The 72,089-nt window shown below is 41.7% G+C and overlaps 1 protein-coding gene across 1 annotated transcript; it reads right to left on the bottom strand.

The window, feature by feature from the left end:
* Nucleotides 1–17,851: 17,851 nt before the first annotated feature.
* LOC126455608 (uncharacterized) lies at nt 17,852–56,558 on the bottom strand. The gene is made up of 2 exons (XM_050091368.1): nt 56,463–56,558; nt 17,852–19,309 (listed from the first exon to the last, which is right to left on the bottom strand). Exons 1-2 carry the CDS (start codon nt 56,530–56,532, stop codon nt 18,081–18,083), a joined length of 1,299 nt encoding a protein of 432 aa, XP_049947325.1. The 5' UTR covers nt 56,533–56,558; the 3' UTR covers nt 17,852–18,080.
* Between the last annotated feature and the right edge of the window lie 15,531 nt (nt 56,559–72,089).

Here is a 72,089-nt window from a genome sequence, read left to right as displayed (position 1 = left end):
ATAAATTACCGCTTTTTCGCACGACAAACATTAAATTGGTTTGCTAATTGTTTGGTTGACCAACATATGTCAGAGATTTAATTATGAAAACAAGATAAAATTTAGGCCAGCTGAGGTCTGAAAGCAACTGAAAGCTTACGTGGGACTATAGGAGAACTATCGATGGTTTTGCAGAAGTATTTGTTTCATAGCTTGTGTTGATACCGTTATTGGAAACGAATACGTTGCGTATTTGCAAAGTTTACAGGCAAGAAAGTGAAATACAAATAAGTACAACTATATTCTGTAATACTTCTAGACGCTACTTGATGAAATACAAGACCTCAGTCGAAAATAAACAGTGCATCTACTAAACGGTGCCTTTCCCACATGAAAATACTGTTTTTGAGCACATATGAATCATCTACCAAAACACAAATATTGTAACACACAAGATTTGAACTGAACAATAAGAACAGCCTGGAATAAGTAACCTTCTTTCAGAGCTTGTTGCTGACCTGCCAACAGGTTTAAGTGAGTCAAACAGTACAGTTACAATGGAAAAATGGATGTGTGTATGTACCCCAGGGGCTCAGTTGTTGGTCCATTGCTCTTCTCCCTATGTAGACAACGACTGAATCTTGACAAGAATATCGAAAATTGTTTAAAGAAAATACAGGAAATTTTCAAGACAATTTTCCATACAAATTTGTACAGATGTACTGTAGATATTGAACCAGATCAAAAGAAAATTGCTCCGACGTGTAATTTTTCATCATCAAAATCCAAGGACCAAGTAGAAACTTTCATGTGATATTGTGGGTCCTATACGTTAATTATCAGATATCTGTGTTTGGTAGATCAGGTGTTAATATACTCACTGAAAAAGGATACATTATGTATTTCGTAAACTCAACTAAAAGAAGCTTTGCAAGGTGCTAAGTCAAAATTCTCTGATCTTACCTGAATCATATTTGAAGGTATAAGGACAATCTTGAGCCATTATAACAGGAAGTGGAAGTTAATGGCCAGAACAAGTATTATACAACTAAACATACCAGTTGTGTACTAAACCCTTGAGTATAAAACTACACATCTAGCTGAGAGAGAAGCGTTAGTCATGATGTTGCAAGAAATTCTGATACGATGGAACAAACTATCATGAGTATACACTAACTATCTTATGAAATTTAAAAGAGAAATAATTGATTATCCTGCAGAACATACCGATTAAAAAGAAATATAAAGATGTCAATGTAATTAAGACATGAATAATGTGGGTGTACAAATATGCAGCAGAGGAACTCATTAATTGCATAGTTCTTACCCATGCCTATTTTGTTTGCAGGATGTGCACAGGTACCTTGCATAAAAAGTGTGATCCAATGTATCAGAAATGTGTAATAACATCCAATAACTGACAGAAGAATCGCTATTTTCTACAAAACATTTAGGTAAAATACATCACATCATCCCCAATAAACCTAGTCAGTTTGCCTTGATAGATTTGATTTTGCTACTTCAAGTAAAAGAAAATGACTCAGAATACAGTAATAATGAAAGTACTTTCAAAATTCCTGTGCTAAGTAAAGCTACAGCCAGTGTCATGATAAGAATGTCAGATCAAATATTTTGCGTATGTGATAATACCAGAGTGCACATTGACAGGTAAGTGACCCAAGATTGAATCCAAATTGTCTATAGAATTCATTGAAGAGCTTGGTATTGTACAGAAGTGTAGTTTCAGTTATCATCTAGCACCTAACGTAATTGAAAGAACCACATAGGAATTAAGGAAATTGTTTCATGCGTATTGCAGAGTGAAGCTTAACAACTGATTGTATTCGCTTCCTGATTTTTAAACTGAAATCAACAGCCTAAAATTCAAGAGTATTTGATCACTAGCTACCCAAGTATTTGAGAATATTCAAGCGTACATAAAGATTCTGCCAAAAGAGAATTTACACAGGAAAAATCAGTCAAGTTAACATTGAAATCAGTTCGTAAACAAACCAAGACAGGAATGAAGTTATTGTAACTACATATGATGTAAATGTTTTTATCATGGTGAAAACACACATCAAAGAATCGAAAATTATTGAATACAATCAAATTACAAAATACTGAAAATTATATTTAAAGTTACAAGGATTGCACAACCCAGAAATTATCGACACGAAAGGCGTGTGGATTACATCAAATAGAGAACATAAAGCATTACCATCCCCCTGAAATTGCTTCAGTGATAGATGTAAAAAAGATCCAAGTTAGACAATATTTCATATCTGTGATTTATATCTTAATTTGTTCTTATCTGATCACTCATACCAGTGAATTATGTCAAGTGTCAGCATTTAGCAATTAGACTGATTTGTTCTCAAGTGTCTCGCATGGCTAACGCTGTTGCAGTGCGGTGATACAGAAGTTTGTTGTGTTAAAAGCAACGTTGCCAGATGCTGAGTGATGACAACACGGCACAGTGGATATTTATTCTCGTTACCCTTCAGTCTTTGCATTCTGACCGCGTTCATTTTTACGTTTGCTTATGACATAATTATGTAAACTAGTATACTGCAGGAAGATCGATAGTGGGCAAACTCAACCAAGAAGGAAATTTCACTGGGGCACGTCAGGTGGTATTATGGTCGTACACACGTCAAACCGATACACATGCAGAAAGTCAATAATTATGTCTCGTTGTGCTTAGCCGATTACATCCCGAAAATGTACTTTTCTTCATACTGGCCACTCCCATGGCAGGCACTGATTTGCAGTGCCGTGACGCCCAGATAGAAGCAAACAACGCATTGTGTCCCTTGCATATGTTAGTGTCACGACAAGTATAATTGGTACCATGCTTCAAAATTTGTGGTGGAATCATATTTAAGCAGTATGTCGTTTTATTTCAGCACTGATTAAATATACAAAGAAGACTGCTTACAAAACACTTGTGCGATCCACCATGGAATATTGCGCGAGCGTGTCGGGCCGTGCCAGGTAGGAATACCATGGGGTACTGAAAGCGCAGAGCGTGTGGCACAGGTTTGTCATGCATATGCTCAAAAAACCTGAACTGACAGACGCATGAAGATATATGTCAGCTGTCCTGTGGAAACCTACTATAAAAGTTTGAAGTACCAGCATTAATTGAGGAATCCAGGCGTATACAGTAGTCTTCTATTCGTAGCTCGCGTAGGAGCGAGAAGACACTATTAGACTAATTACAACTCACACAGAGGGAATTCAGAAAACATTCTTCCAACACATCAAATGCGAATGCAATGGGAATAAAGCGATACCGTGGGAAGTAATCTCTGATGAACATTTCGCAGTGGTTTCCAAAGTACTGGGTTATCAAAAAGCAGTATAAATTTGAAAACTGAATAAATCACGGAATAATGTAGATAGAGAGGTACAAATTGACACACATGCTTGGAATGACATGGGGTTTTATTAGAGCAAAAAAAAAATACAAAAGTTCAAAAAATGTCCGACAGATGGAGCTTCATCTGGTCAGAGTAGCAATAATTAGCTTAAGAAAGTAAGACAAAGCAAAGATGATGTTCTTTACAGGAAATGCTCAATATGTCCACCATCATTCCTCAACAATAGCTGTAGTCGCGGAATAATATTGTGAACAGCACTGTAAAGCATGTCCGGAGTTAAGATGAGGCATTGGCGTCTGATGTTGTCTTTCAGCACCCCTAGAGATGTCCGTCGATCACGATACACTTGCGACTTGAGGTAACCCCAAAGCCAATAATCGCACGGACTGAGGTCTGGGGACCTGGGAGGCCAAGCATGGCGAAAGTGGCGGCTGAGCACACGATCATCAGCAAACGATTCGCGCAAGAGATCTTTCACGCGTCTAGCAATATGGGGTGGAGCGCCATCCTGCATAAACATCGTACGTTCCACCAGGTGTTTATCAGCCAGGCTGGGGATGGTGCGATTCTGTAACATATCGGCGTACCTCTAACCCATCACGGTAGCAGTTACAAAACTAGAATCACGCATTTCCTCCAAGAAAAAATGCCCGATAACGGTAGATGTGGTAAATCCAAGCCATACCGTGACTTTCTCGTCGTGCACTGTAGTTTCCATCACAGTTCTAGGATTTTCAGTAGCCCAAATTCTGCAGTTGTGGGCGTTGAGAGACCCTCGGAGCGTGAAATGAGCTTCGGCGGTCCACAACACGTCATTCAACCAATCGTTATCTTCCGCTATCTATTGAAACGCCCACACCGCAAATGCCCTCCGCTTCATTACTCCGTGCATAGACGAACCCGCTACAGTCTCCATTTCTTCCTGAACTGTCTCAGTAGCATTACGCCTTGTGCTAGGTCGGCCACTGCGGGGTCTATCGTCTAAACAACCCGTGGCTTCAAACTTCGAAATCATTCTCGCTACAGCTGCATTTGCAAACGGACCTTTACCCGTTCGAATCCCCTTCCTATGGCCATAGGATCGTAACGCTGAACTAGCACATTCCCCATTCTGATAATACAGCTTCACTAAAAGCGCCTTTTCAGGTAACGTCAACATGCTGCGACTGCTGGCGCATCTGATTCTCTCTCTCATTACAACTCCTTTTATACACAACTGTCATGCGCAGTCACTGACGTTTTGCTGTACAGCGCCATATGTCGGACATTTTGTGGACTTTGCGTTTTTTTTGTTTTGTTTTAATAAAACTCCATGTCATTCCAAGCATGTGTGTCAATTTTTACCTCTCTATCTACATTTTTCCGTGGTTTATTAAGTTTTCAAATTTATACTGACTTTTTGATCACTGATAGCTGTAGATGTGTGTCTAGATATAGGCATGGATGTAGAATGCTAAAGATTACGATATTTTTCAATAATAAAAAATTGTTTCAGACGCAAATTCATCGTCATATTTATTGTGCTCATGTGGTAATCATTTACACGAAGGCTACACTTAGGTTCCCTTTATTTCTCTGAGTATATGTCACTTAAATAATACATTAGTTTACTTCAGTTATTTTTGCCAGATTATAACACAATGGCATGTGACGCGAATTTGTGTATTGTATAGCCTCATGTGCACTTCAATTAATAAAGCTCATATTGATAATAAATGCTGTTAATTGAAAAACATTACATTATACAAATCTGGAGTCAGTGATGGCTATATTAGGCTTCAGTAAAAGGTGTGTGTTAATTTTCACTTAATGTTCTGTGTGATATCCAGCCAGTTACTTGTATATAATAAATTAACATCGTTTCATAAATAATTGTAATCAAAAATAGTTTAACGGTAACACTGGCATGAAAATAAATGTTTGTATACTGAGCCCTTTATGGTGTACTGCTTGATTTTAATATTGTTTGTTTTGAAATAAAATGAGATATAACAAGGACTACACATGCATCACACTACACTTTCAGTTACAGACATACACACACTTCTATGTATGTACTATGTTTTTATTCTCGTGGAGGTATTTTAATCACATAGAATCCTCGCTGTTTGTTTTGCCTTACTGCTATTTTATGTGTGATCATATGAACTACTTTTAGTGGACAATATCAACACGAAACGAAAACAATTATGAACTTTTAACGAAAAATGTCAGTTATGATTATATTAGTGTTATGTTAGGCTAAGTAACAGACACAGCATTTTCCAATGTTTCTTTTGCTAAAAGGCAACTCACCTGGAGATCGGAACATTTTGGTAGGGACTATCCGCAGTTATGATTCACCATTTAAAATTGTTGACTTTAGTAATTATTTGAAGATTTTTCTTGCCATAAAACTGTATCAAAAATTTACTTTTGGCTGTGAACAGGTGCGGGGTTCTAGTAGCCACCATACTGCAACGAGTCTGTCAATTAGAACGAGAACCCGTTGCTATTTGATATTTCGTGCTGTGAGTGCCTGCAGGTCTACTCCGTTCATCATAAGAATAAACCTCATATAAACATTAGACTATGTATTCTTCCGCGTTTGCTGGAACCCCACTGGATTTTGTTTCACATGGAGCAGAAGTGAAGCTGTCTCGAGTACAGTCAAGTACGATAATGAGGATGGTGTGTGTCACGCGTATATCGACTCAGCGATGATACGGGGCAACAGCTTTACCCGCGCATTTAACTTTGACTGCACTGGCCAGATAAGTGATCCAACTAACCAGCAGTGATGTGAATAGTTGCAGTAAAGACTAACAAGAGACAAGCAGAGAAACAATATAGCTTTGAATGCCATTTATTTTTTAATCAGATGGAGATAATATATGGCAAAACTCAGACGATACGCTTCTTAGATGGCGGGGCGGAAAACACAACATGCTCTCGATCTTAGCTAACATAGTATTGAAATTAAATTTTAGTTTTTCATGTTTCTACGACTCTTAATCGCTCTATCTCTTGTGAGACCAATCTGTCCTACAAAACAAAGGGCATGTTCAGATAAAGAGTATCTGATTTTTCATTTTATCCGAAAAATTTAGTTGTGTAATGTTTTCTTAACTTTAACAACATTTTATAAAATATCGATACTTAAGAACATATATTTACAATGAAAACCAGAATTTTATGTGCGATACGTAATTATAAATTAGAAGACGTGCATTGTTCTTGAAAAATGATGGTCAAGTGTGAGTTAACTGACATATAAATGATGAATTTTATATTTAAATGATTTAGATATTCAAACCTAACAAAAAGGGTTAATGTAAGTTAACTAAAATTGATGAATTTCATATTTAAATGATTTAGACATTCAAACCGAACAAAAAAATTATAATCCAGAAAGAGTTTCGAACCGCCGCCAACCAATACATACGGTTATCATTCTACGACGCTACCGTTAACTCCTCACATGTAATTGACCTAATGTCCCTTATATTTTTTTATATTCTGTTTCTTGAAAACGTCAAAGCTGATTTTTCTCTGTAATCTTGTGAAAAACATTAAGAAGAAGTTGTTTAGCGCCATTAACGGTGTTCCGCTCACGTGTTTCACTGCGAAGCAAGAAGCAGAGTCATCAATTTTCACAGTGAGATAATCAAAGCATAATTTGCGTCTACAGAGATTGTGTGACTGTACACGATTTTCGAAAGAAAAATTATTTACCTAATGTATGATTAAGAAATACGTTGATGGCTGTTAATACATCAGAATGCCTCAAAGGCTCCTTTACAGTGACATCTAACGAGATATATCTAATACATAAGTTGGACTTACTTCCAAGACCGGAACAACACCAGTGTACAAGAACAATGACTGCTGACCAATCACTGTGTTTGTGTTTGTTTGCATCAGGTTTACTCTTACGATGAACGAAGTATAGTTTCAGAGGGTCGCCGCCCACCGGGGCATCGTTGAGAGATGCCGTGGCAGAACGGAGTCTGTGCAGCCTCACTGGCGAACATTTGCAGCAGACGGAAACAATGGAGTTAACACTGGGGTAGTGGCGCTTAAAGATATTGCTGCACACAGAAATTTTATGAATGAGAATTACCAGCGTGTGATGAAAAGCAATGTCTCCGAAATTTTCACGTGAAAACTCTTAAAGCTTTTCAAAAGAAAACATATTAACCTTTTACATGTTTATTCTTCATGTCTACGTTACGTTACGTGTTCGATGCCACAGAGTGTTGCTTTCCGTCCGGAGTGTATCGCTCGCCACGAGGTGAGAACGTAGAACGCCGAAGCCTTAAGCGTGAAGAGCGAGACCGGAGACGGACAGCTCTGGCCCGGGCAGGTAGGGCCGAGTTGAACGTGGCTCGAACTGTTCGAACAGTTTACACCACAGTCGGGAAACCTCAGGTTCTGTTCGATCTTTTGATCAGCCTGTGACTAGTGACTGTAATTGATACTATCGCAATTATCTTGAGAGGGAACAGTTTGTTCCATTTCTTTACAATTAGTTTTTTGTTGCATTATATTGAATATACTTTCAAAATTTTGTTTTAGTTTAACTCGAGTGAAGAAGTGGACCATCTGTTTATTTAATTCATAATTACATAAATGCACTTCTTTCCCTTAATCCCACTACGTGGCCTTGGGTTGATTAAGTTTGGGGTTTGTGTTAAGAGTTCGTCTGCTGGTAGCGCCAAGGCAGAGATGTGGTCACCCTGTAGGTCGATTAGTGTCAACCTAAGCCTGGAGTAAAGACAGCGATGATGCACCTGTTTGCCAAGGGGTAGTTCGGGGTTGGTAACAGGTCCCCCTCCCCTCCGTGTAAGCGGAACAGCCGTTGAGAGCCGCCATGATAGAGTCACTCTTGGGGTAGCGGCTGAACTGAGCGGACGGAATCGAGAGCGATCTCCGTCTTTGGGATGAGGTATTATGTGTTACACTGTTATTAATCCGCTATTTTTCAGGACTGAATTAGTTAGCGTGTCGTTACGGCCATTCATTCATTTTTTGAGAAATTTTGCCTGTACAATTAAAGTTTTCCGTTAGGGTTTCTCTTCCAGAGGTGAGCATGGGGGCTCGCGTTATCTATTTATAGTGCTGCAACGACTTGGTGCCTTCAGCACAAGAGAGCAGCAATAGCCCTAAAAAATCGTATAGTTTCACTTCTAGAAGCAGCGTTTTGTAATGTTAAAGTAACCTGGGGCCTCCCCCCACCTAGTTGACTTAACACGTGGCCGTAACGGCTGCTGAATAATTTAGATGACGATTCCGTGTGAAACCTGGTAGGAGATGCGTGTGTTTCGTGTGAGTAACTTAAGGTTCTAAGCGTGTGACGTAATTTTTTAGGCCATCTCATAAAATTTTGTTGACGGATCCTTTTAACCCCCATTTGCAAGCAGCACGTCCTACTTTGATAAAGAATAGGTTGAGCGTGTGAATAATCGTATAGAATTGAAAGCAAGAACGAACAGAGGGGTGAGGACAAAGAAATTAGCAGTTGGTATCGGTAACCCACGTGGTGTCGAATTGCACTGCCAGCAATCTCCCAGTTCGTTCTTGGAAATTAGATAAGGTGAGGATGCTTGCGTGTGCTGTTAATTGTTTATTTGCGTGTGCCATATTTCACAGGAGGTTTTATTTTTTTAAGAATTGGCTTTCTTTTGTGTATATGGGAGACGTTTGTGTCTGCTTTGTCCCCCGTTTTCCCGCCAAAAGAATTTTTGTTATTCGGTCCAAGTAGTAATCTTGGGTGTGAATTTCGATCACTGTTCCAGCAGACGGACCACAGGGGCAGCAAGTAGTCCCATCCTCTTTCCCAGTGCTTAAGTAGCAATGAGATGCATGTTAGTTTAAGTACCTTCAGCGGGAGACAAAACTAGAAGTTATTTGACTTGGCTTTGTTTGCTGCAATTATTAAGTTTGTAAAGCTTCTGGGAGTGTAGATAATAAATGTCTTATAAACTCGGTTTCATGGATTTAGTGGTCATTAGAAACCCCAGTCCTGTGTAGAGAGCAATGTTATAAACAAAGTGGAGTCCTTATAGATCTTGTTAGAGCGTGGCATTTACTTACTTGCCCACTTGGTTGCTTGTGCCCTCCCCCGCGCACTTTTAACATAATAACTAGACGTCGGGCCGGCCCCTCTTAAATTCAGTTCTATCGAGCATTGAACCAAGCAAGCAAGAACGTGTAAATGAGGCCCCTTGGCCACACATACGTCCGGCACACTCTAGCATAGACAGAAGGAAAGAGAGGAAGAGAGATTCAAAGGTAACGATACATAACCAGACGGATCACTTTCGATCGGTCTTGATGCACTATGGATTTTAACAATACAAATAACACTGAAGCACGCACTGAAATATGTTCTAGGGTGCAAGTCACGCGTAACAATGGAAACTAACGAATAAAAGAATGGTTCAAATGGCTCTGAGCACTATGGGACTTAACATCTGTGGTCATCAGTCCCCTAGAACTTAGAACTACTTAAACCTAACTAACCTAAGGACATCACACACATCCATGCCCGACGCTGGATTCGAACCTGCGACCGTAGCGGTCACGCGGTTCCAGACTGAAGCGCCTAGAACCGCACGGCCACACGGGCCTGCTAACAAATAAAAGATTACAATAATGATTCTGTGTAGTTCTCGTTCCTCGATCTGGCCATGTCTGATGACACTGCATTCAAGACGGATCATTCAGCAGTAATTTAATCGCACAATAAAAATTACTATCACTTTATTATGATACAGTTCGTTGGTTCTGCAATTATTTGTTGATTAGTTGTCTTGATTGTGTATCAAAGTTGTCGAATTCTTTTCAAAGTAATTGAAACTAGTAGAGTTTTTATCTGTTTTTATCTGCTATCCAAATATGTGAACAGGAATTGAACTGCTCGTTTGCAACCTACCTGGTAAGTCACTACTGCCTCTCATAATCAAATAAAATATTATACTTTGTTCAGTCAAGCCGTATTTTTTGGAGAACAACATTTTTGTGAATAAGTTTCCTTTAATTTAAGTCTATGGCCACAAACTTTTTGTTAACAGATTACCACTTTCGGTCTATAATGACAATCATCAGATCTGTTTTATTTAAACAAAGTCCTAATGTACTGCAGCTATAGTGGCATCGTCAAATGTTAAATGCAAAATCAGCACCTGCATCGTCAAATATATATAAATAACATCATATACACGAGTCATGTTGTCGGTAGCACTTCACGTGACGCCACACCACAACTTCACAGGTTGAATCTCACCACCGAACGGCATCCTCCATACAGTCCAAATTTAGCACCGTATGACTTCCATTTGTTGCCGATAATGAAAGACGATCTGTGGGGACATCATTATGCTTCTCATGAAGACGTTGAGAGAACTGTGAGACTGTGGTTGCGGAAACAGCGTCGACTTCTTCCGTGACGGATTCAGAAAACTTGTTCATCGTTGGCAGAAATGTATCCAATTGGCTGGTGATTATGTGGTAAAGTGAATATTGGTAATCAAAGATAACATTCTAAGGATTATTTCTGCGTTTGATTTACTAAAATATTCCCATCCAAACCAAATTAACGAAGGTGGAGGCATTACTTTTCATTCAACCCTGGCAAATCAACCCCAGCCTCCGTGGCAGTCGTTTAATACGGAGTGTGGAAATCGCAAACAGCCAACACTGCTTCGCACTAGCTTGACTTGAAGTCGGCGCGACGGTTGACAGTCTCCTGGGGGACAATTTGGCACTGTTCAGGAAGGGCAGCGACCAGGTCTGGATATCTACCGGAACGTACTTCCTGTTAGTAATAAGTCTTACAGCACAATTCCAGACATGTTTAACACAAGTAATTGTCGAGCAGCACATTACAGTGCGATACCTTTCCCTTGTAAGTCTAACAAATTGTCATCGTAATAAAACCGTCATGTCAGTGGCAACTCTTAGTTCACTCAGTGTCTAAATGTCTGATGTCTTCTAATAGTTTGCTACGCCACATTTCAGGTAAATGACGTCATTAGTACACTACGCCGTACTAGGTGTCTGAAGTAATCTGAGCGCCAGACACTGATAACTCTAGGACGTCAAGTACCTGAGCAACACGCCACTAAGCACTTAAGCAGTCGCGTACCTAACCATCGGAACGACCGTAGTTATTGCCCTAAAACAATAGTTAGCAGTTTTGTGTCAAGACTTCCACACAGAATTTTCTCCACAATACATGTTAGAAAATTTTGGTTAATCCTCTAATTTTCCTGACTAGTTTAGAAATTGCTAAGGAATTCGTTTTGTACGAGTAGAATAGTTGACAAATGTAGTTTTGATCCATTGTGAAAAGAAAAGCATAATACAAAAGTTTAACAGAGGATGGTGCTACTACCGATTTCGCTGAAGGTCATTACACACCATACACGATTTCAGCCTATCTACAGTTCTTTAGTTCATTTTTTTGCCGAAAATAAAAGTAAAGCAGTTTTTGAGATATTGAAGCTCTCTCGTCCATGCTTGAAAGTTATTGCTCTTGGTGTGGTTAAAATCTTCTACTTACAAGGAATTCAGTACTGAGAGACGCCACAACCGATAAGTTTCACTATGAGCATGTTGGATTTCCTGTCAGGCAGGTGCACAGTTCGTAGTAATAGACGGAAAGTCATCGAGTAAAACAGAAGTAATATCCGGCGTTCCCCAAAGAAGTGTTTGGGCCCTCTATTGTTCCTGATCTATATTAACGACATTGGAGACAATCTGAGCAGCCCTCTTAGATTGTTTGCAGATGATGCTGTCATTTACCGTTTTGTAAAGTCATCAGATAATCAATCAAAGAGAGTTGCAAAATGATTTAGATAAGATATCTGTATTGTGCGAAAAGTGGCAACTGACCCTGAATAAAGAAAAATGTGAAGTTATTCACATGAGTACTAAAAGAAATCAGCTAAATTTCGATTACGCTTAAAGTCACACAAATCTGAGGGCTGTAAATTCAACTAAATACTTAGGGATTACAATTAGAAATAACCTAAATTGGAACAATCACATAGATAGTATTGTGGGTAGAGAAAACCAAAGACTGTGATCCATTGTCAGAACACTTAGAAGGTGCCACAGGTCTACCAAAGATACTGCTTACACTACGCTTGTCCGCCATATCCTGGAGTATTGCTGTGCGGTGTGGGATCTGCCAAGGTGGGGCTGACGGATGACATCGAAAAAGTACAAAGAAAGGCAGCTCGTTTTGTACTATAGTGAAATGGGGGAGATAGTGTCACAGACATGATACGTGAATTGGAGTGGCATTCATTAAAACAAAGGCGTTTCTCGTTGCGACGGGATCTTCTCATGAAATTTCAATCACCAGTTTTCTCCTCCGACTGCGAAAACATTCTGTTGGCACCCACCTACATAGGGAGAAATGATCATCACGTTAAGATAAGAGAAATCAGGGCTCGCACAGAAAAATTAAAGTGCTCGTTTTTCACGCGTGCCGTTCGAGAGTGGAACGGTAGAGAGACAGCACGAAGGTGGGTCATTGAACCCTCTGCCAGGCACTTTATTGTGAATAGCAGAGTAATCACGTAGGTGTAGATGAACATTTGTATACACGAAATATTATGTCGAAAATTTGTCACTTACCCAAAATTGGGATCCTAAATAATGAAGACGGAACTTTATAAGTATAAAGCATTATGTGTAAGTATAATGTGTTGGCATATCAGAAAAATTTGTCATGGCAGTAAGTGTGCATTCAGTTATTAGTTTACAGTAATTTCACTATCGCTGTAACTGTTAAATTTCTTATTGCGTTCCATATGTTTTGTGATAAATTTTACTTTAATGGTCCATTTCCAGATTTCGACATCGTTACGCTTTCATAATCCCACATTTGCGTCAGTTTCCTTTGTTTTGGGTTTGAGTGCCAATGCCAAACTGATTTGAAGAGCCTGGTATCGTGTAGTATTCTGTAACAGACTTATCACTGGCTATCAGAGAGCTAATACAGACGACATATTCCAAATATCCTTTTTTCCTCCCAAAATGTAATAAATATACTTATAATGAAGCTCAGAAGTACCTGTTCATTAGCGTCAAATGAAGTAGTTCTCTAGTAAATCTCAGTGTATAATTTACGCTACTAGTACTTTATTTATTTAATCGGTACATATTATAAAAATGGAAGTATGTGTATATATTCCATATACATTCCTCAACCACTCCATCGATTTCAGCCCGACTTAGTGTCTGGGAAGAAGTACTGTAGAGGAAAGAACCACCTTCTCTCAAAGGGGGGCGGGCGGCGGTGGAAAAGAAGGGCACATACAGACAGCCGGACTATATCCGTCCAGTATCTGATAATCAGAGCACTTAGCGACTTACAACAAACACAGTTTCAAAGCTTATCGCTGACCCACTTCACCCTTCCCACTCTGCACAAAACTATGAAAGAAAAAATGTTTGTCGCTTACTATATTTCCACTGTTCGTGTAGTAAAACTGCCGCATCGGGCATGACGTTTTAATCTATTACATCTTTACTACTGGTTCTATTCGCAACACATTTTGTAGACAGTATCCGCACATACCACTGAGTGTACCTGCAAAATGATACGGCTGCACAATACGCAGTTCAAGAGATATGCCATCGTAAACAATGAGCTGCGTGGAGACGAAATTGTAAAGCGTAACTCGTTACACATGGAGGTGAAATATATGTACACATATGTGTGAAAAGTGTTAAATATATGCGACAGGTGAGTATGTGGGTTATTTATTTATTTAGCGTATGGCTATACATGCAACATTAATACATCAAGTGTTAGACATTAAAATCTTATAACAATCATAAATATAATTTATGTTTATATTGGTCAGTTGAAAGGTTATATCGAGGTTTGAGATCCATTCTAGCGCCGATGGGGATGCCTCCAGGAAGTCGGACCAGTTCCCTGCATATCCTCGCACGGAGCATTCACCATGGATGTGTTGGATCGTCTGTCTAGGGGCACCGCAGTCGCATTCTGGTGACATCGCTCTTCCCCATTTGTGTAGTGAATCCAACACCTGCCATGTCCAGTGCGTATTCGATTTAATGCGGACCATGTTTTCCGTGTTAGTTCCAATCCAGAGATGTTGCAGTTATAGCTCTCAAACCAGGTCTGTAATTGGTCATTTGTCTTTTGGTTCCAATCTAGTCTCCATTGTTTCATGTGGTCATAGTTATTATTTTGAAGCTGCTCAGCTGTGCGTATGGGTGGCTTTCTTGATTTCAATCGAGTGTGTCGCAGTTGTGAGAATTCTTCTTTAATTGGTAGTTCTGGTTTTGTCTCAATCTTTCTGAATTCGTGCGGTAGGGCCGCTTTTCTACGCAGGTCCGGGGGCAGGATATTACATAGAACCGGTAACCAGTACGTGGGCGTTGATTTAACAGTTCCAGAAATCAACCTCATTGTGTTATTTAATTGCCTGTCAATAAGTTTGGTGTGACAGCTATTAATCCAGACTGGAGCGCAGTACTCAGCCACAGAGAACACTAAGGCGATAGATGAGGTGCGTAATGTTTTTGCGTTAGCTCCCCAAGTAGTACCGCTAAGTTTTTGGATGATGTTATTCCGTGTTCCAATTTTTGCAGTGGTGTTCTCCAGATGTTTTCGGTAAGAAAGAGTGCGATCCAATGTTATACCTAGGTACTTTGGAAACTTATTATGTTTGAGGTTGGTGTTTAGGAGTTTTATGTTAAAAATTTCATTTGCCATTTTGTTATTAAGATGGAATGTAGATACTTCAGTTTTGTTAGGGTTTGGCTTGAGTCTCCATTTCTTGAAATAATTGTATAGTATTTCAACGTAATTATTATTAAGGACTTCCTCTGTATTGAAGAGATACTTGTCTCTGGTAGCCAGTGCTATGTCATCCGCATAGCAAAATTTTCTTGACTTTGTGTTTGGGAGATCTGCTATATAGAGGTTAAACAGAAGAGGGGCCAATACGGAGCCTTGCGGAAGCCCGTTGTTAATAAGTTTTGTTTTGCTTGTCTTTCCGTTTAGGGTGACCTGGAAGGTTCTGTTACTCAGCATATTATGTATTAAGGATGTTAGAATCTGGCAAGGAATCACTCTTAAGAGTTTGTAAATTATTCCATCTCTCCAAACAGTATCATATGCAGATGTTAAGTCTAGAAATACAGCACTTGTTTTCAATTTCTGTTGAAAGCCAGCCTCTATGTAGGATATTAATGCCAGAACTTGGTCGCAGCAGCTACGGCCAGGTCTGAAGCCTGCCTGTTCTATAGGTAAGTTCTCCATAATAATGCCGCTAATTCGATTATGGACAAGTCGTTCGAGAAGTTTGTATGTACAGCTAAGAAGTGCTATTGGTCTGTAGCTTAGCGGTTGGTCTGCTGGTTTCCCTGGTTTCAGCAAAGCTATTATTCTTGCCTTTTTGAATTCTCTAGGGAGATGGTTTGTAGTCAAAATGTTCGAAAAGAAATTTGCCAGCCATTTGACTACGTTCTTTCCAGCGTAGGTTAGAAATTCTGGATGTATGTTGTCAAAACGTGGGGCTTTGCCCGGTTTCATATCCTTGAGGGCATTAATGACATCATCCTCAGTGAATGGTCTGGAAAGCTCTGATATATTTGGAATATTCTTTTTTAGTGTTCTGAGTTCGCGCTTAATCATCCTGGTATGTGGTTTGTCTCTCGGAGCTCTTGACATTTCGACAATGTTATTTGCAATTTTCTCTGGTGTTATGGTTGGATTTTTCTGGGCTGGTCTTGTCGTACCTCCGAGTTTACGTAACAAACTCCATGCCTTCCTACTTGATTGAGTGAAATTCATTCTTTCAGTTGCTTCAGTCCATCGTTGTCTTCTTGCGGAATCTAGATTGTGGAGGAGGTCATCAGCTATTTCTTGGTCACCGCTACTAGTAAAATCCTCATATAGCTGATGGCATTTTGCATCCCATCCTGGGATGTATTCTTTTCGAAACCCCCTAGGGATGTGTTTTTTAGCTGTGGTAATTATAGCTTTCCTGAAACTATCGTAGCATTTAGGTAGTGACAGTATAAACCGGATGCATTTATCAAGGTCCGCTGAATACTTCTCCCAGTCAGCTTTTTGGAAATTCCATCTAGGTCGAGGGAAGGACCGTATCAGGGTTATAGTGACACCGATGTCTAAAATAACAGGCCTATGCTGGCTGTGTGGGAAATCTGCGGCAACCCTTCTATGTATAGGCACTGGTTTTCCCTCGTTATCGGTAGTTACAAAGCAGAGGTCCGGATTGTAGTCCCTGCGCCAGGCGGCCGAGTGGCATGTGCCCCTCTCCTTGGCATCGAATATAAGATGTAGATTGTTCTCGTCGGCACATTCCACCAGCGCTTCTCCATGTTCATTATTTTGGGTGTATCGCCACATTTCATGATGGCTATTAAAATCACCGGCATATATCGTTGGGTGTTCATGTACGGTTAGTACAATACTTGGCCAAATTTGGTTTGGTGGTTTGTAGACATTTATAAGTCTTATGTTGTCTACTTTTATATCAACAACATGGATGTTGTTTTCTGTGCTTGTGGACAGCAGGTGTGCATGTTCAATATCGGATCGGGCATATGTGGCGGTGCCATAGGCGTGATGATATGTTGCGCCTATTTGTTGAAAGCCTTCAATACGTCCTCTTCTTTGTAAGTCTTCTTGCGAGTCGGTATGTGTTTCCTGAAGGAGTACCATATCGATGCTATTGTCCAATAGAAACTTTGAAAGATATTCAGATTTGGATCGACTAATTCCCTCAATATTTAGCTGGCAGATCCGGACTGATGGTCCCAATCTCCTAGTCGGATGGTTCCCAAAGGAATCGTTCGTTTGGTCACTTCGTTGCATGTTTGAATTACCAGGAGATCCCAAAGGACAGTCTGGTAGCCAAGTTTGTAGACTATTTAGCCGCGATATAATCACGTTGCCCGGGGTGCACCACGTGGAGGCTAGTCTACTACGCACCCCAGTATGTGGGGAAAGTTACTGGTAAGGAGCTCCTTCTACACCCTTGGATCGTTTTCAACTAAACCTGGTACACCTGTTGCTTACTATCTGGAAATAAATACAGTGGGGGTAAGAGCTACCAACCATACTCCTGCTCAGGCAGTGGTGATAACGTAGTGTTTAACAGAGACGGGTGGAGGTGAAGACAGAGAGGGGGGAGGAGGAGATGGCGAATGGGTAGACAGAGAAAGGTACGAGGAGGAGATGCACAGGATGAGGAGAAGAAGGTGCTAGACAGAGAGGGAAGAAGGAAATGAACTAAGATAAAATTGGAATACATACCCAGGTAATGCTGTGTGCTCAGCTAGCACAGTATAAAATATCTTTGCTCGTTGTTATTATTTTTTATTTCACCATCATAAAGAACTCTCATTAAAAATACATTTTCATTTAAGGAAAGAGATAATTCAATTAATAAGTATTGTTCAGCAAATATTTTACAGTTGCCAACACACAGAACGATGACTCCTTCATTTATTTTTGTACCAATATTGTGCAGTAAAGTATCTTTTGTAAAACCACAGTCGTATGTCACAGGAACGAGAAAGAGAGGTGAAAGTTTCCTACTGTCCACAACCGTACCTCTTATAGTCACATTCCTTTGTGATAATGGAATATAGACGTCACGGTTTCTGTGAAGTATTTTTCAGAGATGACTTACGTTTCTGTAACTAAACGGAATCTCAGACTCCACCGAAACTACTCACTAAGGTCACAGTTGCAATTAATGTTGCAGTGAGTGACATCGCTAATGCAGAAGCTCCGGAAGAAATTACCGCGTAGCCTTTCACGTCAAGTTCCGGCACTCCCGGAACAACTCGCCTGAAATCGTCGTAGGAGCAGCAGTACGACAGCCCTGCGGTCTGATTGGACTGGTCCCACGTCAGCCAGTTGACCTTATCACATATGTCTGTACACAGGCGGTAGCGCGTTTCGAGCTCCTGTTGGTTGGCAAACGGGTTGTTGACAGTGATAAAGACAGCGCACAGGCGGCTCTGTGGATCGTAGGCCATCTTCCAGAAGTACCTGGGCACCGGGAGGGTCTTCTTGCTACCGCTAGCCCCCGACAGGTAGAGCGCCGTAGACACGCCGTCGCTGTTGTTGAGCGTAAGAACGCCTAAGGCACCGGTGTACACCTCCAGGTCCCTGTTTTGTGTCGCCGTTACGTTGCGCAGGCTGTCCTCGAGCGTCGCCCAGTTGCCCTCGTCCAGCTGCGTCCAGCGCGGAGCCGAATTAACGCCGAAGAAGGTGGCCACTTGATGCGCTTCCAACATGAAGTCTGTCGCTGGGGCGAGGGCGCCTCTCTCCAGCCGACCCTCGGCGAAGTAGTCGTCAACGGTTGTGTTAAGTAGGTCGCCAATGGTCAAGTTCTGTTCCGAGTACGCAGCTCCGATGTCCACATCCCCGTAGAAGCCGCTGTCGGTCCAGTTGGCCGACGAGAGATCAGTCACCTGAGCCCCGGCGATGGTGGAGGGGATGGTGTGATGAGTGTAGAAAGTGGTCAAGGTCTTGTTGGAGAAGCAAACGTCGTACAGGCGGTAGAACTCGGTGCCCACAGCGAAACCCACCTCGACGATGGAGAAGTGTCCGAAGGCGCCGCACGAGGTGCTGGTGTAGCGCGCCGTGGGCGTGATAGCCTCGGCACACGCCAGCGCGTTGAGGGTGTACTCCACGGAGTTGACGGAGAACCTGGTGTCGGTCAAGCACTCGGCAGTCACGTGGTCGCCAGCGTTATCCAGCAGGAGGAAACTGGAGCCGGGACAGGCGACGATGACTTGCAGCCCCTGCCCGACCGTCAGGCTGCCCGTACCGTTGGGGAGCAGGAAGCTGGAGAAGTCTTGCGCGTTTCCGGACGACAGGAGCACCGGCTGTGGCGATGGCATCGAGGCGGTGTCCACGCCCACGGAGCAATCTGCAGGGGAACCGTGTGTCAGCCATGTTGCCGCAGCTCATGCACACACATTTATATGCAGTCACGTATGCTTAAAATTGTTCGCCATTGCCTCCCGGAGTAGAGTGGTTTGCCCTTCTCTCGGCTTCACACAGGCGTAAATGGTCAAAGTCGGTTCTGTAATATGGAAATAAGTATTGGAGTAACGCAGAAGCTCCCTCGCAATACTGGCCAAGTGGAGACGGTTTGCAGTGGTCTTCATTCTAACTGTTATGAAGTGTTACTTGTGTTTGCCATTTGTATGTAATGAGTGCCTGTTGTTGCCAGTTAAAAGGGCTAAAATGGTGAAACATAGAGCTGGCACATAGAATCAAGGGGGAGGGGGGGGGCGGCATGTTACGGAGGGTTCAGGACAGATCACCGACATCAGCGGTCGTTTTGATGTTATTTTTCTACATTGCACCCGGTTTTGGTGACTCAGTACACCATCTTCAAGCCTTAACTTGAGAGGGTGAATTCCAGTCGTTTATACTTTCCCATCAGTGGCCAACATCTACGAACTGGCTTCCGTAAAATACTGAAAAAACGACATCATGTGATGATTGCACGCACATCTTCACTTTTATAGTATTCTGTGGAAGCCAATTCATATACGTTGGCCACTGATGGGATCGTGTATACGATTGGAGTTCACCTCCTCGGCGCCAGTCAAGGCCCGAAAATGGTGAGCTGAGTCACCGAAACTGGTTGCAATATACTAAAATAACATCAAAACGACGACTGTAGGTGTCTTATTTTATTACGTAAGTGAACGGCGGAAATCTCGCAGACTATCACATAAGAATGGACATACGAAAAGAAACTTCTTCAATAAGTCACTAACGGCAGCTAAGCAAGATAATATACACTCCTGGAAATTGAAATAAGAACACCGTGAATTCATTGTCCCAGGAAGGGGAAACTTTATTGACACATTCCTGGGGTCAGATACATCACATGATCACACTGACAGAACCACAGGCACATAGACACAGGCAACAGAGCATGCACAATGTCGGCACTAGTACAGTGTATATCCACCTTTCGCAGCAATGCAGGCTGCTATTCTCCCATGGAGACGATCGTAGAGATGCTGGATGTAGTCCTGTGGAACGGCTTGCCATGCCATTTCCACCTGGCGCCTCAGTTGGACCAGCGTTCGTGCTGGACGTGCAGACCGCGTGAGACGACGCTTCATCCAGTCCCAAACATGCTCAATGGGGGACAGATCCGGAGATCTTGCTGGCCAGGGTAGTTGACTTACACCTTCTAGAGCACGTTGGGTGGCACGGGATACATGCGGACGTGCATTGTCCTGTTGAAACAGCAAGTTTCCTTGCCGGTCTAGGAATGGTAGAACGATGGGTTCGATGACGGTTTGGATGTACCGTGCACTATTCAGTGTCCCCTCGACGATCACCAGTGGTGCACGGCCAGTGTAGGAGATCGCTCCCCACACCATGATGCCGGGTGTTGGCCCTGTGTGCCTCGGTCGTATGCAGTCCTGATTGTGGCGCTCACCTGCACGGCGCCAAACACGCATACGACCGTCATTGGCACCAAGGCAGAAGCGACTCTCATCGCTGAAGACGACACGTCTCCATTCGTCCCTCCATTCACGCCTGTCGCGACACCACCGGAGGCGGGCTGCACGATGTTGGGGCGTGAGCGGAAGACGGCCTAACGGTGTGCGGGACCGTAGCCCAGCTTCATGGAGACGGTTGCGAATGGTCCTCGCCGATACCCCAGGAGCAACAGTGTCCCTAATTTGCTGGGAAGTGGCGGTGCGGTCCCCTACGGCACTGCGTAGGATCCTACGGTCTTGGCGTGCATCCGTGCGTCGCTGCGGTCCGGTCCCAGGTCGACGGGCACGTGCACCTTCCGCCGACCACTGGCGACAACATCGATGTACTGTGGAGACCTCACGCCCCACGTGTTGAGCAATTCGGCGGTACGTCCACCCGGCCTCCCGCATGCCCACTATACGCCCTCGCTCAAAGTCCGTCAACTGCACATACGGTTCACGTCCACGCTATCGCGGCATGCTACCAGTGTTAAAGACTGCGATGGAGCTCCGTATGCCACGGCAAACTGGCTGACACTGACGGCGGCGGTGCACAAATGCTGCGCAGCTAGCGCCATTCGACGGCCAACACCGCGGTTCCTGGTGTGTCCGTTGTGCCGTGCGTGTGATCATTGCTTGTACAGCCCTCTCGCAGTGTCCGGAGCAAGTATGGTGGGTCTGACACACCGGTGTCAATGTGTTCTTTTTTCCATTTCCAGGAGTGTAGGACATTATTTGGCTATCATATTACAACACAGATGAAGAGATGATTTTACAGAAATTCAGGAATAAGATACAACCACAACTAAGGGAAGAACAACAAGGATTTCGACCAGAAAGATCAACTATACAAGCCATGTGTACAGCCATACAGGACGTAGAAAACTAATTTGGGAAGACGTCGCAGCTGCAGTCATAGATGTAAAACAAAGGCTTATGATACTGTTAGAAGGCAAGAGAAACGGCAAGGTATGGCTAGACTGGAACTGTCAAAAAGAATTCAACTCAGAATCAGAAACATCTACAAAAAATGCCTGAATTGTGTTACGATAGACGGCAAAAAATCAGAATGGTTCACAACGGACGGCAAGTGTTGTCTCACAAGTGCTTTTTAATATAATCATGGGCGACTTCATAAGGAAAGTTCGTCAAGGGTCTACAGCAGATGATATGAGAATTACACCATATGCAGACTATGTGATGATTTGGGAAGAAAATGAGCAGAAATTGGAAGAACAGCTCAGTACCTGGCAGACAATAATTGAAGAAGCAAGCATGGAAGTAAGCTTAACAAAAAGTGAAATACTGAAAATCAGCAAGAAAAATCAAAAAATTAAGGATGTAAGTTGCAGTTCAAGAAACTAGAAACTAAATTAACCAAGGAAGGAAACATCAAGGATGAAATTGCAGAGAGAACAGAAAATTGTTCGATTTTTTATTATTGTGTACATGACATAATTAGAAATCGTAAAATACTTGCCAAAGCAAACATCATGAGATACTCGTAAAAGCCATATTATCTGCAATTTTTAGTCTATGGATTAGAATTTGCATTTGGACAAAGAAAGATCTGAGCAGAAGACAGGCAACAGAAATGCGCTTTCGACGAGGGATCCTGAGTAAGTCTAGAAGGACAGTTGGCATGTAGCTAAATTTTATCTACACGACAACTTGGAGTAAGGTCCTACTTAAAATGAACACATTTTACAACAAAACTTCCTGAAGGCCTGAACATGACAGCACAGTCTGTCGAAACCGGTTGTTTGTAAATAAATAAATTTTTATTCAGTCTTGGATTTAGAATTTTTTTATCAAGTAAAATAGATCGCTCCTCTTGAATTCAATTGGACAGGATAGGGATGGAATAAGAGAAAACACCCTCCAGATCAAGGCTCTAAAAGAAGTTATGGAGGCGAAAAAAGGCTTAAATGTTTTGGCTACATTGAAAGAATGAGAACAGATAGACCTCCAAAAAGAGCCCGAGAATGGAGTGAATCTGGAGAAAGACGAACTGGAAGCCGACGAACAATAAGAAGAAGTTAGGTGAAGGGAGGTGCGAACAGCAGAGGATTTGAAATGGGAGAAGATGCTGTTGATAGATTGTCTGAGAGAAGAGAAGCTCAGAAGAGCTTCTGTTAACGACCTGCATAAGCAGAAACGCTTCAGGAGGAAGAAGAAGAATACTACAAGATGAAGTATGAATCGAGCATCACTACATAAGTATGTATTAGCAGACTCGGCTTTAGAGACGGATCGTATAGCAGGAGTGGTAGGCTGATGGTAAATGAAAATAATTGCTGTGAGACGCCAGACTTGGTGCAAGCGGTCTGATTGGCCGCACCTTCAGCGGCTTCCGTGCCAGTCTTATTTCCTCTAGCAGCTTTTCATTTGATCTCCGGAGTCATTCCACACCTTACCACCCAATAAAAGTTACGAAATTAGCCCGTTCTTTTCAAATAAACCACCCTGGAATTTACTTTAATTGATTTAACCCTAGATTAATAAACCCTCGTAAAATTTACGATCGCAGTTCGTACCTCCCTGGGTACCCTCCGACCTAGACACATGAGCGACACGTGCTCTTGCGTACCTTCATGGCAAACATGGCTGAATTATTTATTGGCCGGCTCCAGCGCTTTGCCGACACTGATGCTCCTGTCTTAAATATGACGAATGTTTAGTAATGATGTGCCTGTTTGCTAATAGTCGGCACATTCGTTGTATCATTTAGAATTTATCTTAGAGTGGCATCTTTGGAGAATTATCTAGCAGTCGCACTTAGTAAAGTGTTCACATTGCCCCATTAAGTGCTGATCTCGACATTTGCGTAATTAGCAAAATATGTATGGTGTTAAGTTCGATTTTGACACTAATATACTGGGTGACTTGCTCGAAAAAGCTCACAAAGACACAGAGAATGGAACAGTTAGTGAATAGGAAGACAATCTTGTGTGTACAGATGATAGTGATGTAAACCCAGACTTTGAAAAATCAAACGAGGAAAACAAGAAATCAGAAGTAGAACACCTGGGTGACCGTGGATAACCGAACAATTGTGATCGGATTCTGAGAACAGCGTCTAAAGCAGAAAACTCTCTATTCATTTTGTGTGCGAAATACCCTTGCAGTTCTAATTACAGCAATTTCTAACTAGTATATGACATAAATTATAACTTCTTTTCTAATAACATTTAGAGCAGTAAAATCTTCATTGTAGTGAATAAAGCAGGACACTTTGTTATTATTCTGCAGTGACTTAGCGCCCGCTGCTTCGCTCACGTTTGCGTAGGAATTAGATCAAAAATAAACAAATATTAGGCTACTGAAAAATTAATGTATTACTTAGTTTTTCCTCTTTCTGTGCAATTCTGATAAAGCCAACTTTTCGTGGCGACTGTCAAATAGCTTTCTTTGATTTGGTTCACTTATTGCGACACCTTCTCAACTTCTCACGCCAATTAAGGCTAGTAAAGTATGGTCTTTTCCTAATATACTTCTGACAAAATCGATTCTGGTAACTAGAGCTTTTTGTTAATAATGCATTTTGCATTCTTGTGGTGATATTTCCATAGAAACTTTCATTTCTTTATATCTAACCCAGAAGTAAAATATCAGTTTTCATACATTCATTTTCTTGAAAATTTTCATTCCCCATTTCACTCCCTTGGGGGTCGAATTTCCAAAAACAATGACACACGTAATTTTATTTTTTCCAGCAGAGAAGCGAAAAACAAATTTTCAAGATTTAGCTTAATGATATAACATCATAAATCTTCTCATTTCCTGTTTCACTTCATTAGGGGGTTGAATATCCAAAAGCAATACAACAGGTATTTCTTTTTTTACAACCGAGAAATCAAATACGAATTTTCATAGATATAGCTTTAAAAATAGTTTGGTAGTTCTTTAATAATGATTTATCTTCAAAAAAACTTTCACCATTTATTATCGCCTTAATGGTTAAATTTCCAAAAATTGTTGAAACACTTATTTCTTTGTTTCTGATAGAGGAATCAAATACCAATTTTCGGTGGTCTAGCTTCAAAATTGTCTTAATGGCGACATATTTTCTACAGGATTTCAGCCCCTATTTCACACCCTTAGGGGCTGAATTTCAAAAACTCCCTTAAACACTTACTATAGCATAAATATCCTCTCCCAATTTCAAGCTGTTTGGGATGTGCAATGATGAGTCACTCAGTCGGGACATTGCCTTTTATATACACTGAAGCACCAAAAAAACTGATATAGGCATGCGTATTCAAATACAGAGATACTAAACAGGCAGGAAACGGCGCTGAGGTCGGAAACGCCTGTATAAGGCAACAAGTGTCTGCCGCAGTTGTTAGTTCGGTTACTGCTGCTATAATGTCAGGTTATCAGGATTTAAGTGAGTTTGAACGTGCTGTTATAGTCGGCGCACGAGCGATGGGACACAGCATCTCCGAGGTAGAGATGATGTGTTTTCCCATACGACCATTTCACGAGTGTACCGTGTTTATCAGGAATCCGGTAAAACATCAAATCTCTGACATCCCTGCGTCCTAAAAAAGATTCTGCAAGAAAGGTAAAAACGACGACTGAAGAGAATAGTTCAACGAGACAGAAGTGCAACCTTGCCGCAAATTGCTGCAGATTTCAATGCTGGGCGATCAACAAGTGTCAGTGCGTGAACTATTCAACGAAACATCTTCGATATGGACTTTCGGATCCGAAGGCCCACTCGACTACCCTTGATGACTGAATGACAAGCTGATGTGGAGTACCTGACAGTAGCTAGCAGCACAATGCACCTAATATGAAAAACGTATGTTGTTGGGGGTGTCCGGATAGTTTTGATCACATAGGGTAGTATTGGGTATACAGAATGAGATCAGGTAAGAGGCCACAGACGTTCAAAGATGTACCCTCCGTTTTAGTTTTCCGTTCGTTCATGAAGGCCACACTCAATAGAGGAAAGTCCACTGGACCTGATGGGATACCAATTCGATTCTACACAGAGTACGCGAAAGAACTTGCCCCCCTTCTAACAGCCGTGTACCGCAAGTCTCTAGAGGAACGGAGGGTTCCAAATGATTGGAAAAGAGCACAGATAGTCCCAGTCTTCAAGAAGGGTCGTCGAGCAGATGCGCAAAACTATAGACCTATATCTCTTACGTCGATCTGTTGTAGAATTTTAGAACATGTTTTTTGCTCGCGTATCATGTCATTTCTGGAAACCCAGAATCTACTATGTAGGAATCAACATGGATTCCGAAAACAGCGATCGTGTGAGACCCAACTTGCCTTATTTGTTCATGAGACCCAGAAAATATTAGATACAGGCTCCCAGGTAGATGCTATTTTTCTTGACTTCCGGAAGGCGTTCGATACAGTTCCGCACTGTCGCCTGATAAACAAAGTAAGAGCCTACGGAATATCAGACCAGCTGTGTGGCTGGATTGAAGAGTTTTTAGCAAACAGAACACAGCATTTTGTTATCAATGGAGAGACGTCTACAGACGTTAAAGTAACCTCTGGCGTGCCACAGGGGAGTGTTATGGGACCATTGCTTTTCACAATATATATAAATGACTTAGTAGATAGTGTCGGAAGTTCCATGCGGCTTTTCGCGGATGATGCTGTAGTATACAGAGAAGTTGCTGCATTAGAAAATTGTAGCGAAATACAGGAAGATCTGCAGCGGATAGGCACTTGGTGCAGGGAGTGGCAACTGACCCTTAACATAGACAAATGTAATGTATTGCGAATACATAGAAAGAAGGATCCTTTATTGTATGATTATATGATAGCGGAACAAACACTGGTAGCAGTTACTTCTGTAAAATATCTGGGAGTATGCGTACGGAACGATTTGAAGTGGAATGATCATATAAAATTAATTGTTGGTAAGGCGGGTACCAGGTTGAGATTCATTGGGAGAGTGCTTAGAAAATGTAGTCTATCAACAAAGGAGGTGGCTTACAAAACACTCGTTCGACCTATACTTGAGTATTGCTCATCAGTGTGGGATCCGTACCAGGTCGGGTTGACGGAGGAGATAGAGAAGATCCAAAGAAGAGCGGCGCGTGTCGTCACCGGGTTATTTGGTAACCGTGATAGCGTTACGGAGATGTTTAATAAACTCAAGTGGCAGACTCTGCAAGAGAGGCGCTCTGCATCGCGGTGTAGCTTGCTCGCCAGGTTTCGAGAGGGTGCGTTTCTGGATGAGGTATCGAATATATTGCTTCCCCCTACTTATACATCCCGAGGAGATCACGAATGTAAAATTAGAGAGATTAGAGCGCGCACGGAGGCTTTCAGACAGTCGTTCTTCCCGCGAACCATACGCGACTGGAACAGGAAAGGGAGGTAATGACAGTGGCACGTAAAGTGCCCTCCGCCACACACCGTTGGGTGGCTTGCGGAGTATCAATGTAGATGTAGATGTAGAATCTTGGAATTTGATCCCAGGGTAAGATACGTTGTTAAACTGTGTAAACAAGAAGTGATTAATGTTCAGTACGATTTCCTAGCACCGCTGTTTATGTTAAACTAGTATCCGAAGACGTGTCGGAGCATGTTGACAGAGAGTGCGACGGAGATTGGGATTTTAAAACCATTTCGGGAGAAATCGGCGAAGTTTCCGGTCGAATCTTTGGCTGATCTGCAATATAATAAGGTAGAAGGCACAAGTAACATACCGGTAGTTCCTAAATCATTGGAAAAATGACAACCAAACGACTAATTACGTTCACGTTTAGAATCTGGAGACACTATCAGGCTTCCGGAAGAATATTATCTACACAACTGTGAAGATAGCAGGGGCAGATAAGATGAGAATTATCGCACAGTCACCTTAACAACTCAAACATCCAAGCTGCTGACAAGAATAATATGCACATGAGTATAAAAGAAAGTCTAGTGTCTGTAAGATGACGATCAATTTGGCTTTAGGGAAGGCGACGCCAACACAGGGGCAGTTCTGACATTGTGCATGAAACTCTAAATGGGATTTAAGAAAACTCAAGACAAATTCATAGTATTTGTCGATCAGTAAAAAACATTCGACAACATAAAATTGTCAAGGTCTTCGAAATTCTTAGAAAAACTGGTAGAAACTACAGGGGGAGATGGGGAATATATAATACGTATAAAAACCAAAAAGAAACAATAAGAATGGAAGATCAGAAACGAAGTGTCCCACAAAAATGCTGTAAGACAAGAATGTAGTCTTTCCCCTTTCTATTCAGTATCCACCTCGAAGAATTAACGATGGAAATAATAGAAAGATTCAGGGTGAAAATATATTAACGGCAAGATTCACCGGTGACATTGCTATCCACAGTCAAAACGAATTACAGGATATACTGAATGAGCACAGACAACGAGTAAAATGAAGAATCACCGAAGTAATGAGAAGTATCAGAAATGAGATTAGCGAGAAACTTATCTCAAATTCGACGACATCCAAGAAGATGAAGTTATTCTGCTGCCTTTGAAGGAAAATAAGAATCACGGACCGTAGGAAAACAGCAGAAAAAGAAAACCGAAGCGTTTGAGATATGGTGCTATAGAGGGATATTGAAAATTTGGTGGACTGATAAGGAAAAAGGAGGTTCTCTGGAGAATTGGTCAGGATAGAAACACGTGGAAAAGGGACGAGAGGAAGGGACAGGATGATAAGACGTGTGTTAAGGCATCAGCGAAAAACTTCCATAGTTCTAGAGGGAGCTGTAGGTGGTAAATGAAAAGATCTTATAGCATTTATTGGCCGGAATATCCCCTTCGGTGTTCGGCCACCGTATTGCAAGTCTCTTTGGTTGACGCCACTTCGGAAACTTGCGTGTCAGTGATGATTAAAATGATGATGGAGGACACACAACACCCAAAACCCTGCCGGGAATCGAACCCGGGCCTCCTTGCGTGGTAGGCGCTAGCGCTACCGCTGTACTTCGGAAATGGTAAGAACTATACGATAAAACAAATATGGGAATGTATCCGACAAATAATTCAGGAAGTTGGGTGCAAGTGGGACTCAGAGATGAAGATGTAGCCACAAGACAAGAATTCGTGGCGACCCGCATGAAACTAGACAGATGACTGATGACCCCAGAGAAAACTACTGCCGTAAAAATAATTTGTTCATTTCACTAGAAAATTGCCGTTTACCGTCATCAGGACAACCAGGAGATTTGCATGACAGAATGTTAAGCTGTACCAGAGCTGAGAATGTAATGTCCCTCTAGGAAGGACTGCAATAGATATCTATGACGGTAGCCGTCCAATATTACATTCTTTGGTCTAGGGGTAGCAGTTTTGATTAGCAATCAAAACGTTCTCGGTTCTAGGCTCGAAGCCGGCTACAGCTTAAACTTCGAATAAAAATCATCAGTAATGGTAGCCGAGAACTTTTAGCATAACGCTAACCTTCGTTCTGCCAACGGCCATGTCAAAGCTGGCGGAATAGCGGACAGAAGTTCAGGGCACCCTCTCGCCCTTGGAATTAGAAACTACCCCTAAAAGACGGAAGAATCAGATATGATCAACGGTATGACAATATAGCAGGAAATGGAAACCACTGTATTAAAGACCATCAACTGTATCCACAGGTCTTGTGGCCTGTGATTGAAAAGGTGTCACGATGATTTCTCCATTGGGAAGAGATTACGGAATAGTCCCCCATTCGGATCTTAGTAAGGGGACTGTAAAGGAGGAGGTTGCTATGAGAAAAAGACTGAATAGCCAACGAGTCAAGGCATGGGATGTCAGAAGTTTGAACGTGGTAGGGAAACTAGAAAAACTGAACAGTGAAATGCTAAGGCTCAATCTAAATATAAATGTGGTCACTGAAGTAGAATGGAAAGAAAACAAGGATTCCTGGTCGGATGAGTATAGGGTAATATCAACAGAAGCATAAAATTGTATAACGGGATTAGGATTCGTTGTGAATGGTAAGGTAGGGCAGAGAGTGAGTTACTGTGAACAGTTCAAGAGAGGGTTGTTGTCATCGGAATCGACAGCTAATCAACACAGACAACGAGAACTGAGGCACACGTACCGTCGTTGCAAGCGGAAGATGAAGATATAGAGAAAATACTTTAGGACATCGAACGGATAATTCAGTAAGTAAAGGCAGACGAAAATCTAACAGTCATGGGGGACTGGACTGCGGTTGTAGGGGAAACAGTAGAAGAAAGAGGTACGGAAATATATGGGCTTGGTACTAGGAACGAGAGAGAAAAGAGACTAATTAAGTTCTGCAATAAATCCCAGTCCGTAATAGCAAATAATCTGTTTAAGAATCACAAGAGAAGGAGGTATACTTGGAAATGCCAGGATAAACGCAAAGATTTCATTTAGAGTACATCATTTTGCATCACTCCAGTTCCCAGAACTCCTGAAGATAGACGTTGACTGGGGATATTGTATCACAGACACAGTCCCTTTGACTGTTCAGAGATGTCACTAAACCTGCCTAAAGATGTAAACAACCACGCATGAGCAGCGCCCATTAGACGGAGGGGGTCCGACAGCCGATCAGTTCCAGTCATTCCGCCAAGAAGGAGGTACAAGGCTCGTGTTGTCTGTTGGTCTGTTGCTCAACCATGGTTACACAGTCAATACCGCGGTTCGATCGCGTCCGCGAGAAGGGCTCTCATCCAGGCACGTCGAAAAAAAAAAAAGGGTCTAAGCGCTATGGGATGGGACTTAACATCTGAGATCATCAGTCCCCTAAACTTAGAACTACTTAAACCTAACTAACTTAAGGACATCACACATCCATGGCCGAGGCAGGATTCGAACCTGCAGTCGTAGCAGCCGCGTGGTTCCGTCCGGACTGAAGCGCCTAGAACCGCTCGGCTACCACGGCCGGCTCGGAGTGAACCAAAGCAATGTTGTTTAGACATGGAGGAGATACAGAGAGACAGCAACTCGCTCGCTCATTCCGCCCAAAGTCTACTACTGCAGTTGGCTCGGAGGAACGCTGACAGCAACGCCACCATGTTAAATAATACTTTTCGTGCAGCCACAGGACATCGTGTTACGACTCAAACTGTGCGCAATAGGCTGCATGATGCGCAACTTCACTCCCTACGTCCATCGCGAGGTCCATGTTTACAACCACGACACTATGCAGTGCGGTACAGATAGCCCCAACAGCAAGCCGAATGGACCGCTCAGGACTGGCATCACGTTCTCTTCATCGATGAGTGTCGCATATGCCTTCAACCAGACAATCGTCGCAGACGTGTTTGGAGCAATCCAGTCAGGCTGAACGCCTTAGACACACTGTCCAGCGAGTGCACCAAGGTAGAGGTTCCCTGCTGTTTTGGGGTGGCATTATGTGGGGCCGTAACGGCTGTACGATACGCGAAAGCCATCCTCCGACCGATAGTGCAACCATATCGGCAGTATATTGGCGAGGCATTCGTCTTCTGGGACGACAATTCGCGCCCACAACATGCACATCTTGTGAATTATTCATTCAGGATAACGACATAACTCGACTAGAGTGGCCAGCATGTTCCCCAGACGTGAGTCCTATCGAACATGCCTGGGATAGATTGAAAAGGGCTGTTTACGGACGACGCGATCCACCAACCACCCTGAGGGATCTACGCCGAATCTCCGTTGAGGAGTGGGACCAACAGTGCCTTGATGAACTTGTGGATAGTTTGTCACAACGAATACAGGCATGCATCAATGCGAGAGGGTATTCTACTGGGTATTAGAGGTACCGGTGTGTACAGCGATCTAGACCACGTCCTCTGAAGGTCTCGCTGTATGGAGGTCTCACTGTATGGTGGTACAACATGTAACGTGTGGTTTTCATGTGCAATAAGGAGGGCGGAAATGATGTTTATGTTAATGTCTATTCCAATTCTCTGTACAGGTTCCGGAATTCTCGGAACCGAGGTGATGCAAAACTTTTTTTGATGTGTGTATTTATTGGATTGTAAGACATGCCCAGGAACATATATAAATTCAGATCACAATTTAGTATTAATGTAGTTTCGGCTGATGTTTAAAAGACTAGGAAGAATCAATGTGCACAGAAGTGGAATATGGAACCACTAAGCTACTAAGGTATGAAGAAATATGCATGAAGTTCTCCAAGGCTGCAGAAAGTGGACAGCATAGTAGGCAATTCAGTTGAAGACGAATGGACATCTTAAAAAGGGCAGTCACGGAAGTTAGAAACGAAAATATAAATACAAAGAAGCTAGCCCCAAAGAACCATGAATAAGACAAGGAATACTTCAATTGATCGATAAAAGAAGGAAGTATAATAATTTTGAGGAAAGTTCTGGAATACAGAAATAGAAGTCACTTAGGAATGAAATAATGAGGCAGTGCAGGGAAGCTAAGGCGAAATGAGTTCATGAAAACTGCGAAGAAATCGAAAAAGAAATTATGATCGGAAGGAATGTCTCAGCCTATAAAAAAAGTCAAAACAACATTAGGTGAAATTAAAAGTAAGAATTGGCAACATAAAGAGTGCAACTTAAGATTGCAATGGGAATTCCTCTGTTAAATGCAGAAGAGAGAAATGATACGTGGAAAGAGAAAACTGAAGATCTCTATGAAATGTCTGATGACATACAGAAGAAGAAAACGGAATCGATAGAGAAGAGCTAGGGATCCAGTATTAGCCAGAATTTAAAAAAGCTTTGAAATACTTAGGTAAAAGCGATAGAGAACATTCCTTCGGTATTACAATCATTGGGGTAAGTGGAAAAAAAAAAGGCTATTCACGTTGATACGCAGAATGTACGAGGATTGAAACTTTAATAGTGGCAACTATTTATTTACAGCTCGTACAAAATAGATACGTGTTTCAAAGTTTAACTGGCCTTCAAAGAAGTCACCGGCATTGTGTATAACCCGTTGCCAGCGATGTGGAAGTCGTAGGATTATCTTAGCAGTGCCAGTTGTGTTGACAGTTCGAACGGTGCGGTCTATTGCTCGAAGAATTTGTAGCAGTTCTGAAGCGAATGCTGTGAAGTGTTATTCAGATTAGAAATCGAGTTGAACTCACGAGGGCTTAAGTAAGGGGAGTGCTGTAGGTGGTATAGCACTTAGCAGCCCCATCAGTCAAACAGATGAGTAACAGCTTGCGCTGGACGTGCTTGAGCATTGTCCTGCAAAATGATGGTCAAGTACTGCAGAAAGTGTCATCACTTCTGTCTCTATGCTGTTCATTTCTGGAACACAACCTACGACCGCCACTCGAACTGTCAACACAACTGGCACTGCTAAGAGTATCCTACGACTTCCACATCGCCGGCAACTGGTTATACCCAATGCTGGTGACTGCTCTGAAGATCAGTTAAACTTTGAGACAAGTATATATTTTGTACGAGCTGTAAATAAATAGTTGCCACTATTAAAGTTCCAACACTCGTATAAGACTGGCGATATACCACCACACTTTGGAAAAACATCATCCACACAGTTCTGAAGATTGTGAAAATCGACAAGTGCGAAAATTAACGCGCAGTCACCTTAACAATTCGTGCATCTAAGTTGCTGACATGAATAATATACAAATGAATAGAAAAGAACATTGAGGGTGTGTTAGATGATATCAGTATGTGTTTGGAAAAGGTAAAGGCACCAGAGAGCCAGATCTGACGTTGCGGGTGGTAACGGAAGCAAGACTAAAGAAAAATCAAGACACGTTCATGTGATTTCTAGTGCTGGAAGAAGCGTTTGACAATCTCACATGCCGGTCTTTGTGGCCGAGCGGTTCTAGGCGCTTCAATCCGGAACCGCGCTACTGCTACGGTCGCAGGTTCGAATCCTCCCTCGGGCATGGATGTGTGTGATGTCCTTAGGTTTGTTAGGTGTAAGTAGTTCTAAGTCTATGGGACTGATGACCTCCGATGTTAAGTCCCATAGTGCTTAGAGCCATTTGAACCATTTTTGAAAAATGTCAAATGGTACAGCATGTTCAAAATTCCGAGGAATATAGTGGTGTCCTTTGGAGAGAGACGGGTGTTATGCAACACGTACAAGAGCCAAGATGAAAGTGGAAGACTAACACCAAAGGGCGTGGTTTAAAAAGGGTGTAAGACAGGGATGTAGTCTTTCGCCCCTTTACATCGAAGAAGCAATGATATAAATAAAACACACGTTCAAGAATCGAATTATAATTCATGGAGAAAGGATATCAATGGTAAGATTAGATGATGACAGGATCTGCTGAATGGAATGAACTGTCTAATGAATATAGGATATGGATTTGTAGTAAATCGAAGAAACACGAAAGTAATGAGAAGTAGCAGAAATGAGAACAGCGAGAAACTTAACATCAAGATTGGTGATGAAAAAGTGGATGAAGTTAAAAATTGTACTTCCCAGCTAGCAAAATAACCCACGACGGTCGAGCAAGGACATCGAAAGCAGACTAGCACTGGCAAAAAGGACATTCCTGGCCAAGAGAAGTCTACTAGCATCAAAACATACGTCTTAATTTGTGGAAGAAATTTCTGAAAATATACGTTTGGAGCAAAGAATTGTTCGGTAGTGAAACATGGACTGTAGGAAAACCGGAACAGAAGACAATCGAAGCATTTGAGAGGTGTTGCTATAGAATAATATTGAAAATCGGAAGGATTGGAAAGGTAAGGAATGAGGAGGTTCTACGCAGAATCGGGGAGGAAAGGCAGATATGGAAAACACTGACAAGAAGAAGGTACAGGATGGTAAGACATCATACAGAATTCACGAGATGATAAGAACAACAAGTTTACCGTGTTACGTGTACTGTTTCCCCATTTCCCTGGAAATGCTGAGCGTCGCACTTGTCATTGGGTCGCATAATAACGTCCGCACGTACAACGATTGGGAGCGGTCCCTACCAGTTATCCACTGGCGAGTCAGAAAGCTGTAACGGCGCCGGTTTTGCATTTATCACACCTTTTAGCTCGTGAGGGGCATATAACAACAGCCGAATTAACATCCATACTAAGACTGTAAGAAATTCCCTGAAACTCTCTGCGGCAGTGAGAAAGATACCACAGCACCACTCTAGGCAATACCACAAGAACTCGCTAGTGTTCGATATAATGTAGCAGGTGGACAACTTGAAGCAGTACACAAAGAAATATTTTTTTTGGGGGGGGGGGGTGGGAGGGGGTTGTAACAGGCGCAAAGACAAAGAAGGCAACTAATTTGGCAGACAGACACGTAAATGACGCAACCGCTACGGTCAGTCACTGTTACGGCTAGGTCAACATATTATATTTTGTAGAAACTTTGAAGGAGAAACTTGAACACCAGTGAGACAACTGAAAACCGTTCTACCGCCTCTTTGGTGTGGTAATGTAGTGAGCTATTTCACTGTGCCCCCGCCCCTAGAAGACATATGAAACAACCTGCATCACGGCACGGAGACTAAAACTTAACATATAAGGCAAAAGCATTAATCATACTGTTGTCAACGTTGGAAACAAGCGGCAGAAAGGTCCACGCGGCTGCCCCCCCCCCCCCCCCCCACCCTCTCCAATCGGAGGTTGGAGTCCTCCCTCGGGCATGGGTGTGTGTGTGTGTGTGTGTGTCATACTTAGTTTAAGTTAGATTAAATAGAGTGTAAGCTTAAGGAACGATGACCTCAGCTGTTTGGCCCCATAAGACATTAACACGAATTTCCAAAATTTCCAAGCGGCAGATGTTCATGCTCTTGCAGTTGAGGACTATTCAGTTGAGGACTATTCGCCTGGAAAGCGATCAAAAGCTTCTAAATATTGCCGAATTAGTGGAGTTCTAATGGCGCCTACCTATTCTAAAGCTCAGAGACAGAACGTTAAAGAAACTTTATTTTATTGAATTACTGTTCGTGTGTGCGATATAGTACGTTTGACTACCTTTGTTACATAAATCATGTAGCTATAGCTGTACAAGTACGTCATGGTCAACTCGCTGATATGTAAACGAAATGATGCATATGGAAAAATAAAATCTTCCGCCCCTCTCTCTCTCTCTCTCTGTCTCTCTCTCTGTCTCTCTCTCTCTCTCTTTGTGTGTGTGTGTGTGTGTGTGTATGTGTGTGTGTGAGAGAGAGAGAGAGAGAGAGTGAACTAGATTGCATTTCTTTATTGGAAACGGCTGTATAATTGCAAGAATCAGAGTCAGTTAAAAATTTTTTTTTTGTGTGTGTGTGTGTGTGTGTGTGTGTGTGTGTGTGTGTGTGTGGGAGAGAGAGAGAGAGAGAGTGAACTAGATTGCATTTCTTTATTGGAAACGGCTGTATAATTGCAAGAATCAGAGTCAGTTAAAAAATTGTTACAAAAGTAGCAATACCAAGTGTCTGTAACCAGTACGCATTCTACACTGTTTCCGCATCGTCAGTGTTTGAAAGTCACCTCCTGAAAGTAAACCGAGAACGTAGTTGGTGTTCATTTAGACAAGTGTGGAAAATTCCCGCCTTAAAACTACACCTATACGTGTCTGTGGGCCGAACAAATTTTCATTGTGGGAATTCTATGCGGAACGTGTCGCCCTCGTGCGAAAATGTAAGATGCCAAAGGCAGTTAATCGCTCTTAACCTAGTTTAAAAGTATAAATTTCATGAATCATAAAGTATTTAGAAGTTTTTAATATTATGGAAAGAGCACTTACATTGACAAGACATTAAAAGTCATGTGTCATTACCTCCAGCTCCAAAAACTTCTTAAACGATAAGAAATAGTTACTTATGTGTTTTCTGTATTGAAGAAAGCACAATTGGGAAGGAGAAAGCGGGAGAAGAACGGGTGAGTAATTCAAAGGCGGTGTCGGATGTGTACTCGTAACAAGTAGGTGGAGTGAGTCTGACAACGGAGCGTTTGGTGATAGGAAAATAAGGGATTCGGGCTATGGGTCAAAAGCGTATAACCCGTGCCGTGGCTATAGGGATTCGGGCTATGGGTCAAAAGCGTATAACCCGTGCCGTGGCTATTAAGACTAGAAAAAAGTAAAAGATAGTAAGAGAGGTGGTAGAAACACGGAGGAATAGATTAGATTTCACAGGAATGATGAATATGACAGTGGATTTCATTTTTGGGTAGAGGGTGTTGCATATGAAGAAAGATTAGGGATTAACGTCCCGTCGACATCGAGGTCATTAGAGACAGAGCACAGAGTCAGACAGTTGCAAGGAAGGGGAAGAATATCGCCCATGGCGTTTCAAAGGAACCATCTCGGCCTTTGCCTGGAGTGACTTAGGGAAATCATCGAAAACGTAAATCTGCACCGTCGGACGGGAATCTGAACCGTTCGCCACCCAAATGCAAATCTACTGCGCCACTAAGCCACATCGCTCGGTAGGATATTGCGTTTGGATTTATTTTCATTAGCGCACCACATATTTTTTGCACATATGATTTCCTGGGCAACTTGTGCCACTGTCTGGCAACAGAAGCCCAAAACGTTTTCCATGGAATCGTATGACAACTGCCACATGAATCCTTCGCACCGCGTAATAGAAAAAAATCGATTAGTCACGTCTCTTTGAGTATTTCAACTGATATTCAGAACAGTAAAGGTTAATCCAAACTTAAAATATTGCATTCAAATCCAGTACACCCGTCCATTGTGAAAATACCCCTCTCTATGCGGTGTGCAAGAAATGTCGGATTTGTTACATTTTTCCCACAAATCTAGCGAGTTGGTGAAGTCGTTAGCGCACAGGACTCGCACATTCGGGGAGACGACAGTTCAAATCCACGTCCGGCCATCCAGATTTAGCTTTTCCGCGATATCCCTAAATCGCTTAAAGCAAATAGCGGGATAGCCCTTTGTAAGGGCACTACCAAGTTCTTTCCCCATCCCTCCATAATCCTAGATTTTGCTGCGTTTCTAATAAACTAGTCGACGTGACGTCCAACTCTAATCTCCCCTCCTTCCGTTTTTTGGCAAAATTCAATAAAATTAAAAACTTGAAGTCATTCAGACTTCTGACAGGTTGCCACATTAATGTGACTGAGCAGTATATACAACAACTGTGCTGTATCTGGAAAGGACATCACAAGTACCTGCGAGAAAATTAAAGCGCAGGAAATATCCTCGAATTTTTTGTTACTAGGTGTACTGTTGTCCACATTCTGTTCAACTGTAAAGACAAGATTTTACCTCTAGAATAGTGTGGTATTTGCGGGATTTTCGGCAATCTATGTGCCAAATTATACGTAGGTAAGTCAGGTATAACTACTAGACTGACTGAGCGTGAAAGGTGCTGGAAACTGAAAAGTAAACACTAGCTTGTATGAGGGACAACTGCAACCATAAGTAGACATCTTGACTAATAACCGCTTACCTACTCTTTTAATAATTTATTTAACGATAGGATTCGTAGCCTAGAAACCACATCATCAGATCAGACACGGTTAATCATAATATTAAAACTGGAACACGGACGAGGCCGAACATTCCTCGTCATTGCTTGTCATTAAAGTTACAACATGGGTGGTATCGAACATTCTTGTTTATGAATAAATGACATAATTACATCGTCAGGTGACCTTCAGGACGAGATCGAACATTCCTCGTCTATGACTAAATGACGTAACTAGCGTCTGAAGCTTAGCTGACGATCTGCTAATTACGTCATTTATTCACAGACATGGAATATTCGGTCCCATCGATGTTGAAATCTTAATGTCATGATTCACCATATCTAACCTGATCACGTGGCTTCTAGGTTACGAAACCTGTCGTTAAACAAATTATTGCAAGAGCAACTAAATGGTTATTATCCAAGATGAAAAATAAATATTCCGTCTTTGCTAAACATGCTCTGAATGAATGTCATTGTTATGATATTAAACGTGATGTTCCCATTAGAGTAACTAAAGGTAGAAAACTGACATTACTCGAAATTCTGACTATTATTCACCAATCAACAAATCCTGGCCCGGTCCTTAATGACCAATCACACTTTCATTGTTCACCCTTACTAAAGTAGCAGCAGCCAATTGATATTTTTCTAGCATTGGATTATATGCTTGTTATTACTATTCCACACTCAATTTTCATAGACCCCTGTCTCCCCTCTGCCTCCCGCCCCTTCCTCCACCCCCTCTACCCCCCATTTCGACCTATTTACCATTTGTCCATATAACGTAGTAATTTGTTCCATTACTCACTTGCACAACATTTTTTACTTACGGATTCCTATACTTTTAATATTTGAATATTACTGACATCTAGAACTTTTTTTGGCTTATACGTTATGCGCTTTTAATGTTTCAGTATAAAATTTGTTTATTCAGTGCTTCTTTTTTATTCTCAGTATGCTTGCGTTCTTGTATCGATGTTGTCTGCGTTCCTCCAAGTACTGACGGAATATTCTGTGAAAATTCAATATTGTGGTTGTTATACCCTTGTCCACATTGGAAATGCGAAGAATCCTTCCGAAGTACGCACTTCATGTGCTATTTCTCGAGACACTACACTTTGTGAAGAATGCTACCACTAATCAAGCACCCTTATCTTCATATAAGATATACATTTAATGGACAAATATCAGATCTCATGCTCATACCACCGCTGCTGAAAACCGGAACGATCTGACCGTCACGATGGGCACCTGACTAAACAGACCGGCATTGCTCACTTCATGATCACACGTCCCGCTCCATTTCCAGGGGACAACGGCTCGTGTCGTTCAGTCTTCCATAATTTACTATGTAACCGTGCTGTAATAGGCATAAACACCTAATACACTTAAAAACCACTTGTAGTCGACTCGGAACCGGGAGTGTAAACAAAACCACAGGATACCAGACAACCGGAGTATCTGCTCTCAGCAACCTCTAGATCTAAACAATACCGTGAGAAATTCTGCAATCACAGTTTCTCGAAGTACAGACAGCTATGGAACCGAAGAAACTTGAGTGCGTCGCGCAGACCAGATGACAGTTAACGCAAACCACTGACACACAACTGGGGCCGGATAGTGTTGCTTTTCATCGTTAGGGCGCAGCTGTGAACCCGCTACATTCAGAGACATGTGAACACAAATGGTATTCCAAGTACAATAACACAATAACTGAGACGTCGGACGCATTACTAAAGAATGTTGCATCTTTTAAAAATATAGGTAAGGAAGAAATCAAGAGTAGGTAAGTCTAGAACAGTTGATGTGTTAAAATCTTTGTTTCCTGGACTTACGGTTCCGCGAAAGCTATGTAGTAATGTGGAACATTCGTATTGACGAATAATTTACATCAGTTTTTTGTCGTTTAAGTAGTGGAATATTCCGCTAATCACTGAAAGTATTGGTCTCATCACGTCGCGTGATACTAACACTAACAGTACAAAATTGCAATGTATTGCCGCTTCTTTGTGTGATCTCTTTTTAGGACTGTTCTTCTCCCTGAGAGTTGAATCTCCATAGATATTTCACTTTTCCTCCTTTTTTTAAGATTATGCCATCTGATCTACTACGGTATATCTCTATGAATATCACAATCATAAGAAATGACGGAGTTTGTAATGTACTTCACATATCCCTGGGCTGGCCAAAATTCCATTGGATTACGAAAAGTATATGTCGTAACTATTGGACAGTCAAAGAGATCAGCGATATTTATGACGTACGTATCATCAGGCATGTAAATCCTGTTAGATGTGTTGGAACATTGCTTAGGAATAAGTGCAAATAACAAAGGTATGTGAAACATGCCTGATGATACGTACATGATAAATATCGCTTCAAACCTCACTGGTTAATTAATGAGTGAGTAGAATAAGTAATTGCACTGTGTTGTATTGATTCTGGATTAAAGGAAAATTACACAACTTAGAGTTGGCCATGTGTTAATTTCACGTACAATGCTGTATATTTATCTACTAAAAAGTACTTTAATCAAGATCAATAACTAGCTGGATGAGCGAATATTTATTTATGGATGCAGTGAATATTATCGAGAGGTTTGTTACTGTTTATGTTTATGAGCAGGCAACTTCATTGTATACTAAGATAAACAGGTACTGCAAAGATCTAACAACTTCCAAAGAAAATAAATTGCTCCTAACCTTCCTATCCTACCGGACACTGAGTCCAAAGACTAAAAAAATGACAACTGCGTATAACAGGAATTTCTTTGACCAAGACAATTTGACACTTAGCCAACTGTCATTCAGTCAAGATGGTGTACACAGTAATTAAACAAAGCAGTAGGCTCTGCCAGAAATATCGACTCTTAGAGAATGTGTCTAATAGTGTATTTTAATACGACAGTATGCCATCCTAGGCAATTTATAACACTTGTAAGTAAGCATAAGAAATATGGACTATTATAGGGTTATATCACTTGTTATGTATTTCACTGTTATTGTCTAAACTGCTTTCAGAAAACACTTGATAATGGCACTTTTGAAGCCGAAATGATTGTGTAAGTGTAAATGTAACACTGTAAATAAACAACAGTCTAATGGCGGTACTGACTTTAAAGTTAATAGAAACTGTCACAGAAAATAACCACAGTGTAAATGTTAACACTAATGGCGGAAAGGAAAATGAAAAAACTGTCAGAAAGCAGAAAGACAACAAGCACATGAAATAAAGTACAACTTACGATGCTAATTTGAAACACTCATATTGACACTTATTAATGGAATAATCACGACTCATATGTAGAGATAACGTTTTTCATCATTAAACCGTAGAATGTATTAATTATTGACGGACACTTAGTGGTATGTTAAAACTAACATTATTCAATGTTTAACACTCTTTGTTGTCTCCTCTTCTCAATTTCTCATCATTAAACACAAATTTGTGATTGTTTACAGCTGTCATACAAGACTGCGAAAAATATAATATATTATTCATTTCGTTCTAAGATATTGTTTACTTACACACCGCCTGACGTGTCACTATGGTTTATTTGCTCAGATACTTTTGCGCTGGAATATGATTACGGCAGAGCTACCTTACAATTAAGCTTGATAATACAGTGTTTCCTGCCCAAAAGATGCATACCGGGAATGACTCATTTCTTATCAACGGATGTTTGCTTATGAATGGCATATGTATAAGGTAAACATTGGATGTTCGAAGATCTAAATCCGTACCACGCACATAGGGCTTGCTGTAGTCAAGTATTAACCATTCATGATTTGGCCAGTTGCATTTTCACCATGCGGAAGATTGCAGAAGACGGACACCTACAGAAGACGAATACAAGGATAGATTATATGAAGATGATGCAACTGTCGGAACAGGTCACAGCTGCAAACATTTTTTGTGAATTTTACTGCTAATAACGTTGTTTTGTGGGAAATATCAATTGTTAACACTTTGTGCTCATATGGCTAAGGTAAACGAAATTAATGATTTCAGGTTTCAGTACATTATTGGTGTAATTGCTGATGGCAGGAATTTCGAAGTTGGGTGGCTTTACCTACATGAACTAAAATTCCTCGAGAATTATGTAGATACGATCAGTCATAATCAAAATTAGACCCTTACTCAGCCTGTTAGCAATTGTCGTCGGTAAGCTCCTAGTACAGGTGGGCTGCAGTTGGCTCCCTCTGAACTGCTACGGCCTAATTCGTATTTGTGTCCTGCTGATAATGTGATAATGGCTTGTACAATATAGTATCGCACGTGAAACACTCTGAATGAATACCAGACGAAAGAAACGAAGATTTGAAACTTAGTGCTAAATGTAACTTCTTCTCCTCGAAAAGCACCGAAGGGGCCACTGATCTTAACGTCAGTATGCGGCAGAAGGACCACCAGAAACTGTATCACGTAACATTAAGCCATGAGACACTGTGGAAAAATTTGCTGCTTAACCTAGTATACTAGCTCTTGCCGGTCAAATGCCACAATTAAATATTTTTACGTCATCAAATATCCATCAGGCTGTCTCTGGGCCGAGGTTCACTCCATTAGCTTGCGCTAGAGTCATCGCCTACGATGGTGAGTCCCTTCAATTACAGAAGTAATAAAAATTATATATTTCTGTAACTACTCAATGTGTGTTTAATATAGCAGAGCAAATTTTTTACATCCGTTGACGATTCATATCTGAATGCAAAATGCTAGTTCTACGTACATTTACAAATGGTTCTATGAACTTTTCGTGATCAAAGCTAGAGTCAGTAACAAATAAAAATGTCTTCGTAAATGTCTTAGGTATAATACCACGTGTAATTTGTCGTCAGCTATCGAAAATGCCACTGAAGTCAATAATGAAAAATCTAGCATCTACTTCACCATAGGCCGGCCGCGGTGGTCTAGCGGTTCTAGGCGCACAGTCCGGAACCGCGCGACTGCTACGGTCGCAGGTTCGAATCCTGCCTCGGGCATGGATGTGTGTGATGTCCTTAGGTTAATTAGGTTTAAGTTGTTCTAAGTTCTAGGGGACTGATGACCACAGATGTTAAGTCCCATAGTGCTCAGAGCCATTTGAACCATTTTTTACTTCACCATAACAGCATGTTCACTTCGGTCTGCCTTATACTTGTACCAGACTTGAGCATTAGAAAATGTAATCTACAGTCAGAATTACAGGGCCGCGGAAGAATCGGCGAGGCAGTGACAGCAATAATATCAGCGTTGTTATTCGTATTGTATGGAACTACAGTAACTTATGTCCGCTCTGCAAAGTAGATATAATAACATCCGAAATAATATATATTTCAAAGCCTCAACAATCTTAGATGAAGAAAATCCTCATGTAAGGAAATTCAGTTATGTAGAGGTAAATATTCAGCAGGAACCGCGACATCTCCCCAAATAATATGTTTCACCTGTCGACCTTCCATATCATTAACTGTAATTTTTATCCAAACATAACATTTATCGAGAGGCAACAATTTTTTTTTTTTTTTTTTGTGGAAAAATCGTTGGTGAAAGTCAGTGGTTAAAATAGAGTACTTAAAATTAATTATCAAATAGTCTGGATCTCAAAGACACGTTTATTACAAGCTGACCTGTTTCGATCATCACATGATCATCTTCAGACTTTCAAAAGCATACTGATAGGCAAAGGCTGTGCCCGTGGCAGGAATCGCTTGACGACAACCAGCTGCTCAACTGCTTGACTGTCGTCATCCAGTGATTCCTGCTCCGTGTACAGGCGTTGTGTATCAATATGGTTTTGAAGGTCTGAAGATGATCATGTGATGATCGAAACTAGTCAGCTTGTAATAAACGTGTCTTTGAAATCTAGGTTGTTTTTAATTAATTTCAATTAAATATTGCCCAATAAACGCCCATCTTAAAGAAAGATGAAATGGATGTATGAAATCGATAAGCTAAGCATAACATTTTAAGTCGATCATGCATGCTCTGTTTTCGGAAAGTGTTGGCAGACGTATATATGCGACCGAAAGCAACCAGTAGTTGAGCCTCTCAGCATCTATATCTCATGAACTAGCCGTCGGCGTCACTATGAACTCAATGCCGCATATGATTCTGTGCCCCGTTGCAATTTCTACGTCATATAAATTTATTCTGTATTATACTTGGCTTTATGGTCTAGTGGTAAAGCGGGTACCTGGAAACCCAAAGGTTGCGCGAACGAATTATTGTCAGATCACGAAATGTTGCAGCCTGCCTTTAATATAGCGTTCACTTTTCAGTGAAGTGAAGGTTCGCCAGGAATGAGACATCGTTTGGATCCTCCAGTAGGATAACTGGGGTAGGGGTGGTGATGAGGCGCAAGCCGCCAAACTGGGGTCGTATGGAAAGTCTTGAATCTGGAAGTTGAGCCACACGGAATAATAGTAAAAAAAATACACTACTGGACATTAAAATTGCTACACCACGAAGACTACGTACTACAGACACGAAATTTAACCGACAGGAAGAAGATGCTACATTATGCAAATGATTAGCTTTTCAAAGCATTCACACAAGGTTGGCACCGGTGGTGACACCTACAACGTCCTGACATCACGAAAGTTTCAAACCGATTTCTCATACACAAACAGCAGTTGACCGGCGTTGCCTGGTGAAACGTTATTCTGATGCCTCGTGTAAGGAGGAGAAATGCGTACCATCACGTTTCTGACTTTGAAAAAGGACGGATTGTAGCCTATCGCGATTGCGGTTTATCGTATCGCGACACTGCTGCTCGCGTTGATCGAGATCCAATGACTTTAGCAGAATATGGAATCGGTGGGTTCAGGAGGGTAATACGGAACGCCGTGCTGGATCCCAACGGCCTCGTATTTTAGCAGTCGAGATGACAGGCACCTTATCCGCATGGCTGTAACGGATCGTTCAGCCACGTCTCGATTCCTGAGTCAACAGATGGGGATGTTTGCAAGACAACAACCATTTGCACGAACAGTTCGACGACGTTTGCAGCAGCATGGACTATCAGCTTGGGGACCATGACTGCGGTTACCCTTGACGCTGCATCACAGACAGGAGCGCCTGCGATGGTGTACTCAACAACGAACCTGGGGTGCACGAATGGCAAAACGTCATTTTTCCGGATGAATGCAGGTTGTGTTTACAGCGTCATGATTGTCGCATCCGTGTTTGGCGACATCGCGGTGATGGTATGGGGTGCCATTGGTTACACGTCTCGGTCACCTCTTGTTCGCATTGACGGCACTTTGAACAGTGGACGTTACATTTCAGATGTGTTACGACCCGTGGCTGAACTCTTCATTCGATCCCTGCGAAACCCTACATTTCAGCAGGATAATGCACAACCGCATGTTGTAGGTCTTTTGCGGGGCTTTCTGGATACAGAAAATGTTCGACTGCTGTCCTGGCCAGCACATTCTCCAGATCTCTCACCAACTGAAAACGTCCGGTCAATGGTGGCCAAGCAACTGGCTCGTCACAATACGCCAGTCACTACTCTTGATGAACTGTGGTATCGTGTTGAAGCTGCATGGGCAGCTGTACCTGTACACGCAATGCAATCTCTGTTTGACTCAATGCCCAGTCGGATCAAGGCCGTTATTACGGCCAGAGGTGGTTGGTCTGGGTACTGATTTCTCAAGATCCATGCACCCAAATTGCGTGAAAATGTAATGACATGTCAGTTCTAGTATAATATATTTGTCCAATGAATACCCGTTTATCATCTGCATTTCTTCTTGGTGTAGCAATTTTAATTACCAGTAGTGTAATAATAATCGTTTTAGACGTTTCGGTAATTGTCGTCATCGGATAGAAATCGTGTGAATTCGAAATTAAAGTTTAGAGCTCATTGAAAATGTTTCCATCTTCTGCCTCAAGATCAAGACCAGTTGTTCTCCTTACAAAACTGTATTTCATTTATAATGAGGAGAGGTTACTTATATAAGGTCACCAGACAAGAAATTAGTCACTCCAGTGCGGATGGACAGTTGAATTAAGCTATAGAGGCGCCGCAGAGATCCAGTTACGTGATGATCCGCGCGCCTACTGCCTCTACGTGAGCATAAAGCAGCAGCGGTCAATGAGACATTTATGTTTCAAGCGGGAGTTCTACGTAAACGTTGGTAATTATAAGGACATGACAGTATGGAAAAAGGGCCAAACGTTTTCGCCGTGCCCATGACCATATGGTATGTGAAGTTCCTCGATTTGCTGGTATTTCGCGCCCTCCAACCAGTGGTGTTGACACACGTGACTACGAGACGGTATGTCAGGACTGTGGTCGAAAACAGATTTTGACTGAGAGGGACCAGAGAAGCGTTTCAAGGCTTGTGAATCAAAATCACCTCCAAACCCGAGAGGAATTGCTGGAGGCAGTGACAGAAGGTCCGCTCCACCTGTTACGAGAAAAAATTCAGACAGGAACTGCAAGCAATGAACATTTGGAGTCGGTCACCTCACAAGAGCCCATTACTCTCGCAGGCACGTAAAGACGGAAATAGTAAAGTTCATCGGGCTGTAAGAACGTGTTTCTGGTTTTCTCAACACTCCCCTCTCAACATTAAATCTCGATTGGCCTGCAAAATCACCAGCCTTGAACCCCATACGAAATCTGTGAAACATGGTGGAACAGCCGGTAAAACGCTGACATCATCATCTGCGCAATTTGGTGGAATTTCGCTATCAAATCCTCAGTGAGTAGCTTAACCTGGATGCAACGGTGCTGTGCAACCTGGTGGGCTCACTTTCTAACCAAATACAGGCACTTATCGAGTCCAGGAGCTGATTTAGTCGGTATTACGTGATGCTTGTAATGATTTCTGTGGGGATGAATATTTTACTCACTTTCTATCAACGTTATACACAAAGCGTGGGAGAGCTGTCGGCATGAATAGAGCTGAAATCCCCATCCAGCTGACCACATTTGGGTTTTCCTTAGGTTTCTGAAATCCCAGAGAGCGAGTGCCAGGACCGTTCATTACAGAACAAAAAGATCCATTTCGTTCCCAATTCTGATCCGAATGAGATATTGTACTGGATGTCTTTGAGAAGCGAAATTTCAGCACTGCTTCCGCCCAATAAACACATCTCCTGTTCGTCTGTTGAGGATGCTTGTCCTGCTGTCGTGTCTAGTCGCAATGTTGTGCCTGAAAGATGAGACTTGCCTGCATATGAGAATGTGGATTCCAGACCCTATAATCTTTACCATTTTCGCGCGAAATTAATCTCTGGAGGTTCCACTGAGAATATTCTAAATGTTCGAGGCAGAATCACAGCTTAATTTTCATAAAATTCTTTTGAATTTTTGAAAGTGTTGTTTTGAAATATAGTAAGCGGCCGTCATACTGGTAAGTCATTTCGCTCTTATTTGAGTCTACTATCAGTTTACACGGTTTAACAGAAGACTACCATCCTTCTGCATGAAGGCTACTCAATGCCCACCTACCCAACAACAGTCTTTTCCCTCGGATTTTGTTATAGCTGGAGTAACGAAAGAAGGTGTTCGAGTTTAGGCTTGTTCTGCGCGCCTATGTCACGCATTCCCCGACAGCCACTGAGGGATCAGAAGTGTTCGGAGCGCTCTCATGCGGATGTCGCATCTATGAGCGTTAAACGTGCTCATAGCGAGTAATGAAGAGAATTTTTATCCCTTTTCTTGAGAGCTATCATCACTGATGGTGGTAGTAAGCGATAAATTTTATAGTAGCAATCGAGAGAGAAAATTTACAGGATACACGCTTCGTTCATTCGTAAAGCAAGTATATCGCGTACCGATACTGTCGCTTAGAATCGGCAACGATGCTACTATCCTCGATATGCATGAACTTCCACAGTTCGTGAATCTGACTGTAACAGCCACTGGATATCCACCGACATGTACGCAGTCGAATTCGAAGGCGTGAAATTAATGCCTTCTAAGTTCCACCGCCTGTGTCGTCGTCTGAAGGTCTTCGTTTTAGTTCTCTTCATATGCACACACGAGCTTAACCAACAGAGAGACAGTACACAACCTTATGTACACAACCTTATGTAGTCGGGACGCCACTTTCAGCTGTACTTATAGGTCTAATTTTTATTGCGAACAATTTCGGTGTTCATTTACACCATCTTCAGGTAACCGCCGTCGTCATTGCTATTCTTATTGGTCTGAAAACTGGTTTCATATTGCTCTCCATGTCAGTCTATCCTATGCAAGCCTCTTCACCTCTGATGACCTTCTTACTGTATTCATCTCTAGGCCTCCCTTTACAATTCCCCCGCCCCCTCCCTAACACACACTTCCCACTATTTCAAAACTGACTGTTGCTTGATGTCTCAGAATGAACAAATTTCTTTTCTTCTTAATTTTATTCGTTACCTACTCATTATAGTTACTCAGACAACCCATATAATCTTCAGCCTTCTTCTGTAGCACCTCATTTCAACAGTTTATATTCTATTTGTGGTGTCACCGCCAGACACCACACCTGCTAGGTGGTAGCCTTTAAATCGGCCGCGGTCCGTTAGTATACGTCGGACCCGCGTGTCGCCACTATCAGTGATTGCAGACCGAGCGCCGCCACACGGCAGGTCTAGTCTAGAGAGACTCCCTAGCACTCGCCCCAGTTGTACTACCGACTTTGCTAGCGATGGTTCACATACGCTCTCATTTGCAGAGACGACAGTTTAGTATAGCCTTCAGCTACGTCATTTGCTACGACCTAGCAAGGCGCCATATTCAGTTACTATAATTACTTCAAGAATTTATTCTGAACAGATAATATTGTGAATCATGTACCGTCAAGAGCGACGTTCATCATTGGTGGATTAAAGTTAAGTATCAAACTAATTACATCCGCTTTCTGAATTCTAATTCCTTGTCATGTTCCAGACCTCACGTCAGTATAGTTCTTCCCTCTTCACGCCAGCCTTCGTGACCTAAAACGCGTGCATTTCGGCCTCCACTCGTAACACGGTGTTGGCTCTTCTGCTAACACAAAACTATTCTTGCCTGAATTGCTTATCGTCTGCGTTGCACTTCCACATAGTACCTTCCGAGGTGACATCTTAGCACTTAATTTTATGTTGGTTGTTAGTAAACGTATCTGCTTCACAGAGAGTTTCCTCGCTATTGCCAGTATGCATTTTATACCCAATCTATATCGGCCATCGTCAGTTATTTTGCTGCCCACAAACAGTAAGATTCATCTTTTACTTCTAGTGTTTCATTTCCTAATCTAAATCAAATGGTTCAAATGGCTCTAAGCACTATGCGACTTAACTTCTGAGGTCATCAGTCACCTGGAACTTAGAACTAATTAAACGTAACTAACCGAAGGACATCACGCACATCCATGCCCGAGGCAGGATTCAAATCTGCGACCGTAGCGATCGCTCGGCTCCAGACTGTAGCGCCTAGAACCGGACGGCCACTCCGGCCGGCTAATCTAAATCCCTCAGCATCTCCAGATTTAATTCGACTACATTCCATTACCGTTCTCTTGGTATTCCTCTTATAATCTCTTTTTAAGAATCTACTCGTTCCCTTCAGCTGCTCTTCTAAGTCCTTTATTGTCTCTGACAGAACTACAAAATCATCGGCAAACATCATAGTTTTAACTTCCTTCCAAATTGCTCCTTTGTTTCCTTTACTGCTTGCTCAATTTACAGATGAAGTAACATGAGGAATAGGCCACAGCGCTGTCTCACTACATTCTCAAGTACTACATTCCTTACTCGTAAAACTGTGCAACCTTCCTGTGCGAACTTACTCTCTACATTTTACCCATGATACTTTCAAAATTTCGGTGTATTCCAGTCATCAATCTCAAAATTTTTTCTGAATTTTCAAATGCTGTAAATATAGGCTCGCCTTTCTTCAAGCTCCTTTCCAAAATGGGACTCACGATCAGTACTGCCTCGCATTTTCCAGACTGATCTTCCCAGAGATCATCTACCAGTATTTCCAGTCTTTTATAAATAATTCGTCTCAATATTTTGTAAACATGAATTATTAAAGTGATGGTTCGGTACAATTCACAGCTGTCAGCACACGGCCTCCTTACAACTGGAATTATTACATCATTAGATGTACGATAGAGGGCATAAGAAACCGCTATACATTATGTGAACCCTGCTTTTCCGTTTATTGTGCGAATTATGAGAGAGATATATATAATGATTAACCTGTATGCTCAGGATCATAGCATCATAGGCGAGCCTGAAAAGGTATAAACATCGAAATCGTTTGCAATAAAAATGAGGCCTGTGAGTACTGACGAAAGTGTCACCCTTACTAAATAAATGTACAGTAACCAGTGGTCCCATGATCTCACCACAACGAAAGCCGCTTACCTTTTAATTATTGCCAGCCCAGCTCGCTTATCCTATCTGTGCCACTCTCTCCAGTATTTCGCAATAATAAAAAAACGAGCAGACCTTTGATCTTTTTTCAATCTCCTCTGCTTATCCTATCTGGTAATGAACCCATTTCGCGTAGCAATTCTTTGGCAGAGGACGGCCAACCGTACTCCCTGTAGCATATTTGTTGCATCTCCTTTTCTGTCAACAAAACGAGCTCTTTTGTTCGTCTTCCTCAGAAGATTTTATATGTGATGTTTCGAATTTAAGTTGTCCATAATTATAGTCCCTAAGTAATTAGTTGAATCGACAACTTTCAAACGTGTATTGTTTATCATTTAACCGAAATTTAACGGATTCTTTTTAGGAATAATATGGAGACCTGAGTAGAAATCCTTGGGTAACAGAAGAAATATTGAATTTAATTGATGAAAGGAGAAAATATAAAAATGCAGCAAGTGAAACAGGCAAAAAGGAATACAAACGTCTCAAAAATGAGATCGACAGGAAGTGCAAAATGGCTAAGCAGGGATGGCTAGAGGACAAATGTAAGGATGTAGAGGCCTATCTCACTAGGGGTAAGATAGATACCGCCTATAGGAAAATTAAAGAGACCTTTGGAGATAAGAGAACGACTTGTATGAATATCAAGAGTTCAGATGGAAACCCACTTCTAAGCAAAGAAGGGAAAGCAGAAAGATGGAAGGAGTATATAGAGGGTCTATACAAGGGCAATGTACTTGAGGACAATATTATGGAAATGGAAGAGGATGTAGATGAAGATGAAATGGGAGATATGATACTGCGTGAAGAGTTTGACAGAGCACTGAAAGACCTGAGTCGAAACAAGGCCCCCGGAGTAGACAATATTCCATTGGAACTACTGACGGCCGTGGGAGAGCCAGTCCTGACAAAACTCTACCATCTGGTGAGCAAGATGTATGAAACAGGCGAAATACCCTCAGACTTCAAGAAGAATATAATAATTCCAATCCCAAAGAAAGCAGGTGTTGACAGATGTGAAAATTACCGAACTATCAGCTTAATAAGTCACAGCTGCAAAATACTAACACGAATTCTTTACAGACGAATGGAAAAACTAGTAGAAGCCAACCTCGGGGAAGATCAGTTTGGATTCCGTAGAAACACTGGAACACGTGAAGCAATACTGACCTTACGACTTATCTTAGAAGAAAGATTAAGGAAAGGCAAACCTACGTTTCTAGCATTTGTAGACTTAGAGAAAGCTTTTGACAATGTTGACTGGAATACTCTCTTTCAAATTCTAAAGGTGGCAGGGGTAAAATACAGGGAGCGAAAGGCTATTTACAATTTGTACAGAAACCAGATGGCAGTTATAAGGGTCGAGGGACATGAAAGGGAAGCAGTGGTTGGGAAGGGAGTAAGACAGGGTTGTAGCCTCTCCCCGATGTTGTTCAATGTGTATATTGAGCAAGCAGTAAAGGAAACAAAAGAAAAATTCGGAGTAGGTATTAAAATTCATGGAGAAGAAATAAAAACTTTGAGGTTCGCCGATGACATTGTAATTCTGTCAGAGACAGCAAAGGACTTGGAAGAGCAGTTGAATGGAATGGACAGTGTCTTGAAAGGAGGATATAAGATGAACATCAACAAAAGCAAAACAAGGGTAATGGAATGTAGTCTAATTAAGTCGGGTGATGCTGAGGGAATTAGATTAGGAAATGAGGCACTTAAAGTAGTAAAGGAGTTTTGCTATTTGGGGAGCAAAATAACTGATGATGGTCGAAGTAGAGAGGATATAAAATGTAGGCTGGCAATGGCAAGGAAAGCGTTTCTGAAGAAGAGAAATTTGTTAACATCCAGTATTGATTTAAGTGTCAGGAAGTCATTTTTGAAAGTATTCGTATGGAGTGTAGCCATGTATGGAAGTGAAACATGGACGATAAATAGTTTGGACAAGAAGAGAATAGAAGCTTTCGAAATGTGGTGCTACAGAAGAATGCTGAAGATTAGATGGGTAGATCACATAACTAATGAGGAAGTATTGAATAGGATTGGGGAGAAGAGAAGTTTGTGGCACAACTTGACCAGAAGAAGGGATCGGTTGGTAGGACATGTTCTGAGGCATCAAGGGATCACCAATTTAGTATTGGAGGGCAGCGTGGAGGGTAAAAATCGTAGAGGGAGACCAAGAGATGAATACACTAAGCAGATTCAGAAGGATGTAGGTTGCAGTAGGTACTGGGAGATGAAAAAGCTTGCACAGGATAGAGTAGCATGGAGAGCTGCATCAAACCAGTCTCAGGACTGAAGACCACAACAACATGGAGGATGTCACACTTCTTATTGTTAAGGCTCAGTTGCCGCTTTTCGAACCATATAGAGATCTTGTCTAAGTCATTTTGTGATTTCGATGTATTTTCTAGTAAACGACTGCATCATCTGCAAGGAACCTAGAAGGGCTCTTCACATTGTCTTTCAAATCGTTTATGTTGTTTAGAAACAGAAGAGGACCTGTAACACCTCCTTGGGGAGCGTCAGATATATTTTCTGTTTCACTCGATGACTTTATTTCAGTTACTACAAACTATGTCCTTTCAGACAGGTAATCATGAATGCAGTTGCACCACCATTGAGCCGATAGGAGCGCAATTTAATTAGAAGCCGCTTCTGGGGACAGTCACCGGCAGTGTTAACTTATACAATGTTTTTCGAGCCATACCAGTGAAAGCTCTCTTCAAAACACCTCGCCAAAAGATAGCGGGCAAGTCTCTTGGCAAAATATTAAAGAGCGTTGGCAATTCCATCCGATGCAAACCACCAATACGGAAATTAGCAAGACAGTACTGTATTTCTCTGGTGACACGAGAAAAGTTAAGTGTCTGTAAAAGCCTTCTACAGTGTAAAACTGAGTGATTTAAACGGATTATAAATCACCCTCCGGAGGAGTAGGTGCCGAGTAAGTGGATTAAGAATGGAAAACACTCACTGTCGTTTATTAATAAAATTCAGACGGTGAAGGATGCAAAGAATGTTGCACTCTCGGTTCAAAAGATGACGCGCAGATGACAACAGGCAGAACTTCGTAGAAATTCGTGCATCTGCAAAAATATCGATTGGCGAAGCACAGAAACTACCACCGTCATACCTTAGCAAAAGATCTCCCCGAGAAACTGAGAAAATTCTGGTCCTCCTTAAAATCGCTAAACGTGTCGAAGGATTCTATCCAGTCACTCATTGACCAGTCTGGTGCGGCAACAGAGGAAAGCGAAATGAATGCTGAAGTTTTAAATTTCGTTTTGAAGAAATCGTTCACGCAGAATGATCGTAAAAACGTACCGACGTTCGACCATCGCACAGACGTCCTTACAGTGGACTTAGTAAGAAGCATCCCTGCCAGTAGAGAAGCAACTTAAAGAGCTGAAAACAAGTAAGTCGCCAGGTCCGAATGGAGTCGCAGTTCAGTTTAGGGCATTTGCCCCGTACTTAGCTTGCATTTATCGCGAATCCCTCGCCAGGAGCAAAGTCCCAAGTGACCGGAAAAAAGGGGCAGGTGACTCCTGTACATAAGAAAATTAAAGAACGGACCCGCAAAATTACTGACCAATTCCGTTAAACGCAATTTGCTGTATAATTCTTGAACATATTTTCATGTCGACTATAATAAATTCTTTTGAGAGTAAAAAGCTTCTGTTTTAGAAAATATCGTTCGTGAGAAACTCAGCTTGCCATTTTCTCACATGGTATCCTACGAAGCATGGATGGAGGGAAATAGGCAGATTCCCTATTCCTAAACATTCTGAAAGTGTTGAACATGGTGCACCACAGACTGTTAACGAAGTGAGCATACTGAGTGGGTTCCCAGGGTCCGTGACTGGATCGACGACTTCTTAAGTTGCAGAACGCGGTATGTTGTTCTCGACAGCGAGTGTTCATGAGAGACAAGGGTATCGTCTGGGAAGCCCCCGAGAAGTGTGATACGACGCTCTTATTGTCAACAGGCCTAAACATAGACCTGACGGATAGAGTTGGCAGCTAGGTGCGGCTGTTTGCTGGTGGCGCTGCGATGTACGGGAAGGTGTCTATAGCGGGATATAAGACGACTTAAACAAAATTTCTAGTTGGTTTGATGAGTTGCAGCTAGCTCTGACTGTAGAAAAATATAAGTTAATGTAGATGAGTAGGAAAAACAACCCCGTAATATTCTTATACAGTATTAGTGGTGTTCTGCTTGGCGCAGACGCTACGATGAAATATCTAGGCACAACGTCGCAGGGAGAGAAGAAATGAAAGTAGCACTAAAGGATGGTAGTTGGGTATCTGAATGGTCGATTTCGTTTTATTGTGAGAATTTTAAGAAAGCGTGGTTCACTTCTAAAGGAGGCCGGGTATAGAACGCTAGTGTGGCCCGTTCTTGAGTAACTGCTCGTGTTTTTTGGATCCCCGCCAGGTAGAACTAGAGAAAGACACTGAAGCAATTCTAAGGCAGCCTCCTACATTTGTTGCCGATAGGTTAGATCAACACTTGAGTATTACGAAGATGCTTCAGGAACTCAAACGGAAATCCCTGGACGGAAGGCTACGTTCGTTTAGAGGAAATTTAGCCAACCGGCATCTGAAGCTGATGCAGAACGATTCTACTGCCGGCAACGTATATTGCGCGTAAGGACTACGAGATAAGAGAAATTAAAAAGTTAACTCCAAGGTTGCAATGTTATCTTCGTCTGCTTGTATTTACATATTTCTGCACAACAAGCTTGCCTGTTTTGGCTTACAATGCTATTTTCCAATGCACCTGTGGGTGTTGTGAATGGTTAATCTTATCTATGTCTTATTTATGATCAATACTGTCATTAGATTTTTACTTACGTCTAAATGGAGTTGACAATCATATTGCATTCATGATCCTACCGTGAGTTGTCTATTATGAAATAATATTATTAGAATTATGTAAAGTTTTGTAATATGAAATTCTTTGTCATAATTGTCAAAGACCCATTTGCCAGTTGATATCCTTTGGTGCTGTATGTTTACAGATCTTTCGTCTCTTGGAGTCAGGGATAGTGTGTGTGTTGCATGGATATTATTTGGGTAAAAATCTTTCCATACGTGTTACTTTCAATTTCGTGTGTTTATCCTGTCTCGTGAGCGAAAATTTCAACAAAATGTTCTGTTGTGTGGCTGGTCCTGGCGGAGGTTCGAGTCCTCATTCGGGCATGGGTGTGCGTGTTTGTCCTTAGGATAATTTAGGTTGAATAGTGTGTAAGCTTCGTAACTGATTACCTTAGCAGTTAAGTCCCATAAGTTTTCACACACATTTGAACATTTTTTTATTTTTTATTTTATTTTTTATTTTTTATATATTTTTTTAAATGTTCTGTGAGGCGCTTGGGAGTCAGGCCAATTTGCTCACTGAATAAGTCGTTCGGGAAATTTGTCGTTTGTGTGTACATCTCTAGTTCTCGTATTCACAGCGTGTCCTCTAGATATTTTGTGTAAAATTCGTACAGTGTTTTCGATGTGTCAAGTTCCATAATAAAAACTACGGGACTATAATAATATTACGTCATAACAGACAGCTCATGGTGCCATATTATCGTCACTGCACGCAGACATAAGTAAAAATGTAATTTATAAAAATGTCGTTATTGATCATGAGTAAGACATAAATAAGATTAGCAATTTACAACATCCACAGCTGCATTTGAAAATGACATTGTAAGCCAAAATAGGCAAACGTCTTGTGCAGAAATCTCTAAATACAATCAAATAAAGATTACATCGCAGCTACAGGAATTGGATTCTTATAACATATCGTATTTCGACTTCGATCGTACTTCAGGCCCAGTCGATTTTCCCAAGTGGGACAGCAACTTTGTGGTAAAAAGTACGATCTGCCACGGACCGCTTTGCGGAGTATGTATGTAGATGCAGACAGTACTGACCTGCTGCTAGGGCGGCGCCCCACGTAACGGCGAAGGCGGCGAGCAGCGCGAGACTGGAGGCGGGGCCCATGGCTGCGGGTTGCGGCTGGCTGCTGCGGCGGTCGCTGGCTGCACTGCGGCCCCCGCGGCCGGACAGACAGGTGCTGGGTGGTCCGCGTGCCGATAAGATAGCCGCTCCGCACTTTCGCAACACCACTTGTCTGCTGGACGCTACGGCTAATACCGTACATTTCTTCATCGAACACTTTTTCAGTTTGACTGCGACATATCTTAGCGCCGTGACTGCAGCACAAATAGAAATTTTCATTTCACAGATGTTCTTGGTACGTTGAACGTTTTCAGCTGTCGTTTCGATCCAGGAATAGCGTTTACGAGGTTTTTAAAAGAAGTCGTTCAATTTCTCCGTTCAGATGGATGAATTTTAATGAAATTGTTAAGGTTTTCATGGCCACTTGTTGACAAACGTCCTGTTGGCTTCTGTCTAAGCTTCTTTGACCGACGTTGATTTCGCCAGCACGAGTGGCTGTCATTACCAAAGGTTCACTTTTCATTGCTGGTAGCGGCCTGGAGTCGAGCTCGAGATGGAGACAGTACGCAGTCCAGTAATGTGACCATCACTTATCTTGGACTTCAACGTGAAATAAGCACTCGCAGACAGCAGGTGACGGCAATAACGGTGGAGGGCGTATAAACCATGTAGGTTGGACGCGGAAAACATTGCAGCCGTTGTCCTAATGCGGAAACACAGTGACTTATCTGAGGTCCAAAAGAGCAAGACCATTAGCTTTCAGGACAAGGGTGAAATCTTTTCCGAAGTGGCGAAGTTTGTAAATTGGTCGCTTGGCGCTGTGGTTAAAGTATTCCGTGCATGTCAAAAAACGGCGGCAGCAGGAACAGATGTCGAGGCAACGGCGCCATAGGCCATAGATGACAGCGTATAACGGCTCTTCTTGATGATTTAGTTTGATTTGTACTTGGCCTACAAGGAAAAGAAGAGAAAGCAGAAGAAACACTTGTTATTTGGCGCATTGGTCGTGTAATGTCGTGTTACTACACCTTTGGAACGGAATACAGTAGCGACTCCATACGTGATGCATTCGACAAGTCCTCGGTACGTTTCCGGTGGTATGTGGTACTATATGTGTATACACAGGTTCCGCAATACACGTAAAAATATGTGCAGGTGGTCTGCACGCGTGGAGCTGGCATCCTATAGCTTCCCATATGACCTCCATCGGGTTCGGATCAGAGAAATTTGATGGCCAAGACATCAACCTCAGTTCATTTATATGCTCCTTAGAGTACTGTAGCATGATTCTGGTTCTGTTCCACGAAAAATTGCAGTGTTGTAAGAAGAGATTGCCGTCAAGGAAGACATCAACCACGAAAGGGTGCAGATGACCCTCAATAATGTTCACTTAGCCACAGCTGCCTTGGTGTCTTTTTTATTTGCCGCATGAAATCTCAAGTGAATGTCCCCAATACCATAATATCGTCCCCACGGACCTTCTTTCACTTGGATGACGACCGTCGGTTTGGTGTAACAAGAAGCGTGATACATCCGACCAGACGCCACGTTTCCATCGATGCACAGTCCAGTCACAGTGACCCCCTGCCCACAGCTGTTACAACTGACAGTGACGTTTGGTCACCACTGTTACACGGAGGGGTCGTATGCTGTGAATCAGCACGTTCAAAAATATGCGCTCATCATTTTTTCCGAAACACAGATTGCTGTCTGTCCTGATGAGCTGTGGACATTCAACAAACACCACGTCGCCTATTCATGGGTTCACCCACCTTCAACCGCTTTCTATAAATGTTCACGACAGTAGAAAGCGAACAGCCGCCCAGCCTCCCTGCTTCCAGAAGGACGGGCTACAGTAATCTACCTTTTGTCAAAGTCGCTTACGGATTCGCCACTTGCACCACGTACTGTCGCTAGAATGATTCCCTAGTCTACAGTTCACTTACACGCAACGACTCTACGGTATTCAATCTGGCGGTGAGCGATGTTTTGGCATAGTGCACATCGAATCTCATTAAGCGGATATGGCCTAATTTTCCTTGAACATAACTGCTTGTTCAGTCTTCAGTGTGTTTTTGCCTGATTCGATCACAGGAAACTTCCTACGTTCAACAAACTTTTGCCTTAATTATTCAGTAAACAGTTTCCCAGCGCAGGCCGTTACTGTGTTTTAGGACCTAGAGATCTGCTTCACTTTAGGTTCGTAAATTTTCGACTATTTTTGTCTCACTCAATAATTTGATGTCAAAGCAAACAGCTCATAAAACTAGCTAGTGGAGAAATGCTCCTTTCGGAGCACAAGAAAGGGCGAATATGTTCCTCCTTAAGACTGTGACAGAAAAGTAGGCAACCAGCTGCCCCAATCCTCATTCCCTCTTCCTCACCAAAACTTTGTCATGCGAATATATTCGCGCTCTTTTAACAAAGAATATTCTTTCTCAGTCTCTGTTTATAATTAGGCGTTCATACTTGACTAACAGGGGAGCTTTAATACGTGAGTGTAAATGTTGGGGTAAATTGGGTAAATTTTGTAAATCGTGGATATGTAGAAAACTGACAAGTCAAACCCTCCTCCGAACCGGCGACTGTCGGGCATGTAGGTTCCTCTCTTTCACTGCATCTTCCTGCACTTGTTTCTTTCATTTACATTGTCTCTTATACTTACAGTACATTCGATTGCCACTGTCTCTTTTTGTCTTTCTTCCTCACTGTCACTGTCTTCACCGCATCTCGGCAGCTCAAAAATTCTCGGGGGATCAACTATTTTTCCCCTATATCCACGTGCTGTAAATCCCCTGTACCTACGTGTTAAACTTCACCAGTGTAGTGAGAGTGCGAGTGGGGTGGGGAAGTAGGGGGGGGGGGGGAATTCACGGCCCAAGCCTATGTATGGTCTCCACTCGTCTCTTTTTTTTTGTTTCTATTGTTCATCAATGCTCCTATCTCCGTCCATCTCTCTTTTACAGCCACTGTCCCTCACTGACCGCCACTATCTCCTCTCTCTGTGTCTTCATCCACATCTCTTTGTTTTTCACGCTACTTTTTCTCTAGCACAATCACTGTCTGCTGTCTCCTCCCTTTCTCTCCCATTGGCACTGTCTCTTCTCTCTTCTGCTGTTACTGACCCTCTGCTACCCTCTTTCAGCACAAAAAGCGCCAATATGTTCAGTTGGCAAAATTTTGTCAGAGTATTTTAAAGAGGAGCATATCTACCTTTTCTGTGCTCCCTTCTTTTCCCTGCAACAGCTGGGTGTGCTGCTGATATAAAACGAATTCTGTACGTTAGTAAAGTTTTGACAGTTTATTTATATATTTCGACACTTTTATATACTTTGGCACATATAAGTAAGTACAAATGATATAAGGTTAACACAATACCGTTTGCTTTGCATTTCTTCCGGATACTCTGTTCATGAATCGCAAATCATCGAAAACGACTGACTTAAGATTTATATCATAAAAGAGTAAAATTTTATTAGAAGTGTCAATGAATTTATAGCCTTTACGGTTTTATATAATTTTTAGTAATCATTTGAAGTTCTTTTCAGGCGAGTTAACACGCTTTTCGGCCCATTTTTTTGTCACTACAGTACCACTTTCGGCATATTCGCATAGACATGAAGTACCCATTATACAGACTGCCCGACATAAAGTTTTATTGATGAAAAAATGAAGAGTAAAAACATAGTTCGGTTATCTCATAACCCTCGCGATGACCACAAAGCCATTACCATGTCTTCACTATGTCAGTTAAAACTATGTTTACGCCTCATATAAGGTATTACGTGCCTCGTGTATTATTTACGTAAGTATGGTAACTGTGGACCTCGAGGTCTCTGTAACAGTTAATGATATCGAAAAAAGTTTAAATTTTCCCAAAGAACATCATTTCAAGAACATATAGCAAAACTTTCGACGACTTGCAATGAACAGAAATTGTAGAAGCGGCTGTCCCCACAACTGTTACTTTTGGCAGCCAAAAATTATGGTTTTTTGTGTATCTTGATAACGGATACGGATTTTTCGAAAACGGGAAAATGGAGTTTCTAGATAAATATTTAAAAATATACACTTCAAATTTGAGACATTTGCTATAGTTAATTATTAAGATAGTAATGGCCAATGCTGTAAACGACAGCTAAAAACCGGTTTTTGTAGTTTTCTCAAGAACCGCCCATTACCAAATGGCGCTTTTATAAGCCGCTTAAGGCCTACCCATGACCATATCTAATGCAAAAGAAAAAATCTATGTGCTGAATTTGCCTAAGTTGGAGGAAGTGAGAAGTGTTTAAGTTTTGACCCTGTGCTGTATGGTAACTATAGTATGTCCATTCTTCTGGCAGGTATTCAAATGATCGCTAGGGAAAATGGCTACCCAAAACACTTGACACCTTATGTGTTTGACAGACTCTGGTGTATCATTCCCTAAAAATCACCATTTTGCGCTCGACTTCTTGCAACGTATCGCTACCTGCTCTTATGTGTACTGACTGATTCATCTAAAATCTCACATATTTAAATTAATAATACGCCTACCACATAGTTGAGATGTGTTTGAGGTAATAAAACGAAAGCGAAAACACAACGGGGAATTTGCAGCGATATGAATGGTTCAAATGGCTCTGAGCACTATGGGACTTAACTGCTGAGGCCATCAGAACTACTTAAACCTAACTAACCTAAGGACATCACACACATCCATCTCCGAGGCAGGATTCGAACCTGCGACCGTAGAGGTCGCGCGGATCCACACTGAAGCGCCTAGAACCGCACGGCCACACAGGCCGGCGCAGCGATATGAGTATATTGTTCATCTTCCCTAATTTAGTGCTGATGCCCTTAAGCAAAGCAGTCCATGGCCTTACGAGTGGCTGGCTTTCAAAATTTTCGAGAATGCCGAGTATGCCTACATTTGATGTGATGCCCAGCGGCCGGCGGGAATATTTAGCCGAACGGAGGGTCGTGAGCCGAGCACAGACCACAGAAAGCGGAAAGCAGGGTTTTCCAGAAACCGTCTGAAAGATTTTTATCTGCTGCAGTTTGGAGGCGGTACAGTATTCTGACTCCACTGGTTCCGAACGAAGTGTGAAGAAACTTAAAATATTAGGATGCACCTCAATAGCCCCTTGTAGTAACTAATCTCTATTCACGACAGACTGTTTCGGCATTTACCGCCATTGTAAAGTAGATGCGAATACGGATTTGATGAGAACGTGTATGAACGTGAATGTCATTTATATTAAAATGACTATATTGTACTCACGTCTAGACTGATGGGACTTCAACATCATTTCGTTAGTGAACTGCTATCATTGTTTTGATAAGTGGTAAATGACGTAAAGATACTGAAGGTATTACGTTAATTGTTGTTTGACAGTATTTTGACAGTTCAGTTTTTACGACGTAATATGTGTGGAGGTATTATGCAAATGAACAGCAATATTATTTTATTACCTAAAATTTGTCACGACTGTCTTTGGTTGTTGCATATGCTACTTCAGATTTATCCATTTTTGAGTTCTAAAAGCCCAATAGTTTTTGAGGTGGTATTTGTGTCTAAATTCTATGTGCTCGTTTAATATTTCTTGTGGGTATTTTCTCGTCTGCATATAGATTTCCAATTCTTCAAGAATGTTCATTGCAAAACCCTTTATTGTTTCGTGTGTAATGTGGAGTGTATTTTCGATCGTAACAACAGTGTGGTTTTGATTTTTCAAATGTAGAATGAAGCTGGACTGATTACTGTCGGTGTCTCTAATGTGTTCCTTATATCTGACGTCAAAATTTCTTCTTGTTTGGCCAATTTAAAGGATGTTGCAGCTGCCACATGTGATTTGGTTGATGTCTGCGTCATCATATTTGGATACTGTAGTGGTGGCGGAACGTAATTTTATTGAAAGGTTGTTATTGGTTTGAAAGGATAATCGCAAATTTGTGTCATTGGCCGACATATATTATGCTTCTGGCTCTAAAGCAGGTAAGGCATAAGATACCTTAGTCACGCTACGAGAAAACTAAATAAAGCTTTTGAATCTCCGCGATATGGCAAGCTCGTTGCAAATAAAACCATGTTAGTAACCGCGTTATTTAAAACACTGTTAAAGTTGATAACTATCATAGGTTATCAAAATTACAACTGAACAGTCGTATTACACTTACGTGACAGCTATTATGACTAAAAGTTAATTTTACCATTAAAAATTTTATTTGTAAATATAAACACTTTATTTAGTTACACGGGTATGCATACAGGGCGATAATTGGTAATTCGCCCACATGAATACACTTCATGAAATCGTGAGTATTTCAGTGCATGATCTGACAAATTCCTGTGTTTAATTAATTATATTCTAAGTTTGTAACGTATCTGAAGGTAGTAATTTTACCAGTAACACGTTAAAGCACTGGATGCAGTGAGTTAGCCATAAATGTGTTCACATACACAAAAAAAATTGTAACTATTTTTCTATGAAGTCGTAATCTGACCATGAGTATTTATTTTGTTACATCACAATTTCTGCAAATATATATATCAACAAATAACGATAGAGTTCGCGTGTTCGCAGAAGAATCAGTCACTGAAATCACCTTAGAATTTTCAAGTCCTGATCGAACTCGAACTCCCTAAATATTTAAGTGTTCATCTCGTGATCAGAGTACATCCAATGCTCCACTAACACAGTCCAAGGTAATATGGAGTTTTGGCCACCGAAACCTCCCCGAGCTTATCATACTGAAAAGCCGCGACAAAAGAACCACTGCTATGGCCTCCACGTTCCCCCGACCCTTGGATTATTTCCTTTGGAGGCACCTTAAACTGTCTACGCAGCAGACCACCGCGCGAAGAAACTCTTCATCGACGTGCCATGAAAGCCTGCGAAACAAAAGCATCAGGAAGTTCCAGAAGGAATTTTTCATTCTACAGCGGAGTTTGCTCTGATACGTAGCTTCGTGGCAGATTCAAACTGTGCGCCGGATCGAACTCGAGACCTTGGCCTTTCGCAGACATGGGCTCCGCCGACTGAACTAGCCAAGCACGACTCACTACCCGCCCTCCCTGCATTATTTCCGCCAGTACCTCATCTCCTGTCTTCCAAACGATGCAAACATTTCGCACTACTATTTAAATATTGTTCAGCTGATTTATTAATTTTATATGAGACCACCATTCACAAGTATGTTTATGTGCGTTTTGAAATAAACTTTTGGTTCAAATGCTAAACAACCTGGCTTGGGCAGCATCATTATCCTGCAGGACTTATTTCGTACATTTCACCCTTACTCATTTTTTTTATTGCACATGTTACTGTTTTATCACTCAGTTTGCCTTGCTGTTAAAAGGTTGCGGGGTTAACGTTATATTAGGATTTGGGCTTGAAAGTAACGGTGCACTACCATCCCCTACTAACCTCAGCGAGCCACACTTGAAGTTTTGTGTCATGCATTGCTACCACTCTTGTCGCCTCGTAATCGAGATTGAGTTGTTTAGGGACACAATTTATGAGAGACGGACGGGTTTACGTTGCTGGTCATAACAGTCGAGAAACACCTCATACCACTGAAAATCTCTGCAGCCAATTGTCGCCGTCGAAGGATTTTGTCTTTAAGTAAAAGCCCTATATCTGTTTCTTGTAGACTAGTTACTGTTGGTCGATCTTATCCTGGCACAGGGCGAACATTTTCTGGGTTTCTAAAACGCTGCCAGTGTGCTGAAGTGTCATTTTAGGGCTCATTGCTGAGACTGAAGCCTTTGTCGTACTTACCTTCTCCTTTCTATAAAAGCTGCAGTTAAACTCAATATCGTTAACGATCTGATATGAAAAGTAATCAACAGTTAATATGAATCCATATGACGACGTGCATTAAATTGAATATTTCGCATATTACAATTGGCAGAAGTAACACGTGTTTAAATGCAAGATTTTTATTTCAGGAAATCTGCCTGCTTTAAATTTATATATCAATATGAAGTGCCACGAAGGACATTTATTTATGTAAGGGCTCCAAAAACTCGTGGAACACACACACAAAATTTCAAATTTCGTAACATAAAAATCATACAACTCGAACTTTTATTAGATCAACTTCGACTTTATAAACAAAACGTAAGAAATGACAACGTTTGCGCCATAGACTTAACTTATTGTTCATTTTCCAACACTGAGCAGTTTCAGCTGTTACCTCATTGTAAAGCGATAGTCACGCGCCTGGGGACAGGCCATCTAGCTGTCCAGCAGGTACAGAACTTATGACAAGCAGTCGTGCGTAAAACTGGTATACATCTTTCTGAAAGCTATAGAAGGAATTGGAATGAGAACACAGCACAGTGCGTGTCAACTATACTGAAATAAATTTTCGTAGCACTGGCAATCGCCAAATAGGTCGTAACCTTAGCAGCTGGGCGCACGTTGAGGCATTACTCTTGTTCTTGTCATAAGTGTTGTGTTTGACCGTCAACTACCGCTCGGCAAAGTCAGAATAGCCGAAACTGACCAGTAAGGGAAATTTTGTGCGACTGTGGTATTTGCTCGTATGAAAGAACGGAAGAAGATCACCATTAGCGTCGGTGCCTGGCAAACTGATATCATTTTGTTATCATAATCACCGATGGAGATAAGGCATCGCGAGGATAAGTACTTAAACCTTTCCCAGAATTTTATCTGGAGCAGCTACTGCTGATACACACACGTTCGACTAAACAGTAAATGAGGCAACATTAACCTATAGCGAAAGAAAATAACTTGTGACGCAATGAAAGCAGTGGAATGTGCAATGATCCGAATTAAAAATTTCTATTGCATGGTAAGTTGTACAAATAAGGATATCTTCAGGTTTAAAATTGGAATAGGACAAATGGAATGAAATATGCAGTTTCTGGATGTATCAGTTTCAGCATAGAAACTACTCTCTGTCGTGGGCGATGAGAAATATGGCAGAATTAGGTGAAAAAGGGAGAGTGTGGGAGGGAAACGTGAAAATGGAGCGTCTCCTGGCAGTGTGTACTGTGGTGATATGCAGCAGGGGATCATCGCCGGACATCGTCCGTTAAACGCGACGTGACAGAGCGAATTCCGAAGAATTAACTGTCTCAGCTACCTTAAAATTGATCTTGGAGCGTTTACCACCGACTGTCGATTCTAATTGTTGGCTGCAGTCGTTAAATTGTTTAAGTACCTGGTGCCTAAGCATCACAACAAGTCCATTGTCGCACACAGTGTCGAAAAACTAATACCTACACAACAGCTAGAGACATGTTCTACTCTGAAAACACAACTACAGATTAAGATGATGTACAACTCCGTCCTTTTCAGACAGTTTCAGTGGGATGAATGGTAATTAATTGCCCGTTCATGTAGACTCACTATAACTAATCAACTTGAATTTTTAGGACCTACCGTCACAACAGGGACGCCAAGACAGTCTCTGCCCTTGCAAAACAGTGGGATATGCAAGGCGAACATTCTCAGCGAGCTACAAGCTGCCAAAATCAGAAACGACTGACGTCGACATGTACATCAAGAACTTGAGGGAGAGTCTCTTTAAAAAGGACACGACGAATTCCGTTCCACATCCTACCTCCTTCCGAGCATGTGAATGCCGTCTCTTAAAGTAGAACGTTAAACTCTAATCTTTCTCCCGTTCTTCCATCTTTCTTATCAGACGACGACACACGCAACAAATGGTCCTTTGTGGAACATTCTGTCTTTTGACATAGAAATATCACTCAAAAATTATGAAGTTTCTTGAGTCATCAATCTTCTGACTGGTTTGATTTGCTGCGGCCCGCCACGAATTCCTCTCCTGTGCCAACCCCCTCATCTCAGAGTAGCTTTTGCAACATGGTGGATGTATTCCAAGCTCAGTTTTCCTCTACACATTTTACCCTCTACGGCTTCCTCTAGCACCATGGAACTTACTTTGTAATGTCTTAACAGATGACTTAACGTCGTGTCCTTCCTTCTTGTCTATGTTTTCCACATATTCCTTTCCTCGCCAACTCTACGGAGAACTTCCTCATTCCTTATCTTACCAATCTACCTAATTTTCAACATTCTTCTGTAAACCACATCTAAAATGCTTAGATTCCTTTCTTTTCTCGCTTTCCCACAATCCGTTTCCCTACCATGCAATTCTGTGCTCCGAACGTACATTCTCAATAATTACTTCCTCAATTAACGTCTATGTTTGATACTAGTAAGCTTCTTGGCCAGGAATGCCCTTTTCGTCGGATGCCCTCCTTGCTCAGTCCATAACGGGTTATTTTGCTGCCTAAGTATTAGAATTCCTTTAACTTCATCTACTTCCTGGTCACTACTCATGATGTTAAGTTTCTCGCTGTTTCTATTTCTACTAATTCTCATTACTTTCATCTTTCTTCGATTTACTCTCAACCCATTTTCTATACTCATTAGACTGTTCTTCCCAATAACCAGATCCTGTAATTCTTCAGTTTCACTCAGGATAGCAATGCCGTCAGCAAATCTTATCATAGATATCCTTTCACCTGGAATTTTAATTCCATTCTTGAACCTTTACTTTATTTCCGTCATTGCTCCTTCAGTGTGTGTTTTGAACAGTGGGGGCGAAAGACTACATCCCTCTCTTAAATACTTTTTAATTCGAGCTCTTCGTTCTTGGTCGTCCACTCTTATTATTCCTTCTTGGCTCTTGTACTTCTTGCATATCACCCGCCTTTCCATATAGCTTACTCCTATTTTTCTCGGAATTTCCGACATCTTGCAACATTTTACACTTTCGATCGCTTTTTCCAGGTCGACAAATCCTATGAACGTGCCTTAAGTTTTTCTTCAGTCTTGTTTCCACTATCAACTGCAATCAAAGGGCTGCGTTTCCTAAAGGCAAACTGATCCTCATTTAACACTGAAAATTTTCTTTTCCATTCTTCTGTATATTATTCTTGTCAGCAATTTGGACGCATGAGCTGTTAAGGTGATTGTGAGATAATTGACGTTCTTGTCGACTCTTCCAATCTTCGGAATTTTGTGGATGGTGTTTTTCCGAAAGTCTGACCGTATACCGTCAGGCTCGTAAATTCTACACACCAACTCGAATTGTCGTTTGGTTGACATTTCCCCCAATGATTATTAGAAATATCGATGGAAGCTATCTGTTCCTGCTACCTTATTCGATCTTAAGTCTCCCAGTGGTCTTTTATATTCAGATTCTAATACTGGATGTCCTATCCCTTTTGTATCGACTCCTGTTTCTTCTCCTACCAAGTCATCATTCAAATATTCGCCTCATAGAGGATTTCAATGAACTCTTTCCACTTATCACCTCTCTGCACTGCATTTAAAGCTCGAATTTTCATTGTACTCTTAATTTCACCATCTTGTTTTTAATTTCACCAAACGTTGTTTTGTCTTTTCTACATGCTCCCAACGATCATTTCTGTTTCGATTTCTTCACATTTCTCCTGCAACTATTTCGCCTTAGTTTCCCTGCGCTTCCTATTTATTTTTTGTATTTCTTTCTATTCCTGTATTCCTGAATTTCCCTGAACATTCTTGTACTTCCTTCTTTAATCGATCAACTGAGGTACTTCTTCTGTTACCCATGGTTTCTTCGCAGTTACCTTCTTTGTATCTGTTTTCCTTTCCAGTTTCTGTGATTGCCCGTTTTAGGGATGTCTGTTCCTCTTCAAACGGACTGCCTACTTCATTGGTTAGTAATTCTCTATCCCACTTATTTGTGCATTGATTCTTTCTGACTAGTCACTTAAACTTCAGCCTGCTCTTCATCACTATTAAATTGTAAGGCGGTCCAGTATTCGATTTCGGAATCTCTGCCTGACCATGATGTAATTTAACTGAAATCTTATTGTACCTCCCATCTTTTTCCAAGTATACCGCCTCCTCTTGGGTTCTTGAACTGAGTATTTCCTATTACCATCCGAAATGTATTGACGAACTCAGTTATTCATTCTTCTCCCTCATTCCTTTCTTCTATTTCTTCCCCTGCAACCACATTTCAGTACCGCAAAGCTACTAGATTTTCACCTCCCGGATACATGTAGGTGACTGTAATGCTGGATCGGCCGCAGCTTGGCAACGTGTTCACAATGTGCTGCATGCGTGCGGTCTGTGGCTCGAGTAGAGACGCCAGTACCCGGTTACCTTCGGTCTTGGCTATGTTTTGACCTTTTCGGAACAACTCGTCATGGTGCGACACTTCATTTTGTCTGAAAGAACAGATACCATGCGGATTCCGCAGTTATGATACGTATTATGTAAATTGAAGGTGGAGAGGGGAGAGTGAAAATGTGTACCAGACAAGGATTCGAACCTAGGATGTCCTGTTTAGTGCGCAGTTGCGTTAACCACTGTGCCATCCGAACAATGTGTTTATCGCAGTTGTGCCCACTATCTCGGAACGCCCTCGACGACACGTTTCCACCTAGCGCCATTTATCTTCAGTCGCCGACCACATCCTCAATGCTGGCTCCTCTATGATTCCTGGAAGAAGTCGAATGAAGGGGGTGGATTCAAAATGGTTCAAATGGCTCTGAGCACTATGGGTTGGTTGGTTGGTTTTGGGGAAGGAGACCAGACAGCGTGGTCATCGGTCTCATCGGATTAGGGAAGGATGGGGAAGGAAGTCGGCCGTGCCCTTTCAGAGGAACCATCCCGGCGTTTGCCTGGAGTGATTTAGGGAAATCACGGAAAACCTAAATCAGGATGGCCGGACGCGGGATTGAACCGTCGTCCTCCCGAATTGAGCACTATGGGACTTAACATCTGAGGTCATCAGTCCCCTAGAACTTAGAACTACTTAAACCTAACTAACCTAAGGACATCACACACATCCATGCCGGAGGCAGGATTCGAACCTGTGACCGTAGCAGTAACGGGGTTCCGGCCTGAAGCGCCTAGAATCACACGGCCACCGCGGCCGGCGGGGTGGATTCGTTGCACGTCGAGGCCAGACAGTTGTATGAATGACCGGTGTCTCTCCTTTCGGACATGTGGTGAAAGAACAAACACCACGATTTACGTTCGACCTCTTGCGGGAATCTCAAGGGAGTGAGCATGGATGACATGGACGGGGACTGCGAGTGAAACTTCTAAATTTAATCCTGCAACTACTGAATGTAACTGAACCTGCTTAAACTGCTGAGTGCAACTGAATCAACAGTCTCTTTGCTTGTCTTTATCATTTCAAACACTGACCTACAGAATTTTCCTTGACAAGTACAACTCAAACTTATCCTATTCATTCATGGCCCACAATATACAAACGCAACGCAGTCTGACTATTCAAATAATTAACTCAAAATAATGGCCCTGAATTAGAATAAATCCTAACAATAACCTACACTTTTTCATAACTCACTTACCTCACAGAAAATCTTCATGACAAGAACTACAGCAATAACAGCAAGCAGCAACTACAGACAGCTACATTAAAAGATTCTAACTACTGTAGGCTCTAACTACTAATAGGCATGTGGTTAACAAAGGAAAGATTTTGCTGTAGAGCAAACAATGGACATCTACATCAACATGGATACTCTGCAAATCACATTTAAGAGCCTGGCAGAGGGTTCATCGAAACACCTTCACAATTATCTATTATTCCAATCTCGTATAGCGCTTGGAAAGAATGAACACCTTTATCTTTCCGTAAGAGCTTTGATTTCCCTTATTTTATCGTGGTGATCGTTCCTCTCTATGTAGGTCGGTGTCAACAAAATATTTTCGCATTCGGAGGAGAAAGTTCGTGATTGGACTTTCGTGAGAAGATTCCGTTTCAATGAAAAACGCCTTTCTTTTAAAGATGTCCAGACCAAATCCTGTATCATTTCTGTGACACTCTCTCCCACATATCGCGATAACACAAAAAGTGCTGCCTTTCTTTGAATGTTTTCGATGTACTCCGTCAGTCCTATCTGGTAAGGATCCCACACCGCACAGCATTATTCTAAAAGATGGACAAGCGTAGTGTAGGCAGTCTCCTTAGTAGGTCTGTTACCTTTTTTAGGTGTCTATCCAATAAAACGCAGTCTTTGGCTAGCGTTCCCCACAACATTTTCTGTGTGTTCCTTCCACTTCAAATTGTTCGTAATTTTAATACCTAGGTATTTAGTTGAATTTAGCGCTTTAATGTTAGACAGATTTATCGTGTAACCGAAGTTTAACGAGTTCCTTTTAGTACTCAAGTGGAAGAGCTCACACTTTTCGTTGTTTAGGGCCAACTGCCACTTTTCGGACCTTCCAGATATCTTTTCTAAAGCGTTTTGCAATTTGTTTTGATCTTCTGATGACTTTATTAGTCGATAAACGACAGCGTCATCTGCAAACAACTGAAGACGGCTGCTCAGATTGTCTCCCAAATCGTTTAAATAGATAGGGAATAGCAAAGGGCCTGTAACACTACTTTGGGAAACGCCAGAAATCACTTCTGTTTTACTCGATGACTTTCCGTCAACTACTACGAGCTGTGACCTCTGACAGGAAATCACAAATAAAGTTACATACCTGAGACGATATTCCATAAGCACGCAGTTTCACTACGAGCCGCTTGTGTGGTACAGTGCTTCCGGAAATCCAGAAGTACGGAATCGATCTGAAATCTCATGTCAATAGCACTCAACACTTCATGGAATAAAGAGCTAGTTGTGTTTCTCAGGAACGATGTTTTCTAAACCCATGTTGATTGTGTGTCAATAGACCGTTTTCTTCGAGGCAATTCATAATGTTCTAACACAATATATGTTCCAGAATCCTGATACATATCGACGTTAATGATATGGGCCTATAATTTAGTGGATTATTCCTACTACCTTTCTTGAATATTGGGGTGACCTGCGTAACTTTCCAGTCTTCGGGTACGGATCTTTCGTCGAGCGAACGGTTGTATATAAGTATGGAGCTAATGCAACAGCATACTCCGAAAGGAACCTAATTAGTATACAGTACTGACCAGAAGACTTGCTTTTATTAAGTGATCTAAGTTGCTTCACTACTCAGAGGATATTTACTTCTACGTTACTCATGTTGGCAGCTGTTCTCGATTCTATTTAGCAGAGTTTACCTTACTCATTGACATCCAGTTCCAAAAATTATATAATCGTCAACAGTTCCATTTCCCAATCATCAGCAAATACATTAATGATCACTTTACAATCCATTTCCAACCAACATTAAATCTCCATGATGGACACGCGTCCAGGTCGTCCGCTCGCGCCAACACTTCTAACGATTAACTTCTTACTGCGAGTCCTTCCTGCAACAGAGACTCTTAGCGAGGGCGCAGAGCGCTGTCAGTGATATTAATGCAGTCTACAGCGCTGCCAGCATACAAACAGGCTACTTACAGAGCCCCCACTACTCCACTCAAAAACGTTTACAAAGTGTTCTGGGCAGTGTCCAAGACTAATTCGTAAAAATTTTTTCATACTAACAATATCAAATATATCAGCTGCACACAATTAGTAATATGCTGTTGGTCAATAAAGAAAAAATTCTCCTCATAGTCCCTAAAGACTTATTCATCAGAAGAGTAGTCTATGACAGTTTTATGCAAAAATGCTGAGCATTAAAAGAAAATGCACACATAAGTGGTGGACCACCACGCTG

The sequence above is a fragment of the Schistocerca serialis genome, chromosome 2 (genome assembly GCF_023864345.2).
Source record: "Schistocerca serialis cubense isolate TAMUIC-IGC-003099 chromosome 2, iqSchSeri2.2, whole genome shotgun sequence".
Taxonomy (NCBI): domain Eukaryota; kingdom Metazoa; phylum Arthropoda; class Insecta; order Orthoptera; family Acrididae; genus Schistocerca; species Schistocerca serialis.
This window is presented reverse-complemented; position numbering and strand designations above follow the sequence as displayed.

Excerpts from the sequence above, each read along its gene's own strand:
- LOC126455608 (XM_050091368.1), bottom strand. The coding sequence starts at position 56,532 with ATGGGCCCCGCCTCCAGTCTCGCGCTGCTCGCCGCCTTCGCCGTTACG. Across the intron at positions 19,310-56,462 it reads GGGCGCCGCCCTAGCAGCAG|ATTGCTCCGTGGGCGTGGAC; the intron begins GTCAGTACTGTC and ends GTTCCCCTGCAG.